The following is a 60,948-nucleotide window of genomic DNA, read 5'->3' on the forward strand; positions in this document are numbered from 1 at the left end:
TATTTTGTTCCTAAAAATATAACATAAAGTATGCATAAAGTTCTGTATGGCAGTATAAAAATCACGAGAAACTGGAAACAACCAATGTCTAAGAATAGCCATGGACAACATTTTTTTTAAAAGGCTTCTCAAAAAGGCTTTCCTCACATGCTGGATTAGTTTTCAACTTTTCAGCGTGGCTATTAAAGTTCATCTCCAGCTTCTGCCTCCTTTTGACTTCATCTGCTGTTGCTAGTCCAAAGTAACCACTATTTTCTGATACCCCAAGCTACCTGTAATTACCCACAGATGCTGAGTTCTGTATTTGGCCCTTTACCCTGCTGTCCCAATTGCCTGGAATACCATCTCCCGCTTGTCAGCAGGGTCACTCTGTGCTTGATCCTCAAGACTTCAAGCACTATTTCAATAACTTTTTTTTAACTTCCGCAAGCCGGGAGAGAGACGTTGATTTCCATGTTCCCACCGAACCCAGGGTGTCAATTCAGGTCTAAGACCCAGTGGAAGTGGAAGAGATTTACTGGGACAAAAGTCTCTGGAAGATAAGAGCAGGAAGTGCTGGGGGAGACAGGGAGGGGCTTTAGCCTGTGAAGCAAGTCTAAAACTGATATGGGAGAGGGAGAAGGAAGGTAAACTGATCAGGGAGGGTCTCAAATGCCAGTGGAAAATCTAAATGGGCCCAACAGATAATTCCATTGCAGATGGCCATAGAAGAGCCTAGCACTGGGCAGCAACCAGGCCCTATTCACCCCGCTATGTTCAGTCATTGGTGGTGCGCCCAAGACAACTTACCATTGGCTGAAACACTACAACAGACCTTGCAGTTGCTACAATTCCCTCCTTATTACAGGTTTTCTCTCCAAGAGAAATCTGAGTAACACAAAAGTATGGCTGCAAACCCTGCAGTATCACAGATGTCACTTGCTGTTTTCTTTCCTACAATAAGTGCCTTAAAATAAATATAATTTTTAAATAAAAAAATAAATTTTTAAATATTTGTTCATTTTGACAACGGAATATTATTCAACTATAAAAATGATGAAATTCTACCACTTGCAGCAAAATGGATACAACTAGAGGGCATCATGTTGAGTGAAATAAGCTGGAACCAGAAAGACAAATACATCATGTTCTCCCTTGTATGTGTAAGCTAAAATGAAAAAATAAACAAAAAAGAAATAAAAAAATTTGTTCATTTTGGACATGAAAAAACATTATTGTGTTTTATCTTCAAATTCTCAGAGAGATGCTCAGTGCTTACAAAATACATGAGTGAATAAAAAATACAATGAAAAACAGTATAGTTAAGTGCAGGTGTTTGGCTCAGCAGTAAAGCCACTGGTTAGGATGCTCACACTCCCATATAGGACCGGCTCTGCCCAGGTTGCAGACTCCAGCTAATGTACACCCTGCATGACTCAAATAAATCGGTCCCTGCCACAGATGTGGGCTCTCTACATTGAGTCCCTGGTTCCCTGCAGTCCTGGTTGTTCAAGCATTTGAGGAGTAAACCAGAAGAGAAAAATCTCTCTCTCTCTCCCACTCTTTCTCCCCCTATTTATCTCTATCTCTATCTCTCCCTCTCAAATAAATAAATAAAAATTTAAAAAGAAAGCAGTATAATAAAATATTAAGTATTACTCCTACAAGTATTTTTTTAGACAATGTTTTTTAATAAATTTTTTTATTTATCTTTATTGAGAGAGAGAGAGAGAGAGAGAGGGATAGAAAGAGAGAGAGAGGTCTTCCAACCACTGGTTCACTCCCCAAATGGCTACAATGGCTGGAGCTGGGCAGACCGAAGCCAGGAGCTTCTGCCAGATTTCCGGCATGGGTGCAGGGGCCCAAGAACTTCCGTCATCTGTCATCCTCCTCTGCCTTCCCAACGACATTAGCAGGGAACTGAATTGGAAGTGGGGCAGTGGAGACTTTAACCTACGTCCATATGGATGCCGGCACTGCAGTGGGAGGACTTTACCCACTAGGCCACATGCCAGCCTCCCTACGAGTATTTTCTTTAACTTTGTAAAAACATAAACTACAAAGAAAGCATATTTCCTACTCTTGTATTCATTTAATCTCACCAACTATTCGTGGCCTTTTTTTAGCAATAAAAAGTAGAGATATGATTGCTGTAATCATGAGTTTGAAAAAGGAAACCAGAATATCAATATTCTTATAATAAAGATGTGAAGTGCATATAGACAAGGACACAACATATATTCTAAACCTTTCTCTCTTTCAACGTATACAAGCATTTCGGTAAGTTTCAATTTCATTGGAAAAGTAGAAGCCACTTCAAGTGGACTCCTTCACATCCCCTATTTGTCTGTCACCCATTTGAAAAGTCCCTTAAAAATCATATGTGAAGGCATGGAGAGCTTCAGAAGTAGCAGATATTGGGCTCTTACCATATGCCAGGCACCACACTGTGCAGTTCCTACCAAGCTCAGATAAGGCATGGACCTCAGGGAGGTTATGTGGGTGTCCAAATCCTTGTCCCAATTTTAACACAAAGAACTGAAGACAACTTTGTTTTACTCCCTAACACAAGCATATTATCCCTACAACACCACTGTCTCTAGCTTTAGAAAGCTTATTTGAACCTAAAAAAATTATAAGTCAATCAAAAATCAATCACTTCCACCATTCTAGAAGATTTTTGTCTAGAAAATCAGGCTTTTGGAAGAATTGGACCAGTTGACCCTTGAAGGTAATGCTGGTTGAATACGATTCTAAAGATAGCTTTATGTAGTCTAGTTAAGGATTAGGCAGCTAGGTAATTTTTTTTTTCACAATCTGTACCACTCCTTTATAATTTCTATTAAGAAAGTTAGAATTTCACTAGATACATTTGACTGTCATATTTAAAAAATTTCTATAATGGAGGAGCTGGTGCTGTGGTGCAGCGGGTTAAAGCCCTGGCCTGAAGTGCCAGCATCCCATATGGACACCGGTTCTAGTCCCAGCTGCTCCTCTTCTGATCGAGCTCTCTGCTAAGGCCTGGGAAAGCAGTAGAGGATGGCCCAAGTCCTTGGGCCCCTATACCCACATGGGAGACCCGGAGGAAGTTCCTGGCTCCTGGCTTCCGATCACCACAGCTCCGGCTGTTGTGGATCAGCAGATGGAAAACCTCTCTCTGTGACTCTACCTCTCTCTGTAACTCTGTCTTTCAAATAAATAAATCTTTAAAAAATAATTTTTAAAGGAAAAAAATGAGTTAAATTTACCTTTAGAAACTTGAAGTGATCATCCTGTGGGAAATCCAAAAAAACAAGCTTTCAGTTTTACAAGAATATAAAACAGTATGAAATCCCTGCAGTGATCACCAACGTTAGTTACTACGTGGTTGTCAGAACTAAGAGCTCAGTTTGAATGCACTGTTACGCCAGGAGTTGTGAGCACCATTAACCTCAATACAATGTCAATCTTTTTATTTAGAAAAGTCTGCTTAATTGTGGGAAGGGTTCTTAAGAACAAATTTAAACCACATCCTTCATCCTCTGTCCCCACAGGACTTGTTTGACATCTCTCTCAAGCATGTGCTTGCTTTAAAGAACCATTTCTCACCCTTGAAAGTGTGGAAATAAGTTATTTGTATAAACTTGAAACCGCCTAGTGTGATTTTTATGGAAATAACAATGGCAGGTCAACAATGGAAGCGAGGGCGGGAGTACCAACTGTTATAAATACATCACTAATAACGTCAGCGTATTTCCCGTGTCTTCCACAGGACTATCTCTTGGGAAATAAAAACTCTGTTACATGCTCACTTGAATTCCTGCCATTGTGCTCTGTACATCAGTTCTGTAATCTCACACTTAGGGGCTATGGCCGAGGTTATCATCTAGTGTGTCACACTCGGCTACTGAAATAGGGTTGAAATAAATGGAAAGGGGATTTTTTTTTCCTTAGAACAGGAGCGGCAAATGATTCATGAGCTCAGCAATAAATCAGAGTGAACCACAAACAACTGAGCAATAGGACAAATCTTAGCTGGAAAACTGGAGATTTCCAAAGGAAACAATATTAAATATAAACTCTTTCCTATGTGTTGATAACCGTTTTTGTTTCAAGTTTTTAAACCACTGAAAGTGATGACATATCTAGCTGCACAACATGCCAAATGCATCATTTCCTTCCCTTTCTCCCCTCCATCCTCACCTCCCCCTATACCAGCATTTGAGGAAAACGCTGAAGACAGCAAACTGCAAGATTAGGCACTACAACTGGCTTATCTTGGGACACTTCTGGCTTTCCCCTTAATTAACTATTCTATAGGGAAGCAGGTGTGCAATTTCTCTGCAGTATTCCTGATTTGGGTTTCTGTGATGTTTCTACATGTACTCAATCATTCATATACTTGTGGCTTGTCTGGGGTCTCATTTTGCAGTTATCAATGCTTCAAATATGAGCAGGATTTGTGGCATAGCAAATCTCTCACGGGACCACTAATAGTCTCAAAGCATGGTTGTCTAGTCTGATAACTGCAACATGTGTGTCACATGCAAGTCTGATTCCCATGTCTGCCTTGTCTCTTCAGATTGTATCCTGGCTTCGTTCCTAGCCAAATGTCTTGCAGCATTTTGTTGAAAAATGTATATAACATGTAAGATAATAGGAAGCAAGGAAAAGAGGTCTTTTGTGTGAGATTTTATATGTTTAATATTTGCTGTGGCAATGGTTTACAGAAGCTATTAATTCTTATAGTATTCTTGGTTTTCTCAAAGATATGGGTTTTCCTTGAGTATAATCCCTAAATGAAAGATTGAATCTTGCAGCTTTCCCAACTATAATCCTGTTTATGTGGCTTCTGTGCCAGATAAATTGATAACAGCTATGACTCTCTGGATTTGCCTTTATGTGTAAATTCTGTTGTGACAGTTTGCCTTGTGATATCAGCTCTCTAATAGATAAAAAAAAAAAAAAAGTTTTAAGGGCAGGCATAATGCCATATTACAGTGCCAATTCAAGACCTGGTTACTCTGCTCCCAATCCAGTTCCCTGCTAATATACTTGGGGAGCAGTGGATAATGGCTCAAATATCTGAGTTCCTGCCACCTACGTGGGAGACCTGGATGAACGTTCTGGCTTCTGGCTTAAGCCTGGACTAGCCTTGGCTCTTGTGGGCATTTGAGGGGTGAACTAACATATAGAAGACTCTCTCTCTCTCTCTCTCTGTCACTCTCCCTCAAATAAATCTTTTTAAAAAAGCTGCTGATTTTCAGTTTGTAAGGATTGGGGTTGATGACTTCCAAGCTCTCTACAAAATACTGGAGTTGAAACAGGATGTCTACACTATTGACTTGGCAAGTAACAAACAGGTTTGTTTGTTTATTCATTTAATTAAAAAAAAAAAAAAGGTGATTGCCCCAAGATCTTCCTAAAGTTTCAGTTTAAATTTTGCTTTTTGCTGGCGCCGCGGCTCACTAGGCTAATCCTCCGCCTTGCGGCGCCGCCACACTGGGTTCTAGTCCCAGTCGGGGCTCCGGATTCTGTCCCAGTTGCCCCTCTTCCAGGCCAGCTCTCTGCTGTGGCCAGGGAGTGCAGTGGAGGATGGCCCAAGTACTTGGGCCCTGCACCCGCATGGGAGACCAGGATAAGTACCTGGCTCCTGCCATCGGATCAGCGCGGTGCATGGGGCACAGCACGCCGGCCGCGGCGGCCATTGGAGGGTGAACCAAGGGAAAAGGAAGACCTTTCTCTCTCTCTCTCTCTCACTGTCTACTCTGCCTGTCCAAAAAAAAAAAAAAAAAAAAATTGCTTTTTGTTTCTTGGAGGTTTTTTAAAGCAATTATAAGAAGTTTTTATATAATTTCAAAGCTGAAAATAAAAATCAGAGAGCAAGGGTTTACCCTAGTGGTTAAGGCCTCTGTGTACCATATGGATGTACCTGAGTTTAATTCTTGGCTTTGGCTCCAGACTCCAGATTCCGGCCAATGCAGATCCTGGAAGACAACAACAATGGCATAAGGGATTGGGTTTCTGCCACTGGTATAGGAGAAATGGATTGTGTTCTTGGTTCTTGGCTTCTTGTTCAGACCTGGTCATTTTAGGCACCGGGGAGTACACCAACAGATGGGTTTTCACTCTAGCTTGTTCATTTACTCTCCCTCTCTCTCCTCCCCTTCCCAAGTAAGTAAATTATAAAAATAAAAATTACCTATACAAATGCAAATCAAAACCACAATGAGGTTCCACCTCACCCCGGTTAGAATGGCTCACATTCAGAAATCTACCAACAACAGATGCTGGCGAGGATGTGGGGAAAAAGGGACACTAACCCACTGTTGGTGGGAATGCAAACTGGTCAAGCCACTATGGAAGTCAGTCTGGAGATTCCTCAGAAACCTGAAGATAACCCTACCGTTCGACCCAGCCATCCCACTCCTTGGAATTTACCCAAAGGAATTTAAATTGGCAAACAAAAAAGCGGTCTGCAGCCTAATGTTTATTGCAGCACAATTCACAATAGCTAAGACCTGGAACCAACCTAAATGCCCATCAACGGTAGACTGGATAAAGAAATTATGGGATATGTACTCTTTAGAATACTATACTGCAGTAAGAAACAACGAAATCCAGTCATTTGCAACAAAATGGAGGAATCTGGAACACATCATGCTGAGTGAAATAAGCCAGTCCCAAAGGGACAAATACCATATGTTCTCCCTGATCGGTGACAACTGACTGAACACCAAAAAGGAAACTTGTTGAAGTGAAAGGGACACTATGGGAAACGGTGCCTTGATCAGCATAGCCCTGACTGTTAATGAACAACTTAATACATTATCCCTCTTAGTAGTTTTTTTGTCTGTTCTACTTAATATGACTGATTTAATTCTGTAATGAATACACAGTTATTCTTAAGTGTTGAAATTTACCTGAAATGTGATCCCTGTTAAACATAAGAGTAGGAATAAGAGAGGGAAGAGATATATAATTTGGGACATGCTCAAGCTGACTTGCCCCAAATGGTAGAGTTAGAAACATACCAGGGGACTCCAATTTAATCCCATCAAGGTGGCATGTACCAATGCCATCTCACTAGTCCAAGTGATCAATTTCAGTTCGCAATTGATCATAATGAAAGGACTAAGAGTCAAAGGGAGCACATAAGCAAGTCTAGTACCTGCTAACACTAACCGATAGAATAAATAAAGGGGAGAGTGATCCAACATGGGAAGTGAGATACTCAGCAGACTCATAGAATGGCAGATGCCCTAAATAGCACTCTGGCCTCAGAATCAGCCCTAAAGGCATTCAGATCTGGCTGAAAAGCCCATGAGAGTATTTCAGGCATGGAAAGCCAAGACACTCTGGCAAAAGATCTCTGTGAGTGAGATCTCAGTGGAAAGAACAGGTCTTCAAAGAAGGAGGTACCTTTCTCTGAAGGGAGGAGAGAACTTCCACTTTGACTATGACCTTGTCTAAACAAGATAAGAGTCAGAGAACTCAAGGGGCTTCCATAGCCTTGGAAACTCATGACTGGAGCATAGGGAGATTACTGATGCCATAGACCGGAGTGTCAATTGGTAAAGTCAACAACAGGAGTCACTGTGCACTTACTCCTCATGTAGGATCTCTGTCCTTAATGTGCTGTGCATTGAGATTTAATGCTATAACGAGTACTCAAATAATATATTTCACTTTGTGTTTCTATGGGGGTGCAAACTGTTGAAATCTTTACTTAATGCATACTAAACTGATCCTCTGTAAAAAAAAAAAAAAAAGAAAAAGAAAAGAAAAGAAACTATCAACTCCCAACTTGACTCTCACTGGGATTAAACATGACAATAGGTCTGATCTGATTTCATCATCATTAAAAAAAATCATCTATTATTTTTCACTTTATGTTTCTGTGTGGGAGCAAACTGTTGAAATCCTTACTTAATGTATACTAAGCTGATCTTCTGTATATTAAGATAATCGAAAATGAATCTTGATGTGACTGGAAGGGGAGAGGGAGTGGGAAAGGGGAGGGTTGTGGGTGGGAGGGACGGTATGGGGGGGAAGCCATAGTAATCCATTATTCGTACTTTGGAAACGTATATTCATTAAATAAAAGTTAAAAAATAAATAAATAAATAAAAATTACCTATACAAAACATAAAATGCACATACATGTCAATAAAGCCATATGTTCCTGAGACACAAGGTCTCAACTCAGGAAGGTCATACCTTTTACAATTGGTGTGACAATTGATCACACCAATTGTAAATCCAACACCTTTCTAAAACAAAAGGCATTGAGTTGGCTAGCACCACAGCTCAATAGGCTAATCCTTTGCCTGTGGCGCCGGCACACCGGATTCTAGTCCCAGTCGGGGCGCTGGATTCTGTCCTGGTTGCTCCTCTTTCAGTCCAGCTCTCTGCTGTGGCCCAGGAAGGCAGTGGAGGATGGCCCAAGTACTTAGGCCCTGCACCCGCATGGGAGACCAGGAGGAAGCTTCTGGCTCCTGGCTTCGGATCGGCGCAGTGCGCTGGCCGTGGCAGCTACTTGGGGGGGGGTGAACCAACGAAAAAAGGAAGACCTTTCTGTCTCTCTCTCTATCTCACTGTCTAACTCTGTCAAAAAAAAAAAAAAGGCATTGAATTCACAATAATTGCAAGATATTCACTCAATAATTCCATAGCTATGCCCTCTCCATAATTTCACACTTGGATTTGATTTTAAATCATTTAATTTTGATAAATTTGTCTATATGCCAGGAAATTAAGAAACATGCATCATATTATTTTTATGAAATTTGGATTGGAATATTTGAATAAAATATTCCCCACATACTGGAAAAAAATTTGCCTACTACCTACCTACGAACTCTTTTTTTCAGCACAGGCAACCATAGCAAAACAGTTTATTGTCAGCTTTTAAAATATAGTCCACTGACCTAGAAGTTAGATGAGATTCATCTTGGCCTCTGGCATTGGCGTCCATCTAACTAGTAATAGTTCTCTATAAGCCAGGTAAAATAGATGACATATTGTTCCTGAAATACACCTTGGCACCTTTATTCATGCTATTTATGCTGCCTGAAAATACAATTGCCTTCACTCTGCCTTTTGATAGCCTGTTCATCTTTTAATTAATGATAACAATTCATGAATCTATTCAACTGTATGTAAAATTTCTTTCTTTGAACTACACAGACCTTTATTTATGCCTCTGTTATACACTTATGATTGTCTAACTTTTGTTTAAATTTCGGTCTACCTACTTTATCTCCTCTAGTTAGTGACATCAGAATTATTTTAAGATATAGCTTATCTAGGATGCTTTACATATGTGAAGTTTTCCATCTAATAAACTGAGGGAGATTAAATTTGTGCTGGAAATAGTGAGTTTATAAAGTTCATGGAATTACACAGTTAATGTCTCAGAGCTGACAGCAATGACAGATTCACAGCAGTACATTAGATTTACATATCCAGGGAGTAAGTTCTACAGCTGGCTAGACCCTAGGTTAGAGGCTGAAACTCTGAGCAGTATTTCACTTAGAATCATTGCTCACTCTGAGACTCATTGGCCATCTTTCTGTACAATCATACAACTTTGTAAATCTTCTACAAGATTGGCATCAGAGAGCCCAAAAGATCATGGACTTTTAAGTTCTAAAAATTCATTTTGTAGTCTCTCCTTCATACAGTTGAGCTCAGTATGAAATAAGACAGATCATTCTGGCCGGCGCCGCAGCTCAACAGGCTAATCCCCTGCCTAGCGGCGCCGGCACACCAGGTTCTAGTCCCGGTCAGGGCGCCAGATTCTGTCCCGGTTGCCCCTCTTACAGGCCAGCTCTCTGCTGTGGCCAGGGAGTGCAGTGGAGGATGGCCCAAGTGCTTGGGCCCTGCACCCCATGGGAGACCAGGATAAGTACCTGGCTCCTGCCATCAGATCAGCGCTGTGCGCCAGCCGCAGCGTGCCAGCCGCGGCGGCCATTGGAGGGTGAACCAACGGCAAAGGAAGACCTTTCTCTTTCTGTCTCTCTCTCTCTCACTGTCCACTCTGCCTGTCAAAAAAAAAAAAAAAAAATCATTCTACGAACATTGCTGACTTGATTCTGTAAATGATCATTTAGCCTGAATTGGACCACTCTAGTGCTGGGGTTTCACTTTCATGGGCATTTTAGAAACCTATTTTCCTTCACCAAATTTGTTTCAATAGTAAAGAAAGGGACTATATTATTGATGTTTTGTAAAATAGTACTAGCTGTCTTTGTAGACTTGGACTTGCTATCATTAAGGAGCAAAAAAAAAAAAAAAAAAAAAAAAACATAGAGCCAGTGAACTAAGAATTGTGGTTATATTTCTCATTGCTAATGTCAGGGAAACAAATAATGTTGTTGATGGAAGAGAAACTAAGATAACAAAATCGGAAGTTAAGGTCTCTAAGAAAGTCCAAAGCAGCCCTCCTGTCAGAAACAGTAAGGTAGAAAGGCGGATAAGGTAAAAAACAAAAAAAATGGTATAAAACCATTAAGTTATGTAGTCCACTAAACATGTGTGAGTAACTGGATTTTAAAATATGAAACTAGGGAATATCCTTTGAAATGTGATTGAAATCGGGGCCAGTGCTGTGGTGCAGTAGATTAATCCTCCGCCTGCTGCACCAACATCCCATAAGGGCGCCCGTTTAGTCCTGGCTGTTTCTCTTCAAATCCAGTTCTCTGCTGTGGCCTGGGAAACCAGTGGAAGATGGCCCAAGTGCTTCGGCCCCTGTACCCGCATGGGAGATCAGGAAGAAGCACCTGGCTCTTGGCTTTGAATCGGCACAGCTCCAGCCATTGCGCCACCTGGGGAGTGAACCAATGGATTCTGTCTCTTCCTCTCTCCCTCTCACTGTCTGTAACTCTGTCTCTCAAATAAATAAATAAATAAAATCTTTAAAAAAAAACAAATGAGATTGAAATCAAAAGTGTACTACTTATGAATTGTTTAAACTTACAAAATGGTGGCCCTAATAGGTTAGGCCACAAGAAAGGTTAAATAGGCTGACGCAGAGTTTCAGTAAAGCATAGATGAGCTCTGTGGATTCTAAAGTGAGAGATGAACATCATCAGTATGCAAGCAGCTTCTCTTGTTGTGGAGATTCCACCTGACCTTTAGACTTCTTTAATACCATGCGTTTCACAAGTATTGAGATCCATAGAATCTAATCAAGTCTATCTATGTACCAGAGATAATTAGGTATGGCAATGTTCCCAATTATGATATCCACACAATGAAATATTGCTCTCCAGGATAGGGTTTTATACATTTTCAGGTTGATTGAAGAATAGTCGTTGTAGAAAACAAAGATGATAAGATGATAAGACTATTTGACTAGAATATAATAATTACAACTACAGACCAATTGCATAAGTCAATAATTGATTTCCATTTTAGACTGATGTCACTTAAATGCAGGCTAACCATTTCTATTAAAGAAAGAATTTTTATTCTTTTTTTTTTTTTTTTTTTTTTTTTTTTTGACAGGCAGAGTGGACAGTGAGAGAGAGAGACAGAGAGAGAAAGGTCTTCCTTTGCCGCTGGTTCACCCTCCAATGGCCGCCGCTGCAGCCGGCGCACCGCGCTGATCCTGGCAGGAGCCAGGAGCCAGGTGCTTTTCCTGGTCTCCCATGGGGTGCAGGGCCCAAGCACCTGGGCCATCCTCCACTGCACTCCCTGGCCACAGCAGAGAGCTGGCCTGGAAGAGGGGCAACCGGGACAGAATCCGGCGCCCCAACCGGGACTAGAACCCGGTGTGCCGGCGCCGCAAGGTGGAGGATTAGCCTATTGAGCCACGGCGCCGGCCAGAATTTTTATTCTTGCAATACTAATTTGTTATATGTTAGGCAAATCGTTGCAAAGATATAATGTTCACTGAACCAACATTAATGCATTACTCTAAGTAATATGTAAAGTAACTTAAGCATAACTGAATCTATTGAGAAAAAGCTTATATAATTTGTAAACCAAATAATGATTAATCAAAAACAATGTTTTTGAAAATGCTTTTAATTTCCTTTTTCCATTGACTTGACTCAGCATTTTGCTTATCATACAGATTTTTTGCAATTCGTAGATAAAAACTCACTGATATTTTAGTTTTTATGATGACATAAGATATGGGTAACTCTAGTCACTTCTAAGGTCAGATCTGCTATTAATTCTTTGTATGAATACATGAATTGGCTTTGATTTGCTATAAATATTTTTGAAAATTATTCACAACATTCCCTTTGTTTATATGTGCAATGTGATCTAATCAAAGAAAAAGAGAAATACTATGAAAAGTCTGTTGACATGTTTAAACAGTATTAGCCATCTCTTAGAGCTATTCTTAAGATAAAATGAAGTAATACAAAGCAACAGAAACAAGGTTTTGTTAAATATAACGCTTAACAAATATATGTTATGCAATACAATGATCTTAAAATTGTATCAGTTTGCATCATTTTATTGGCAAAGCCTTCTATACTTCTCTCTATCTCTTTATTGCTATTTTTAAAATTACAGCATAATATTAAACTTGCTCTACAATCCTTTATTACAAATAGTATTATATTTAACAATCTTGATATTTTCAGCAAGGATTTTGCATTATTTGAGCATTAGTTCAAGAAACAATGATTGAGCATTTATTATGTGCCATACGGACTCTGGGGTATAAAACAATTGTCCCAGTTCCTCCATCCATATTAAAAGATTCCAATCACCAATGTCTCTTGTGTGTTTTACTTTTTAATTCAAACCATACTTCTGTCTCTGTTTTCCTACCTCAATATGGTGATTTGTAGCATTTCATTTAACCTATTTAAGAGAAACTTCCTCATTTATAAAACAGATATGAGGTTGTTGTAAGACAAATAGGCTAGCAAATGGGAAAGATCTTGTCATATTATACAAGTGCTCGCTCTTTGATGCAACACTAGAGTAATGTTGGCATTATATATACAAAAGGGCAACCAGTTATGATATAGTGTAATTCAAACAACTGGTTCCTCATGAAACAAATAGATGTATTAGTTTTACTCAAAACAGGGAATATACAAACTGTACCACCTCTTTCTTTCTAAGAAGACTTCTAGAATAAATATGAATATCTATTGGGAATTAAAGATTCTTTCAATGGGCTTAGTTCACATTATGTTAAGCCTCTGCAATGCTTCCCAAGTCTATTCCTCCCTTGGCTTCTCTGATTCTCCTCCCCCCTCTTTGATTGTTCTTTTTCAGCCTTTTTGTGGGGTTAATTCTACACTCACTCCACATACCTAATCTGGTCATAACATCCAACTTAATCGATTAACACCCTAAAATGTATTTGTGGCTAAAAACTTCATCCTCAGTTTAGAACTCATACCTCTAGTTTTCAACCAGACATCATTCCTGGATATCTCCAATGCATCATAAACTGTTCCAAATATGAAATTGCCATGTTCAGCCCAGAATTTTTGGGCTTCTTCTCTTAATAAATAATATCGATTACACACCCATGTCAAAACAGCATCACAACCACTCTTTCATTTTCCTCAACTCACACAGGAACCATGTCTTATTGAATCTTATTGTGAATTGTCATAAATAATATTCTCAACCTTCATTCAGCCATTCCTACAAATACCCTAAATCAAAATATCTTCATCTTCTTGTAGGTCTATGACAACTTTACCCAACTGCTTTCTCTGCATCACAATTTACCCCATCTCTGACACACACACACCAAATTCATAGCTAACTTGGCTTTGAATGAAATATCTCTGATAAACTAACCTGCTCACCATGTCCACCATGAGTTCAAATGCCTTTCACGCCTGAGATAAGCCACAATTATCTTGGATTAGTGTATCAGAACCTCTATGATCTGCCTTCCAAGATCATCCACGTCTACCTTCCCAGACCTATTACCCAGAAAGTCCCTCTTCTACCCTCTATTGCAGCTAAGCTGAGATCAAAGCTCCCTGCAAATGTTGGGGGAATTTCTATCTCTGAGAACTTCAGTAAGCTGCTTCATTTTTCTGAGGTTCCTAGCCTTTTTTTTTCCCTAGAGAGCATCTATACAACTTTACAGTTCAGATCCAGTATGATCAACTCCATAAAAATTGCTGAACACCTAAGGTTGTATTTAATGATTTCCTCATTTGTGACTTATCTTTGTCCTTTCCATAAATACCGTTATTATATGCTTTCAATGAATCTTTTCTGTGGTGATGATTATATCTGATTTTCCTCCATATAGTCAATGTTCCATGCCCAGTATATTTTTTGGAATCCAGCGGTTAATTAACAAGTACTTGTATGTATATGTATGTAAACATGAATGAATGAATAGCTGTAGACATGGTGATTATCAATATGACATGAATTCAATAAGATCATGTGTCTGTACATAAAAATCTTAAGTCCAAAGTCCTGTCATAATATGAAAGAACGTAGGGAAGATAGTTGCACACATTTCTTGAGTGTTCATAATGTTCAAATCCTATCACATCATTATCTTATTTAATTTGCATGGCCATTTTTATTGCTTTTATTTTTTTTAATTATAAAGAGAGAGAAAGAGTACTCCCATCTACTGGTTTATGTCCCAAATGCCTGCAAAAGCTGGGATTGGGTTGAATTGAACCCAGGAGCCCAGAGCCCCTTCAAGGTCTCCCACACGAGTGGCAGGAATGCAACTATATTAGCTATCCCTGCTGTCCTCCAAGGTGTGCATTAGGAGGAGGAAGCTGGATGGCAAGCAGAGTGTGGACTCAAATCCAGGTACTCCAATAGGGATAGAGCCATTTGAAGCAATGTCTTAACTGCTACATGACATGCTTGCCAGTGCACGGCAATCTTTTAATGCAAGTATCATGGAATGCTTACATTGTACAAAGAAATTCTCATTTGTGACTTCATTCTCAATTTTTGTATACAAAAGAAAATAATAAATTTTACTTTCTATTACAATACAACTCCTTGTGTTGTAGGTCACAGAACCTATGGAGTATATGTTGAGAATACAAAATCAACTTGTAAGATGATAAAGAAAATTTCTATATGAAAATTACTTCCTACAAGCATTTCTAGGAATTATTATAAGAGTTCCCTAACAATGAAATTCTCAGTATCACTCTTGCAGGCTAGAACTCTCTTTATATCATTCATACCATACATCACAGCAAATCAGAACTCTGTCTCCTCAGGACATCATAAACATAACCACCTACTGCACTAGACAGACTGATAAAAGACACCAAATGAGGCTGGCACTGTGGCATAGCAGGTAAAGCTGCCAGCTGCAGTGCAGACAACCTATATGGGCACCAGTTGGAGTCCCAGCTGCTCCACTTCCAATTCAGCTCTCTGCTGTGGCCTGTGAAGGCAGTGGAAGATGTCCCAAATCCTTGGGCCCCTGCACCCACATGGGAGACCCAGAAGAAGCTCCTGGCTCCTGGCTTCCAATCAGCACAGCTCCAGCAGTTGAGGCCATTTGGGGAGTGAACTATAGGATGGAAGACTTCTCTCTGTCTACCTCTGCCTCTGCCTCTCTGGAACACTGCCTTTAAATAACTTTTTTAAAAAGACACGAAATTGTGATTTGACATGATTTTCCATCACAAGAAAAGAAAGAGGAAAATATAGATAAAACTTTCAAAATTTAAGCAAGGAAAAATTCTAACCATCACAAATATGTTCCCAGATACAAGGATAATTGGTTTTCTTCAAATAAATTCACTCAAAATTGGATTGATTTTTTTCAACAGCGCATACACACACACATGGTGGGAGAGAGAGAGAGAAAGAGAGAGAGAAAGAATTCATGTCTGGAAGAAAAATCACCTAACCCAACAATGTACTAAAATCTTGCAGCAAGTAGTAGGAGACAGCAAAATCTTTTGTGAAATCTAGGAAATGAAAAAAGTGCTAGGTGCTGGAAGTCTCCAAATCCCTAACCAAGAATGAAGCAACACAAAATGTCAACATTATTATGAGGAAGCAACCTAGGACACATGAACAGAGCTGTATCATACACTCTTCCAGACATGATGCCTGGGATAGTGTTTATTTCTCCTGTGCTTGTGGATGGTTAATATGTTTACAGAACACATAAATAAAACAAGGACATAGGGAGAAAGGGTCTGAGAGAAGTGCATCCAGCTGCTGACTAGTGAAATATTGCCAAAGTCCAGAGAATAGAGTGATTTTTAAAATCTTTTATTTGTGAATGTTTATTAGTACCTGTTTAAGAGCTTTGTAATGAGTTTTGTGTTTGCTTAACCCTTTTTTAGTTGCCTAATCCAAAACATAGAATTCTGGCATTTACTTTTATTTTAAGTTTTGCTTTAGGATGTGATTGTAAAAAGTACTTAGATGCCCTTGAAAACTGATTTTTCCTGGGGTGAGGAAAGGATTACTTCTTTTTTTTTTTTTAAACTTTTATTTAATGTATATAATTTTCCAAAGTACGACTTATGGATTACAATGGCTTCCCCCCCATACCGTCCCTCCCACCCACAACCCTCCCCTTTCCCACTCCCTCTCCCCTTCCATTCACATCAAGATTCATTTTCGATTATCTTAATATACAGAAGATCAGCTTAGTATACATTAAGTATGGATTTCAACAGTTTGCTCCCACACAGAAACATAAAGTGAAAAATAATAGATGATTTTTTTAAAATGATGATGAAATCAGATCAGACCTATTGTCATGTTTAATCCCAGTGAGAGTCAAGTTGGGAATTGATAATTTCTTTCTTTTTTTTTTTTTTTTTTTTTTACAGAAGATCAGTTTAGTATGCATTAAGTAAAGATTTCAACAGTTTGCACCCCCATAGAAACACAAAGTGAAATATATTGTTTGAGTACTCGTTATAGCATTAAATCTCAATGCACAGCACATTAAGGATAGAGATCCTACATGAGGAGTAAGTGCACAGTGACTCCTGTTGTTGACTTTACCAATTGACACTCCTGTGTATGGCATCAGTAATCTCCCTATGCTAATGTTGCTCCATATCCTCCAACCTCGAATAGATTGAAGGATGTGAAAGGAAACAGGAAAAGAAGTACCATCTAGGAACAGCTACAAAAATACTTGCAGGCTTGATGAATGAATGAGTAAAATGAATGCATAAATTGTATGTGACCCAACAAAAATTTTTATTTGGAATCTAAGCCCCCAAAGAATTATTTTATGGAGTGAAGGAAAAATTACAAATAAAAGGTATAGCAAAGCATTCTTGTGTATTATTTCCTAATGAGAAAGCAAACATTAATATGTAATACTTCTTGTTGTTTATGTAATTCAGACTTTAGCTTACATTTAGTTTTAAACATTATAATTTTAATAGCCTGTCAAATATGTGTACCTCTATGTGTGTATACATACATGTGAGTATATACTTGTATATAGATATGGCTATGTGAAAAATAAACCACTTTACAAAAAAGAAAGGATTTTCTTTGAATTTAGCTCAGATCATGTCAACTTTATAAACAAGAGTCTAACAGCACCACTAACCCTTTCAAGCCTGGTATCAAAACTTGCGATGTTAATATACTTCTTGAACACTCTGGGAGATTTGTTTCTCATAGCCACAGCTGAGACCACACATATTGACATAAAGCTGCAATAAGATAAATAATTTTAAGTGTATTTTTTCTTTGTAAACATTTAGATATACTATGGAATCAAATGTAATTTAGGTATTCCTTCAATGTTTACTAAGCAATTGTATTTGTAATCTATTCCTGCAAACAGATTCATCTAAATTCATCTAAATGCAGCAGTGTAAAACATCAAACATCTTTTATATCATACAATCTTTGAGGTAAATAGCAGGAACAGTGTAACTGGCTCAGGGTCTAATCAGGATATAGTCAGCCAGTGACTGGGTATTTTGTTACCGGAAGATCCACTGAGTCTGAAGGATCCAGTTTCAAGTTCATGCTCATGGCTGTCATTAGGCCTTGTTTCCTATTGGCTGTTGGCCAGAGACCCCAGTTCCTTCCCAGAGATGGCATCTTTACTGGGACATTCATGACCCAGCACCTGGCTTTCCTCAGATCACGTGATGAGAGAGAAAAAAGAGAAGATACTTTCTATCTAATCTCACAAGGCAAATACTGGGTCTTATAGGTTTATATTTTAATGGGGTGAACTAGACAAATCATAGAAAAGTGTATACTTTGTTGTAGTAATAGGGAGAGTGATGGAGTAGTATTTCTTTTAGATAGATAGCCAATCAGCATGGTTCTTATCTTCCATTACTATTTAGATTGCTATACCCACTGAAAGATGCCTTACTGAAAATCATTTGGCAAGAGGTGCATTTTTTTACGCTACCTATTTATTTTTTAAGATTTATTTATTTAAAGGCAGAGATACAGAGAGAGAAGAAAAGCGGGAGTGAGGGAGGCAGGGACCGAGATAGGTGGAGAGAGAGAGAGAGATCTTCCACCTGCTATTTCACTCCCCAGATGGCTGCAATGGCTATGGCTGGGTCAGGCCGAAGCCAGGGGCTAGGAGCTTCTTCTGGGTTCCCATATGGGTAAGGGATCCACGCACTTGGGCCATCTTCTGCTGCTTTCCTAGGCATGTTAGCAGAGAGCTAACATGTCAGTGTCAGCATCCCAAGACGCTAACCTCTGCTTTATTGGAATGCTGACACTGCAGGCCACAGCACCAGGCCCCTACTCCACCATCCCAAGCCTAAGGAAAAGTGGGGTTTGAGTTGGTCCTCAAAAAGGCTAGGGGAATGAGTTCAAAGTCTTAGGAGTTTTTCCCCATTCTCTAAGTGAGTTGCCTACTCACTTAGTAGTTGTACACTTGCCCCTGACATTTGATGGAGAACACCAACGTCTTTGATGAAAAATTGCTGATCTATTTTAAATCCCTAGTCTATTTTAAAACAAACACCACACCAACCACACCAACAAGAGATTCAAAGAAGGGTTTTGATAAGGCAGCTTAAGTTGGGTATCCATGCTCCCAATTAGTTAACGTTAGTAAAGGCTGAGCCTCATGGCATAAAAATAGTCATTCAGGGTGGATGGAGGATCCAATCCTTTGGCCAGGATGGTTCCCAGAAAACAAGAAAAATCAAAATGTGAAGAATCTTTTCCAAGAGTGTCAGCTATAAGCAGATTAATTACAATTTTGTTTTTTCCAATGTGGCTTTTTATATAGAAGTTGAGAAATTCCTCAACAATGTGAAGAGAGGCAGATTTGGATGCATGACTTTAAATATAAACTCTAATAAAACTTGCCACTTCATCAATGTCCTTATAGTACTTGAAGTTTCATTTTATTTTAGTCTCAACTATGCATGTATGTACTTTAGATGTCATATTAAAAATCGAACTCTGGCTTTACATGATGGTTTTAGGGAAATGGGCAGAAACTATCTTAGTCAACAACATTATCATGACACTGGGCAAAAACTATTTAGATGCTCCTTTTTCAAAAACAGCATCTGGATTCCTGTTTCTCTTTGGCTTGCAAAAATCATGATTTTTGCTGCTAAAAATAAGCATATGTATAATACACATTAAGCTTTGGTGTCTTTACCTTATAAGGTAAAAGTAGGTGTGGAACTGTCATAAAATAGATAGTGCTACAAATTCCACTGGCACCAATAATAAGATCCAGCTGTGCATCTTAAACTTTTCAAAAACCAAACTTAAGGCACTGCGTGCATTTAGCCAAGTGTCACTACTTGTGAGAGGATCCTTGAGTTGCTAAAAGTTCTATTTTGGCATGTAACAGATGTATCAATAAGAGCTCAATTTTAAAAAAGCTTTTTGTATGTACCTTTGAAAAGTGAATAAGTTACAATCAAAAAAAAAAAAAAACCCTCTGATATAATGGAGGTCTGAGATCCACACTGATGCGATTGGTTTGTGTCCACCATTGTAGATGTTTCCAGTCCAACAGCTTTCTGCATCTTAACAGTATTGTCTTCTTGAGAATATGCATCCAAAAATGAAAAAAATCAGTCATGCTAATTTGAAATACCAAGTTACAGATGTTTAACAGTATTAAATACAAAATAAAAAAGAGATGTTCCTGTCGCTCCCCCTCTTCGTGGAGGAACGACACAGGACCCTGCGCTATTCTTTTGTCTGCTCGGCCCTTCCTGGGTTTGCTGCTGGTTCTTCCCGGGTTGGCTACCGACCCTTCCACCTCCGTGGAAGGGCGGTTCCCCCTGCCACTTTCCCCACTTCCGCGGGGGAGCGGCACACCGCCGGCCGGCTCTCTCGGGGGCTGCTCAGGTGTTCCTTCAGATAGATGTTCCTGGTGCATGTTGTCTCTCTCCTCCTTTATAGTCCTCTTCCACCAATCCCAACTCTGCTACCCACACGCCGAGCACGCTGCTCTCCTCCAATCAGGAGCGGGATCAGCTCCTGCAGGTTACTGGTTGAACTGGAGGCAGCTGTGTAAAAGTTGTTTTTACTCCTCTCCCAGTGCCATATTGTGGGAGAGCAGATGCATAGAATAAGTCTTAATTCCAGTAACTTAGTGTAGTCTGAGTTGCTCCCCACAGTTCCAAAGTAAGAATTGAAACAGATACCATTGCAGGCCAGTTCTTTATTACCCCTCTCAGAAGGCAGCTTGTTGAGAGCACAATTCATGCATGTAAACACATTTCAAGAGCTCAATGAAGTGAACAAGCCATCTAAATCTACAGCTCTGTAGCTCATGCTTATTGAACTGGTTTCTGTGGCTTTTTTGGCTTATTTTCTTGGCTTACTTCCAAGTGGATATTGTTGAATTGTCATCAAGACCTTGACCATGTCCTTACAGACCAATGAACCCATCACTGAGAATTTCAGTCCCACCCACTTCCTGTTCATTATATAGTTGATCATCAAAACACAGCAATGCAGTACAATCATCAATGCCAGTTACTGCACAGGCTGAGCTATAAATCCAAACTTCAGTATGTCAAGGCTATTAGAAGTACACCCTTTCTAAGGGGACTCCATTATGTAATCTCACAGTGTCCCTATCTCAATATTTACCTTCCAGGAGCAAGAAAATATATTTTAAAAATGACCTATGATATTTCATAGGAAATCATTCTATTCCAAGCACTATACTGAATGTTTTGTAAATATTATAGAATTTAAACCTTACAATGGAAATACTGTTCTTGTCTCCCTTTTTCTCAGGAGATATACTGAGGTAAAATGATTCACATAAGACTTTTCCATTAAATAATAGCTAGGATTCAGAGTCCACTCTGTTCTCTTATTTCCAGACTTTCTTCCTTGCAAAAGGGCATGATTCTCCTGTTTCTAGCCCAGAGGCTTCAATGGATGGCTCTTATTAGGGAAGTGTAGGAATATTTGCCTGTCTCAGCCAACATCCAGCCTTCATAAGAACTAAGAGATAAATATTTCCTTGTTCTAAGGTAGATAGCTCCTAATCCAAAAATTAATAGCAACTGTTAGTCACATAAGGAGAAATCTATTATAATTTATGCATTTTAGTGAAATACAGGCCACCTTAAGAGAACATAAGTTACATTATGAGACCTGCTGAAGTCAGTATGTGAATAGTATCATTAAGTGTCAAAGAATAGTCTCACACATATATGGATAAAAAGGTCCATCTCCTATGACTAGACCTTACCATCTTCCCCCTACATCATATCTGTGACCATACATTCTGGTTCTCTTATTCAGATGCTATGCGGATTTCTCTTCATCATACTTCATGGTTTTTCTCATGCTGCACAAACAAAATCTTTGCACGATTATTCAGTCACTTCCAGAAATCTGTTCTAACAAGCAGCATAGTGACAAATACAGGAAATGAATCACTAACACTTTGACCTTCATCAATGTCTGCACCTAAGATTTAAAGCTGATGTGTGCTTGAATGCAAGCTTTTCAACTGAAAATGCCTACTACCAGATTTGCTTTGGACCTTATTTTGCCTTTTGTTAATGGCCTAGTGCTTAAGTAAATGTGTTAACTACAAAAATTAATTTAAAAATTGAGGGTTGGAAAGTGGTTTTTGTTATTGTTAAATTAAGCATAAGAAATATTTCAGAAATAGGACATTCTTAAATGATTTGGTGAAAGTGTTAGTAAGACAATGATATTTTGCTATTTTCTTACCCCTAAAGCAAATTAAGCTTTTCTCTAGAGTAAAGGTAACAATATCACTGTTCACAGACTTGATCTTCTCTGGACTTCAGTAAAGCTGTGTTATTTCTGGAATTTGAAAAGAAAAGGCCACTTTTGTTTTCCAGACAAATCCATTTGCATTTATATATTTCAGATTTAATAACTTAAATATGTTGGTTTCAGAGTCAATTTTAAGCCAAACACATTGTTAGTGGCCCCAGTGGTAAACATTTGCAGGAAAGACATTCCTCTTGAAAACAAAGCTCCTTAAAATAAAATGTGCTCTAGCTAATTTTACACCAAAAAAAAAAAAAAGGACCACTATCATTAAAAATATATATATGAATTGTTTGGTAACGACACTGAAACTATTTAGTGGTAAACAAAAGGGATAAAATATTTCCTTAGAATATTTTTTGGTGGTATATCAAGGCAACCAAAGATTAGGTTATGTGGTTGACAGTAATTAACATAACAGCTTTGATAATACAGCAATATAATAGTAAAGTATAATATTAAATACACATACAAATAAGGGCACTTCAAACACCTCGTTTCTAGACAAGGACTCCCTCGATCTTTGCACTCCCAGGTTGGTCTGCTGGTGATACTCTTGTGCAGTCCCAGGCCTGACCAGAGTCTCCTTTCATCTACAAAAAGGCAGGATAAAGTTGGAGCCCAGTCCCCAACCTAAGTCAACTTAGGAATTTCTGAACTTAGGAATTTCAGATCTAGGAGTTGAGGGCTCAGTGCTCCCCCAAGGATCCTTCAACCTCAGACTTCTACTACCAGCAGTGGAGAAATAGGTAATGATGCACAATCTTTTCATTGAAGATACATATCTTATATGCATATATACATATGAATGTTCATATTTTAATCTACTTGAAGCCATGTGAGGTAGTGCATATGTTAATCAACTAGATTTAGTCATTCCACAATATTCACACACTTCAAAACACCATGTTATATATGGTAAATATGTATAATTTTTCCTGTCAATTAAAAAAAAAGATTTATTAGGTCAAGTTACCAGAGAAACAGGAAGTCAAAAGAAATGAATCTATCATTGTGAATGCAACTTTTCTGCCCTCGGGAATTTCCCAATCTAGTTCCAGGGAGAAACAGTCATTTTTCTAATCTTGCAGACCTAGGAGGATAAGAACTGCAGACCAGGCCGCACCATAAGTGAGAGCCCTTGTAAATTTCTCCCATTTGGGGTTGAGACTCAGAAGAGTTGCCTCTTAAGACATAACATGAAATTTACCATATTAACCAACAGTAAGTGAGCTCTCATATCTTGGAGAGCTCAACTCCAAGCAGCACATACAGAGGACATCAGTGGCTTCTGCCCTCAAGAAATTGCCGTCAAAATTTAGCAAACATTTCCTGCTTACAAGTTTTGGCCCAAGGTGTCCAGAGCTAGCCTTTGGTTTCCTGTTTGTCAGCCTTAGCCCACCACCTCCCCAGCAGGAGACCTTCTACTAACTGGCCTTGGATGCTAGCTATGGACCAACTTGGGGCCCATGGCCACCCTATAAAATTCACAACTATCCAGTGAGCCACAGCCACTCCCTCAGCCTTGGGGAGAGGGGTACCCTTCTCAGTGTTCACTTTTCTTGCATATATAGCCCCATTTTTTTTTTTTTTTTTTTTTTGGCAATAGTCCTTCTTTAGCTCCTCCTTGTATTTCTAGCAGATAACCTCTAAATGGATTCCTAATCATCCTGACTTCCTGGATTACCTAGTGGAATCTACTACTTTTGCAAGCAGCCCATCTAGCAGCTCACTTTTAAAGAACAAAATATGGAAAATGTGATAGGACATTGCGCTTTCATGTTCTCTTGCTTGCTCTTGAGGAAGCCAGGCGCTGGATTGTGAGCTCTCTTATGGAGACAAGTGGCAAGAGACCGACGTCTGCCCAGCGAGGATCTACCATCTGTCAACTGCCCTGGGAGTGAACTTAGAAGTGCATCCTCTGAAGCCACCTGTGTGAACTAACATAGATTGTCTTCCATTCAAGCATCAAAAGACTGTAGTTACAGGTGACTCCCCAACATAGTCTATGAGATATATAGAGGCAGGGTTCCTGAGCCACAGACACTGTGAGATAACAGATGTTTGTTGTTTGAAGTTGCTAAATGTTATCTGCCCAATATGGACAATCATCAGATTCCCCTCTACTGTCTCCTTCATGCCTGCCTGGAATTTGGTGCCCACCACTTCTGGAAAGCTCTCCAATACACTGGCATCTGAGTGCCCTCTTCAGGACCCTATCTCCTGAGTGGAATCATTTTTTTCTGTACTTTTCCCATCCTGGTGATTTTTTTCACTTTCTCCGTAGGCGAAGCCTGTTCCCAAGAAAGGACCACGAGCTCATTAATTCCCTATTGTGACATTTTGGTCATGAACAAGCCAAAGAGAGGGGTATGTATTTGGGTGGTAATGAGAATGAAAAGTGCTGTGGTCTCTCAGCAGCCCTTTCACTGCACCATCTTACAAAGCCAAGCGCACCCAGGACTTTCTGAGCAGTAATTCTTTCCATTGCAACAGCAAGATTTCCTCTTTTATGTGAGCTCTGGAGGGAAGGATCATCAAGGACTAATAATATTACATTAGAAATAAAAGTGTGTGTGTGTGTGTATGTGAGAGAGAGAGACAGAGAAAGAGAGAGAGATTAGTCTCTCTATTGTATCAGAGTAAGAAACCATAGAGGGAAGAGAAAATAAAACAGATATTTCAGTCTTAGTACCTCTAGAGATAGATATACTATGACATTTTATAATTTAGCTATTAATCTTTTTCTTTATTAATTTTTATTTATTTACTTTCATTTTATTTGAAAGGCATTGAGAGAGAGAGAGAGAGAGAGAGAAATCTTCTATTTGCTGGTTCAGTCACCAAAATGCCTAAAACATCCAGGGCTGGGCCAGGTCAAAGCAAGGAACCTAGAACTTAATCCCATGTCCCATGTGGGTGGCATGGATCCAAGTATTTGATCCATTATCTCCTGCCTCTCAGGATGCACATTAGCAGTAATTTGAATCAAAGGGAGGACTCAAGCCAGGCAGTCATTCCAATATGAGATACCAAAGTACCAAGTAGTGACTTAAACCCTGTACCAAATGTCCATACCTGTTTTTGTTCATTCTTGTTTTTGTTTATTCTTATTCTTTTGTTTATTCTTAAACTGCATAATTTCTTAAATATAGTTTGCTTTGAAATATGAACAGTGTTATGGTAAAATGGTACAAATGCTATCAAAGTTCCTCAAAAAAATTGAAAATAATGACAGTATTGTGGCACAGCTGGTTAAGCTGCCACCTACAATGATGACATCCCAGACAAGTGCCAGTTAAGTCCAGGCTTCTCCACTTCTGATTCAACTGCCTGCTAATGTGCCTTGGAAAGCAGCAGAAGATGGCCTAAGTGCTTGGGCCCCTGCCACCCACGTGAAAAATCTGGATGGAGTTCTAGGCTCCTTGCTTCAGGCTGGTCCAGCCTTGGCTGCCACAGCCATTTGTGGAGTGAACCAGTGGATGGAAGATTGATCTCTCTCTTTCTCTCCCTGTGTATCTCTCTGTTTCTCTCTGTAACTATGTGCTTCAAATAAATAAAATAAATATTTTAAAAAATTGAAAATAAGACTACTGTATGATATAATAATTTCATTTCTAAATATATAGCCAAAAGATTTTCATCTTTGCAATATTCACAATAGTCAAGAGTTGAAAGCAACCCAAACATCCACTGATGACTGGATGGTTAAGCAAAATGTGCTACATACAAACAATGGAATATTATTTGGCCTTTAAAAGGAAAAAAATCCTGCTACATGTTATGTTTTGGATGAATCTTGAGGAAATTATGCTAAGTCAATAAGGCAGTCATGGAAAGATAAATACTGCATGATTTCACTTTTGTAAGTTATCTAACATAGTCAAATTCATAGAAACAAAAAGTAAAATAGTGATTGTCGGGCCTTGCTGATGGGAGAAATGGGAGTCATTCTTTAATGGATAGAGTTTCAGATTTTCAAAAAGAAAAAATACTGCATGGAGATCTTTACAATATGAATACACTTGACACTTTTTGAATGGTGCTCTTAAAATGGTCAATATAGTAAGTTTTATGTGCTTTCTACTACAATAAAAATACATAAGCTGTATATCTGTTCAAATGATTAACCACTCTGCATTCCCTATTGCTGTATGCTGCCTTGGCAGGATCTCCTTCCCTCACTGATGCCAACCTGGAACCACTCAGTACAATTCTGTGTATTTGCTGTGAGATTATGTGAGTAATTTCACATGGATAATCCGTGACTGATAAAGCCATTCCATTCTGCTTTCTCTGCAGGTAGCAATAACTGTTTTGCCCAAAAGAGAAGAGGCAATTTCCTGTACATGCATCACTAAGGAAGATCAAAAAACCAATTTATAAAGTTAGACACAGCTTTGAAGCCACCGCTACCCCAATGATCCTTTACCTTGGCAAAGGTATGACAAAACTCTGAGCCAGTCATTTTAAATTAAACTGGAGATAAAATTCTTTGTAGAATGTACAAGAAATAAACATTCAGGAAACCATTGTTTCCTTTTATATTTTGGTTCAAGAAGTACTATTTTCCTACAACTAAATTCAAAGTATGATTGGATATTTTCTATGAATGTCAGCAGATTTTGATTAGAAACATTTCTATCACCAGAGATTAAGAGTAAGCAGAAATATAAATATCTCATTGATTAAACACAAGTGCTAAAAGACGAAAAAAACCTGCCATGGGAATTTGTTTTGGTATCTCCTAGCATACTCTCTTCTTCTTTTAAAAAAATGATTTATATATTTATTTATTTACTTATTTATTTGAAAGCCAGAATAATATATATGTAACCAATACTTGGACCAGCACCCATATGGGATGTCAGCAGTGCAGACAGTGCCTTAACTCGCTGTGTCATAATGCTGGCCCCAGCATATTCTATTCTGTGCTACAAAGAACTTTTTCTTTAAAAAAAAAAAACTGTATCTTTCTTTTATTCACCAGTGGATAGTTAAAACCCCAAGTTTCCCTTTCCAATCACTTTTGACTTTCACATCATAAAGGATCCTCCATTGGCATATCCAAAAAAAGGGGGAGGGACAAGGTGAAACTTAAACAAAATAATTGGAGTCAGAGAAATGCATAAATTACACCCTATATGAAACATCAGCTCCCTAAAAATGCCTATGATAGTATTGTCTTAAACATAAGAATAGTTTTTTCCTCCACATGCTTTTTTTTTTTTTTTTTGCTGCATCAGCCTCCTGAGATTAAAGGTACATGCTGAATAAACCATCATGAAAATCAACCATGACAGATGGAAAGATTGTATATAGTTTTGACCTTTGCTAGGGTTTGAATGTGTCCCTCAATGTTTATGGACACTTAATTTCCTTACTACTCATGGGTTTAGCTCCTTTAAAATCTATTAAGAAACAATTATAATTAGTTATCTAGTCATCTTTAGGTCTTACTTTTTCAGGATCTATGCTGCATTACCCAAACACCTAGTGAATTTGCTATTTCTTGTCTACAGTGAGTGCTTTGTAAAATCTATGAAACAAAAGTATTCATTTCTTTAGAAAAAAAGATTATTCAAATATGATGTAATAGTGTTTTTTTCCATGACTGAGTGACCTGAGAATAATTTACCTAAGTTTCATGTGCATTAACAATCAAGAAAGCAGTGTTTGACTCCCCGTTTAGATTAGAATTTCTAATATGTTTTTCAAATTGCACCAAAGAGTTTTGTGAACAGTTTCAAGGAGTTTGTAGACCAGGTTGCACTCATTTTAGTTTTCTTTCTCTGAGACTGGTGTAAAAAATACAACAAAGAAATGAATATAAAAATAACGAATTAATAACTACTTAATCCTAAGCAGGAGAACAAATCATTACCTTTAAATTGAAGTAGATCATAGTAACACTGAAAAAGAAAATGTGGCCATCTAGTTATCATGTGTATCACTCATTCACTATTTTAGGGGCATCGGCCATACATTATCAAGCAATCATTAATTAAAATTTCAAATAATAGATTCATTTTTAAGCATACCTCTAATTCATGCATCACTTATAGAAGTTAATAAATGTTTTGAAGGTTGAGAAAATAGAAGTAACATCCTAACAAATAGTGTCCAAATCCAGAATATTCAAATTTTTCTACTTTAGAAGAATAAATGCCTTTCCAAAATGTTCCTTAGGTATGGATCACAGAGGTATTGACATTTGTCTAAACTCTTCAAATTACATGCTTAAGCCCTGTCCATTTAGCTTTATATGCATTATACTTCAATTATAAAAAACTCTTAACCATAAAGACCAAATAACTAAAATCACTTAATACAAGAGAAAAATACAAGAAATAGAAAGGTTCATGCTGAGTGCTATTGATTCATGCAGTCACTTCAAATCTTTTTTATGCTCTTACTTCAACCACTATTTGATCATTGGATCTAGTCCTAAGGGAAAGTGTGGAGAAGCAATTGAACCAACCCTTTCTGCATTTTTCACACACCTTGTCCCTCAGCATTCATGATTTAGAGTTCAAGGTAGGTTTCAAAGGGTGCATTCATATCAAGAGGATTACATGAAAGCATTGGGGGGTTTTGTGGCTAAAAGGGCTTTTCTTTGTTCTCTTACCAGGGGAGAAGGTTTGCTTTGGGCAAGCTCCCTATGGTAAACCTCTTTGAGGAACTCATTCTGAAGTGCATTCAATCCTGTCTTCAGGGCCATCTAGTTGCAGCATTTAAAGGGGATATTGGGACATTGCCTCTCACCACCTTGTAGTCTTTTGAGAGGTGATCTTAGCCAATCTGGAATTTCGGCAGATTTCCTAAAACTTCACTTTGCAAAAGTGTCTACAGAAAAGCAGCTTTTTGAAAGATGGCACATTTACCTAGGGAAAAAAAAAAAACCTTCATAAGCACAAAATTATTTCGAACCTCAAAGTTTTTGGAAAAATATTTTAACATATATGTGGGTACTTCATATATGTGGTACTTAATATATGTGACTACTTTAAAAAGTACATAGAAAACTGGGTATCATGAAAAAACTGTGCAAGGATTATAAAATATTTTGCACCAAAATAAACATCATTTTTAAAAGATTTATTTATTTATTTGAAAGTCAGAGTTACACAGAGAGAAGAGAGGCGGGGGGGGGGGGGTGTCTTCCATTCATTGGTTCACTGCTCAACCTGGCTGCAATGGCCAAAGTTGCGCCAATCCGAAGCCAGGAGCCAGGAGCTTCTTCCTGGTCTCCTACACGGGTTCAGGACTTGGTCCATCTTCTACTGCTTTCCCAGGCCATAGCAGAGAACTGGATTGAAAGTGGAGCAGCCGGGACTCAAACCAGCACCCATATTGGATGTTGGCACAGCAGATGGTGGCTTTACCTGCCACAGCAGAGTGCCAGCCCCTAAACTTATCATTTTTAAGATCTATTTACTTATTTATTCATTTGAAAGGCAGAATTACAGAGATATAGAGAAAATGAGAGATGGAGAGATATTCCATCTGCTGGTTCACTCCCCAGATGGCTGCAACAGCCAGGGCTGTGCCAGGCTGAAGCCAAGAGCCCAGAGCTTCTTCTGGTTCTCCCATGTGGGCAAAGGGGCACAAGCACTTGGGTCATCTGCTGCTGCTTTCCCAGGCACATTAGCAGGGAGCTGATTCAGAAAAGGAGCAGCCAAGACTCCAACTTGCACCCATATGGGATGCCAGCCCTGCATGCTGCAGATTAACCTGCTGTGCCACAGTGCCAGCCCTTAAACTTACCTTTAAATTTCATTTTTCCGTAAGCTTTTTGAAGTATCTTCATATACCAATAAAATTTACAAGGAACCTAACTACTGGCAAGTTTATGTGTAAAGTTTATCATTAAGGCATTTCAAGACACAGAGTAAAAACTTGTATTGGTAGCAGTATTTTTCAAGGCATGAGTTAAAAAAAAAAATAAAAGATCTGTCCAAAGATTTGTTCCCACTTTTCTGCACTTCTGCACCTCAAGCCACTCTAACAGGTCAAGTTTGTGAGACTGATTGATTTATTAGAGCCAACAGGCAACTTTAATTCTAACGATTTCTCTCATTTTCCAAAAGGGGAACCTGAGACGGAGATCAGTTCCTAGACTTGATAATGGCCATCCATGAAGATCAAATTGTAAATCTTTACATGTTACATGATCAGTTTTACATACATTTTGAGGTGAAACATTTAAATGATAAACTGCAATTAAATGCTACTAATGTTTAAAACATTGCTTTCTCAAGGTAAAAAAAAAAATCTATCTAGACTGCATGTGGTTTTGTTAAGTAAAAGTGCAGTCTGTGTAACCAGATAGACACAGATTCAAATCTTAGCTCCAGGGGCCGGGGGCCAGTATTGTGGGGCAGCAGGTTAAGCTGCAACTTGTGATGACGGCATCCTATATCAGAGTGCTGGTTCAGATTCCGGTGCCGATCACCTGATCCAGCTCTCTATTATGGGACTAGGGAGGCAGCAGAAGATGGCCCAAGTGCTTAGGCCCCGTACCTATGTGGGAAACCATGGTGGAGTTCCAGGTTTGGACCTGGCCCAGATCTGGCAATTGTAGCCATTTTGGGAGTCATTCAGCAGATGGAACACTGATCTCTCCCCTCTCCCCTCTCCCCTCTCCCCTCTCCCCTCTCCCCTCTCTCCTCTCCCTCTCTCCTCCCCCTTCCCCACCTTTCAAATTTTGGGAGTCAGTCAGCAGATGGAACACTTAAATAGGTAATAGAACCCTGTAATGGGTAGCCAGTAGCATATTTTTAAATTCTAAATGAAGAATGTTTTACTTAAAAGTATTTGGCTTTGTTGTTGATCCCTAGAATTACCAAAATAGAATTAAATAACTTAAAATATAATTATCAAATTATAATTACAAAAATTACAAATACAAAATTACAAATTACAAAATATTTTTGAGCCCAACTTGTGGAAGGTATTTCAATGGAACAAAAGGAACATATAATTCAGCCCCTATCCTGAAAAAAGAAATTGATTCACATGAAATCAATAGTGACCCATATAAGTCTCTACATGGTCAAGTGCTTACTTGTGGCTGAGAATCAAAAAGTGTTATCAGAAAGGGGAAGAGGGAAGCATCAGTGAAGATTATAACACCCAGAACTCGGGGGAGGGACTATGAATGGAGTTGGGGATGGAGTTGAGAGGGTGCTTGGGGAGAGAGAAAAGCTGCCCCACAGGAGGCATATACTTGAAGGGAAGAGGCTTAGGTTGGAAGGACAGGCTCCAACCTGCCTTTGGAGGAGCCAGCTGAGCAACAGTCATATTCCAAGTGCTCTCTTATCATTTCTCATCCACCCAACCTTTTGTTGCCTGGCTCAGCTTTGAAGCAATGGAATGTTGACAGGGAGAATAAGGGCTGTGATCAACACAGCCAGATTTGGAACTGGGAATCACAACCCTAGGCCTATTTCTAATCTTTTATCCTTACTCCTCCGCCATTTTCTTAATCATATTTCACATTGAAAGTTCATCTATTTAAACACAAAGCAATTGATTTTCTACTTCCATTTTCCCCAGAAAGCACTGTGTACCAGCCAGAACCCCAAGGTCCCACCCATGCCATTAACCAGCCATGAAGGAAAGAGCCAGGCACCTTGTCTCTGGGCAGCAGGTCCTTCTGGGAAGGAAACTGCACTGCTGGACTAGGGATTCACCGGCTGGAAGACAGAAGAGGAATAGCAAGTGCATCTCACAGCCCAAGTTTCTGAATGCTCTTTAACACGCTCTTTAGGCAAAACTGCCAGCCACGAAGAATGCGTTTGATTGTTCTGCCTGATAATATACTGTTCAATTTACAAGGCGGCTTTCTGGTTTTCTTCCTGTCTCCTACAGGTGTCGGGTCCTGATGGGCACTGTATAAAAATCCCAGAGTTGACCTGGCAGTAGCACTCAGGACGCCGCAGGAAGAGAGGACAATAGCTGTGCTACAGTTAATGAAGGAGGACTTCTCAGTCCTTTAGGGGCCAGGGAGATGGCCTGAGAAAAAAGCTCTTCTTTCATGTTGAAACTTAGAGCGCAACAAAAACGGAGCCAAGAGCAGCACCCCCCCCCCCCCCAACCATCCAGTTCCTAAATATCACAGCGGCAGGCACCTTTATCTGCAACAAAAGTCAGAGTAGGCATTGACTGTCCCGATTAATACAAGAGCCCGGTTCTAGTCCAGAGCCTCAGAGTGCCGTGAGGCGCGTGACGACCCATTCTGGATTTGGGCTTCTCTTTGACAAATAAACAGCCTCTGGGGAAGCGCCCCGGCCACAGACGGCCCCTCTGCCGCTGATGCTGTCCAGGCATCGCCCAGGGGAAAGGTTGTGGCGCGATCGGAAGGCGCGGGAGGAGTCAGGCGGTGATTGATGGGGAAGCGACGAATGAATAAAAGTACTTGTCTGGGGACAGCAGAGACCCCGAGCAAGCCCCGGACGTTTCGCTGTCTGGCATTCTCTCCGCCTTCCTTCAGAGCCAGACCCGCCTGCAGCTGGAGGGAGGCGTGCTCTGCTCCCTGCGCATTTAGGCTTGGAACCCAACTGCGAGCCAAGCGTGCCTCCGTTGCAGCTCCGGGAAGGAGGTCCTCTCTTGTCGCTCTGCGCCTGCTGCCTCCGTTCCGCGAGGTAAATATTCTGGCTTGGTGTTGCATTAAAACCAGCGCTCGGATCTTGTCCCGGGGCCTCGACTTGACTTAGTAGTTTGGGATTTTATCGATAGAACAAATTAAAATGAGCGTGCGGGTACAGGATAGCCTGCAGCCCCTAGAAGGGGGACAGAAGTTTTCAATTTAATCCAGTATCCTCCCCCGCCATGGGACCCAGATGACAAGTCTCAGGTTCCCCGATTCCTACCGCGCAGTTCTGGGTGCGCTCGCGGAGCTGGAGCGCAGCCAGCCGGCGAGTAGCGGCTTTCACCCCGGGAGGACCCTAGGAGTTCAGAGCCTGGATACCGGGGTTCCCCTATAGGGCAAATTACAGAGTAGCACACGACCTTGGCCACTAGGTGCTTTGATTCCTCAGCCCTCGTGCGCTCCCTAGCCAGATGCGCCAAACTTCCCCACTGGCGCGCCAACTTGGTTTTTGCTTTTGCGCGCAGACGGTGGCTACGTAGTTGCTTCCTGCGCTCGCGTTTGCAGAGGCGTGGCTGGAGTGGCTGACCCAAGTGTTCTGTCTTGATTCCCCTGCCGGTCTCCAGGCTCTGAAAACTGCCGGGCTGCCACTTGACGCCCCGCTAAAGCAGGCAGCAGCATGCAGCCGCCGCCAAGCCTGTGCGGACTCGCCCTGCTGGCGCTGGTTCTTGCCTGCGGGATGGCCGAGGTCTGGGGAGAGGAGAGAGAAATGCCGTCTGCCCCCGCTACTCCACCGCTTCTGGGAGCCAGCGAGATCCTGACACCTTCCACTAAGACCTCTTGGCCAAGGGATTCCAACGCCAGCCTACCACGGTCGTCTGCACCTGCTGAAATACCCAAAGAAGGGAGGACAGCCGGAGCCCCGCGACGCACCCCTCCTCCGTGTCAGAGACCAACAGAGATTAAGGACACTTTCAAGTACATCAACACTGTGGTATCCTGCCTCGTGTTCGTGCTGGGCATCATCGGAAACTCTACACTGCTGCGAATCATCTACAAGAACAAGTGCATGCGAAATGGCCCCAATATCTTGATCGCCAGCCTGGCTCTAGGAGACCTGCTGCACATCATCATTGACATCCCCATCAATGTATACAAGGTAAAGGGCACCTGCTAGTAACCTTGCAGGCTTATGGGAGGGGGGATAGCACCTTTAGAGGGAGCTAGCAAAAGCCAGAAATCATTGGTGCCAAATTCCCTTCGGAATTTGGTAATCCCAGGACAAGCCTCGTTCCCAGACAAGCAGCCTTAGTATCACTTGAGAAGTTGCTAGAAATGAGAGTTTTTCTGGCTCTACCGCTAGCCTTACGGAGGAGAAAATCTGGCTTAGAGCCCATCGATTTCTTATTGAACAAGCCCTCCAGGTGATTGCAATAAACTGTAAAGTCGGTGAACCACTAGCCCAGAGGATCTAGTGCCCAAGTCCAGCCCACTGGCTGTAGCTTGGCTAGTCAGGTGTGACCTATGGACTGGCAGCCTTGACAGCATTGGAGAGTTTGTTGTGAATGCAAGTCTACCCCAGACTTACTGAATCGGAATCTGCATCTTGTCCAGGTGATTGAAATGCACACCAACTTTGGCAAGTGCAGTCTTGGAGGACCCTTAAGCAGAAGATCTGGAGTGGGTTTTTAGGAATAAATTACCCTGGGGCCCTGGGGAGGCCCCGACTAGTGAGCAGGACAAACACATTTCACCTGCTGTAAATGAGTGTAGCTCTTCTGTACTGAACGACTACCGTGCACCAACCACAGATTAGATGTCGTATTTCTTTTGCTCTTTCCACACACCCATAAGTAGATATTATCCCCATTTAATCGATGACAAACAGGGCACTCAGTGTCTCACAATGAGTAAGAGGGAAAGCTAGGGATCAGGCCCAAATGTACCAGATTCCAAAGTGCAAAGTATGTGACTGCGTCCCGTTGATTATTTAAGGAAGAAATCAAGGAACACTGAAAATCTAATGATTGCAGTAGTTCACAGTATTGTGTGATTATCAGGGACATCCCAGGAAACAGCCACAAAGAGCCAAGCAGGACATAAGTACCCACACTTCTTGACTCCGGATTGCTTTGGAATTCCAAACACCCCCCAGGCCCATCTGGGCCTCAGTTTCCTCAATTCCACAATAAGGCTGTGAGTGCCTACCTACAGGGGTGGGAGGTTCCTGGTGCTTAAGAAAAACAGCTTAAGAGCTATAGACATATTTAAAATTCTGCCCCCTCAGCAGCAGCACTACAGAGTTGCACGTAAAAGCACAACCAAGATGCAAGGTAACGGGATGCACTTTGTGGATTTGCCCTGTCGTGAGTACAAGGTGGAGAACGGGCAGGCAAAGGTTTTAGGGGATGCTTTGATCTTTGTGCCGGGAGCAGTTACCGTGAGTTTACAGTATGCTGTGAGGCATATCTGTAAACTTCCCTTCATGAACCTCTGGAAATCCTAATCCCAATAGCCACATTTTGAGGGAATTCCAGACATTTCTGAGGTTTAGAGAGGAGATTCGGATTAGGATCTAGGCCCTAGAGGGACACACTCCCGGAAAAGGAGGGACACTCTGAAGAAACCCTGCAGTCATGAATGACAGTTGCTTCTGAGGAACTCTGAGGGTTTTCTTGGAGAAATGGGCTGATGCATGTGTCCCTTAAAGGCAGTTCCAACTCCACTGGAGCCAGAAGTGACCCACTTACTTCTTACTGAGTCTCACAGGCCAAGTCCTACCATTCTAATTTGACAGAGGAATTTCAAGGCAATTCATCAAAATGGAATTGAGAAACTATTGAATACAAGGTGGTGTGAAAAATTAAAAATAAGGAAAACAGTATCCCTTGCAAAAGGAAGATTGCAGTCTAGTTTTGCCAGGTTTGAAAATTTTGTGTAAGTCCTAAAGAGTTCCCAGGAAACCCCACTTGAGTATCCTAGTTACAAACCTTCTGAAAGCAGCCAGCAGCTGACAAGCTGTGAGGAAGATGGGGTTGAAGACACCTTCCTGGTGTGTCGCCTCCACATCAAGTGTCAATCAGCAGTTTCAGGACCACTTTGCTTTCTGCCTGGTCACATGAGTATGTTCAGTAAACCAGAAAATATCTGACTCCCAAAAGGGTCACACAGGTTTCCTTTCCTTTCAAATTCTTTTCTTCTTTAAGATGTTACTTCGTTTTCCCTGAAGCCATTCAGTCTATTTAAGCTATATGTTTACTTCTGAAATAAACAGATGAGTCATTACAAATCTAGTGACATAATCATCTGTATTGGCCATAAACAAATTCCATTACATAAAATTAGGACCCAGAGTTAAGTATGCCAATGATGAATCTTATGTTGTGAACTTTGGTTTTAATTGAGGCATAATATGATAATGCTACCTTCTATTATGCTCTAGGGGCTTGGTTTATTTCATTACATCACTGCAACAATCCTATGGAGGTATTGTTAACCCTATTTTACATCTAGTGAAACTATGCATCAGAGATGTAAAGAAACTTGTCCAACATCATACTGCTAGAAATTGATAAAACTTAGGCTTGAACCAAGGTCAACTGGCCCTAGAATCCTTGATGCTCTCAATCCCACTGCATTGAGTGCACTCAGAGACAGCATGGCCCTCCCTAAACTTGAGTGTTACAGGACCACATTTAAGTGCATTGCTGGCATTATGCGACACAGTACCACACAATAGGATGCTGGGTGAATGTTTTTCAGAAATTAATTTGGGTCATTTGAGGATGTCTATCTCTTGAAATCCACTGTAGACAATCTAGCATATAATGATAATAGTGGATGTCATTCTAAAGGCTTTATTTACCAAAATACCTAATACAGGGCTACTAAAAAGATATTTATCCTGCCAAATCACTGCAGCTCCAGAGTAAGTTTTTAAAAATACACTTCAGAGAAGTATTATAGTTCATAACAAGTAATTTTAAGAGAATCATGAATGCCATTTAACTGTATTCTAAAGTGAGAAACTTGAGTCTCTAAACTAATGATTTCTAGTTTTGTGAGCAATAGTCTCTGAGAATATAGTATGTACTATTTGTGAGGGTTCCTGGAGTCCTTCAACCCTTCTGTTGGCACACTACATGCCCAGGGGCACAGAAACAACAATATGAATCTATTACATGAATCTGGAGTTCAAAAGTACAAAGTTCAATAAAATTGACATCCCTCAGAATGCTGGAAGCCACAGTCCTTGATGTGGCTGTGGAATGGGGGGAGGGCACAGAAGTACTGCTGTGAGAAACTAACAAACTTGGGAGCCACGTCTGCCCTGCCTTGCCTCCCTCAAGGGGCTGAGTCCCTGGAAACATTCAGGTAGTCAGTGCACTTTCCAGGTCTCCTGTTGTACAGCCAGGGATTGAAATCCTTTGTCTAAGGCCATAGAGGTATCTATGGAACCTTAGTAAGATAACCTGTTTAATAGTTTCAAATAAACTTTTAACATGTTATAAATAAAAAGCCCCTTTACCCTGCTCATCACATGCTAAAGCTATGCCTATACTACTGGCTACCTCCCTGATGAAAAACAAGAAATTCAATCATCCAAAATGTATATTTAAAAACCTATGTATAGGCCGGTGCCGCAGCTCACTAGGCTAATCCTCCGCCTGCTGCGCAGGCACACCGGGTTCTAGTCCCAGTCGGAGAGCTGATTCTGTCCTGGTTGCTCCTCTTCCAGTCCAGCTCTCTGCTGTGGCCTGGGAAGGCAGTGGAGGATGGCCCAAGTCCTTGGGCCCTGCACCTGTATGGGAGACCAGGAGGAAGCACCTGGCTCCTGGCTTTGGATCAGCACAGCGCGCCAGCCGTAGTGGCCATTTGGGGAGTGAACCAACGGAAGGAAGACCTTTCTCTCTGTCTCTCTCTCTCTCTCTGTCTAACTCTGCCTGTCCAAAAACAAAACAAAACAAAACAAAAACCTATGTATGTGTATATATGTATGTACACACACAATTATTTAATGTTATAAGAATGCATATATATATATATAAGTATGTAGATATTTATCACTTGGGACAGGATCTATCATTAGTAAGCACATAAAAATGCTATTAAAATAAATGTATGTGCATTAAAATGATCATTTAATTTCTGAATGTTATTTTTCAGCTCCTGTCAATATAAACATGGCTACATATAATGTTCTTACATAGGGCTTTGCTCACATGTGTGACTACATCTAAAGGGTAAATTTCTAGAACTGGAATTACTAAATTACAGGATTGTAACTCTGATATATATTGTCATATTATACTCCAAAGTTATTGTCGCATAGTTTTAATCATTATTTTGTATATCTCTCTACATATATATAGAGAGAGAGGAGTACATATCTTAATGTCTATCTCTAATACATATTTGGGTCACCATGGCCAGTATTTACATGTTCTATACATACACACCTGCACCAAAAGCCAGCATTTAAATATCTAATGTTAGGATAAATTGCTCCTTATCTACAAGCTACTTATTATGTCCTCCCTAATGCTAAAATGAATGTGGTAATACAGATGTTTGCTGTATATGAAAGCCTGATCTGACCACTAAGTTATAATAGCACAGATGTGAAACCTGTGTCAGTAGCAAAGGAACTGGGTACAAACATGGATGCTATGAAGGTATTTATGTTGTGATTGGTTGATTGGTTAGTTGATTTGGCTTGGTTTGGTTTGGTGCTTATATTTAACAAGACTTGGTTGCAGGTTGGAGAGAAGTTAAAAAATTCTTGAGCAAAGAATGAACTTTTCTGGATTTCATTTACCAAGTTCACTCTCTTTGTGATACATTTACATGGATGGATAACAGAGTTAATACAGCTAATTCTCAAATATAGCTTCCTTTATGATTTACTCATAAGTAAACAAATTGAAAACACATACATCAATATCCACATTAACTAGTGTGATGAAGATTCAAATGTAATCAGGTGTCCAGTGAAGGTAGAGGGCTAAAAATTAGGCTGGTGCTCCTTTGGAGGACTTTAATAATATTTTGCTGTTAAGACTTTGTAGGCTACTATTAGAGGCAAACAGGCTGCCTTCACAGTTCTGAAAGGCAAAACCGCTAATCTGATCTTTAACATTTAACTAGTTGAGGTAGGGGACATATAACATTAAAACGCTGGAGTGGGGTGGGGTAAAAAAAATGCTGGCATATCAAAATGTGGACTTGCTTCACTGAGACCACAAATGACTTTTGAGTGAAATAACTTGGCAGGTAATTAGACATTTTCTGCCTATGACACAATCAGAACTATCTGAACAAATTCACATTTTCCACTATTTTCTCTTTGTCAATTTCTGATACTTAACATGTTTGTGTACAATTAGTTGTATGGTTCAAAGTGAAATTTGATGTAATGCTATCAAATTTAACTTTTTACACAATTTTCTAATCAGTAAATTGACATACATGCAAGTATAGCAACACAAGAAGTAAAAGTATCACTGGGAGGGGAGTTTAATTTCTCCCAGTTTCTTAGTACAGTTCTCACTGCTGGTCAAGTAGCTGAGATATTTTAGTGATATTTTAGCAATATGTAAAGAAATTTTAGTAGCAGAAGGATTTTGAACTAAAAATGGAAACTAATACCTCTTAGGTTCATTCAGTGCAAAAAAAAAAAAATTAAGAAACACTAACTAAGCAGCATCTTTAAAGTATTAGCTTTTAAAAGGTACTTACAGAATAAGGCTATTAGCCCTGAAAGAACTAAAATCAAAAAATAAAACCAATACCCCAACACCCATCTAGTACAAGTGTCTGCAACAGTCAACACCAGACAAAGACTTGAGGATAAATGATGTTATAAATAAGACTTTAACACAATGAGTTTTTTCTATTCATATTTCTACAAGTGTCCAAGTTAAAAAGAAGGAGTCAAACTTGATCCCTTCTCTAGGGTATTGTTCATACCCAGTTAACAGGTCACGAGCAGAATTCAGAATATCCAGAAACTCAAGACTTTATATTCTCAATTCACCGCTTCACATGTTTATTATAGATTCCTGTGGCAAAATGGTTGGCAAAAGTTTAGAACTTCTTGTGTTTGCCTTCAGTCAGACATTGGGTCACTCCATAAATCCAAGCCTCTGAAAATGGCAAGGTAATATTTTCTTTAATATGGTAAGCCATATCTATCAAAGGCTTTGCATTTTTTTCTTTGATCACTTAAAGTAAGTTGTTCAAGATTGAAGATATTTCCATAGTTGTGCGAGAGGATAACATAGCCAAGACCCTGTTGCCTCAAGGCCAGGGAGCCATGTTCTTCGTTTCACAAAAAAACCATATAAGGTTATCTCTGTGTGGCTAATATGCTATAGTTGATTATTTTTGGAGAAACATGCCAAATACTAATAAATGATTAAATGCTTTAAAGAGTGTTGACATATAAAGCCTGAACTAAGATTCAAAATGTAATTTATGATGTGAAACCTTCTCTTTCTGAACTTTGCAAAGTTGAAAAGAGTTTGGTTATGTTTGGGGCTGAGTGTGGTGTATGGTTGTACCTTAGCCAACAACTTCCTTTCATTTTAGACTTCTTTGATTCTCAGTGCTTTGATTTTAGGGTTATTTCTTTTGCCCTATGGGTTCTTTGGTGTAAACATGAAAAGAGAACTCCCCAAATGTGATCTTAGAAGGCAGAGGTGGGAATGACAAGAGTGAGACATTTTTTAGCAAAATTGACTGAAGCATTTCTCAAGAACTTTTCCTTCCTCTTGGCTCAAACTATGCTCATGACCTGACCTGTGTCCCTTCTCTACTTCTCTCTTCATTTTCATTTTAGTTTCCGGAAAGGGAAAAACTATTCTCTATGCACTCTCTTCTTGATTCTTACTCAATTCTTTCAAACTATTTATCAGGTATCTTCTCATAGTAGCTTATCTTGTCCCTCTTCCTATATTTCATAGACAGGATTAGGTTTAAGTATAGCATACTGAGGGTGTTTTGTTCAAGACATTCATTTTGAGAGACTTGTTCAGAGCTGTGAAGCTATCAAGTTCTCCTTCAATTTGTTTAGGTACCAAATCAGAAGATCCAGCTCAGAGTAGTGAATCTAGCAATAGTCTTCTTTGTAAACGGTGCTTGTTATTTATATTAATTATATATTTTCAAAACATGTAATGAGTCAATGAAAGCTTTTAAGCACAGACTGTGGATATATTTTTAAGTTCAGATGATAGGAGAGCAACAATCCCTTTCTTTATTAGACTATTACAGAGACAGAAATAAATTTCATTGTAACACTCATGGGGAAATACACCAATTTGAGGTGAACTCCAGTTTCTGCTATTTCTATTTTAGAAATATTTCTTAGTAGAGACTGAAGATTTTAAGAAATATTTCTAAAATCTTTTTTCTTTCTCTTTGATTCTCATAGAAATTTGGTTTTCGTGGAGCCATTGTTCTATTTCAGTGAGTGAGAGGAATCTTTCCAGAGCAGGGAAACGCTCAGTGTTTTGTGGGTATACATGAAACTATTTCCAGGGACAGTGCCTTTATCTTGTACAACTCCAGGGGATACCACAAACATTATGAAATATTTAAATGGCACCCCAGAAGAGTGAGCTGTCATTATTTCTGACTTGCATATTTCTGATCCACACAGCCTAATCTTTAAGTGATTAAGAGCATTTTGTTGGATTCAAAGTAGAATTTATCATTTCTATTTGTCCCTGAGGGCATGGGTACAATGTATATCAGGAAAGAGTCTATACATGTGTCCAGCAGTTTACATTGAATTCTTTTCCTATGAATGAATTTCAAAAAGAGAATTCTGACATACATTGAAACTCTTGAATGAGGATGTTCTATCAGAAAAAATGCTAGTTGAAACACAGAAAAGCTCTTATCTGCTACAGGAAACAAAGATAAAAACAGAATACACCCTTTCCCAACGTTGTGAAATGCAGCTACTCCATTATTTCCCTCTTTGACTCTTACTGTAAAAACATTTGTATAATGGCAGTCATTTGAAAGCCATGTTCACAATTCACATGAGATTGAACAGACTTGTCTTTTACAAACCTGTTGCTCATCCAATCATGTCTTACAACATCCCTGTTTACTGCATCTACCTCTGCCAAATTCACCATGCTGCCTGCAACTAAAATACTCCATAGAATCTCACTAGATGGTGAGAAACGGTAGGTTCGGCTTTTTATCAGTCATTTCCTTGACAAGTTTGAGTAGGAGAGAGAGGGTGGGAGAGGAATCTCTGTCTTTTGCCACTTCTAGCCTGCTTGGAAGGGCAAAACTCCAATAAGAGTAAAGTTCAATCCAGCATTCCTGGCTCTCGAGTCAACAAGACTTGATCAACTCTACTAGAAAATACAAAATATAAATTCATAGTCATCATGACTCACTGTAAAAATTTTATCATAGCTTTCTGGCTTATAATCATATTAATTTGCTTATTCAGTCATTCATTCATTGTTAATCAACAAGCATTTAAGGATTGACTACTGTGTGCTAGGCTTTGTAGTAGGCATTAGGAATGTTGTAGAATATTCTGAAACAAATAAATAGTTAAGACTTAGTGTATACTGTTTAAAAGAAAAATAAAGTGATATGTATGGTTAATGGGGCGAAAGAATATTTGCTAGTGCAAGAGGATTAACATTGGCATTTCCTGACTTTATGGGGCTTGATTCCTTTTAGCATTAGCAGGGGTGTATATTCACAGGGTCTTTTGTTTCTACTTAATATCTTATGAACATGATTTTTAATTAAAAGGAGAAAGGAAACATGTAATTCCCTCAGTTGGAGAGATTTTGTATTTTCACAATATCCTTAAGGAAAAGATACTTATTGATTTTTCATGTAATTTATGCTTTTATATTTTTAAATTCTACACTATATTCTATAATATAACATGAAAATAATATATTTGGATTTTCTTCATTTTATTCTTTTTCAAACATCTTTGTGGCCATCCTTGAGTATAAATTATATAATTAGTACAGTCACATCTTTTTTTTCTTTTTTTCTTTTTTTAATCTTTATTTTTTATTTAGTAAATATAAATTTTCAAAGTACAGTTAATGGATTACAATGGCTTCCCCCCCCATAATTTCCCTCCCACTCACACCCCTCCCATCTCCCGCTCCCTCTCCCATTCCATTCACATCAAGAGTCATTTTCAATTATCTTCATATACAGAAGATCAATTCAGTATATATTAAGTAAAGATTTCATCAGTTTGCACCCACACAGAAACACAAAGTGTAAAATACTGTTTCAGTACTAGTTATAGCATTACTTCACATTGGACAACACATTAAGGACAGATCCCACATGAGAAGTAAGTACACAGTGACTCCTGTTGTTGACTTAACAATTTGACACTCGTTTATGGCGTCAGTAATCTCCCTAGGCTCTAGTCATGAGTTGCCAAGGCTATGGAAGCCTTTTGAGTTCGCTGACTTCGATCTTATTCAGACAGGGTCATAGTCAAAGTGGAAGTTCCCTCCTCCCTTCAGAGAAAGGTACCTCCTTTTTGATGGCTCCCGTTCTTTCCACTGGGATCTCACTCGCAGAGATCTTCCATTTAGGTCTTCCTTTTTTTTTTTCCCCAGAGTGTCTTGGCTTTCCATGCCTAAAATACTCTCATGGGCTCTTCAGCCATATCTGAATGCCTTAAGGGCTGATTCTGAGGCCAGAGAGTCACATCTTTTTTGAAACTAGTATTTATTTGTTTGTTTGTTTTTATCATCTGAAAAAAATGTGCTAGGGAAGCAGGATACACTTAGGAGAAAAGTGGTGAGCTCAAAGATAGGCTCTCATTGTGTCAAATCAACTTCACTTTGCCAATAGGACCTACCACTAACAAAAGCTATGCTGTTAAATAAGACAGCATGATGTGAAAACCAGTGTGAGCTCTGGAAGTATTTGCCAACTGGCTACTATTTGGTAAATGTTAGGTAATATATAGTCAACCTTAATTTTAAATGGGACCTAAAAAATTTAACTCAGAAGGGACATAGTATCAGTATTGAACCCTAACAACATTTTTGCAATCAGAAACTATTTTAAGATTTATTTACTTTATTTGAAATGCAGAATTACAAAGAGAAAGGGAGAGACAGAGAGAGAGATCTTCCAGCTGCTGGTTCTCTCCTCAAATGGTCTCAACAGCCAAGGTTGTGCCAGGCCAAAGCCAGGAGCCAGGAGCTTCATCCAGATTTCCCATCTGGGGGCCTAGGGCCTAAGGATTTGGGTCATCTTCTGCTGCTTTCCCAACTGCATTAGCAGGGAGCTGGATCAGAAGAGAAGCAGCCAGAACTCCAACCACCACCCATATTGGATGCTGGTAACTCAGGTAGCAATTTAACCTGCTGTTCAACAATGCCAGCCCCAGAAACATTTTTCAATACATGTTTGGTTTGTCATCAGTACCTAGACCTTGCCTTAAGATAGATAATTTAGGCCGGCGCCGCAGCTCACTAGGCTAATCCTCCGCCTTGCAGCGCCAGCACACCGGGTTCTAGTCCCCGTCGGGGCGCCGGATTCTGTCCCGGTTACCCCTCTTCCAGGCCAACTCTCTGCTGTGGCCAGGGAGTGCAGTGGAGGATGGCCCAAGTCCTTGGACCCTGCACCCCATGGGAGACCAGGATAATTACCTGGCTCCTGCCTTCAGATCAGCGCGGTGCGCCGGCCGCAGTGCGCAGGCCGCGGCGGCCATTGGAGGGTGAACCAATGGCAAAGGAAGACCTTTCTCTCTCTGTCTCTCTCTCTCACTGTCCACTCTGCCTGTTCAAAAAAAAAAAAAAAAAGATATATAATTTAATGGGATGAAACCCCAAACAGAAACTAAAAATAGAAAAATAAGAATTATAACAGGGCTTAAACTTGCTTCCTTTTGCAATAAAATGAATCAATTTCCTCACCTGCAAAGAAAGATATATAGTTTGACTTCAAATTACAGATGTTAAATGTTCTTCATGAGAACAGAGGTGAAAAATTAATTTTCAGGGATCATAGAAAACTATGAGAATATTCTGTCACTAATTTTTAATGATAGCATCTTAATTAAGGGTGATTTTTTTTTTATAAAAAGAAAAAAGCCATAGCATTTTCACGCTCCAGATATCTTTCTGCATCAAATGAAAAACTGATGTATTTGCATTTCAGAGAAGCCCCAGGAACTAACTAGCCCAAACACTGTCTTGGTAGAATCTGTTACGATGACAGAGATGGACATCAGTAGAGGCATGGCTTCCATCATGGAGTACAAGGCTTGCTGTGTCTCTACAAAGCCTTCTGATTAGGAAGAGCTGTTATAGAGGAAGAACATTTAGAGGCCTGGCAAAGTCATCTTTCTCATTACCCAATAATGGAAGCCACAGTACATCCTCTTCCCTCATCTTCTGAGGCCTCTCAGAACTAGAGCATCCAGGCACGGATTCCAAATGTGAAATACTGAAAGCTGAGGATGGCTAAGGCTCTCTTTTTTTTTCCCGGCCCCTTTCTCTTTGGAAGGATAGATTAGAAAATTGTAATCTTTCAGTTACGATTAGGTTTCTGACTATCTGTGCTGAACTTGAAGAACGCTGTTACAATTTTCAGTTTGTGTTTCCCTGTGCACTGTGATAGTGAGGGTCAGAGGTTGGGCTGCAGGCCTCCCAGTGGTATGAAGAGCAATAATCCAATTTCCAGGCTGAGCCAAAAACAATAGTAACCATAAAACAGGGCCTGGATTCAGTGCAGACCTCATTTTCATTGGCGAGATTTCTTTCCCCTCAACAGCCCAGACACTCATTCATCTTGATTTTTCTGATGGCAGTACCTACATAATACCAATTTTAATATATTTGGAAGTAATTAGAGGTTGAATAAAATATTTGAAACTATCCAAATATTTGGGCATTATATGAATAAAATGTCTGGGTCTATTAGGGCTCTCTAGAGAAATAGAACCAGTAGAATATAGAAAAATGGAGGGATGGGTGATGGATGGATGGATGGATGGATAGATAAAGAGACAGGTAGCTAATGAAGAATTGGCTCATGATATAATGGAGGTTGAGAAGTCCCACATCCACCTTCTTCAAGCTGGAAACCCAAGAACACTCAGTCCACATTCAAAGACTAAGAATCAAAAGACCCAATCATGAAATTCCCAGTTTAAGGGCCAGAGAAAATGAGGTGAGATATCACAACTAATGCTGGACGGCAGGAAACAAAAGGGGCAAGTTCTTCCTGCCTGCACCTTTTTGTCTTTTCAGACCCTCACAGACTGGATGATACCCCAACATCAGGAAGGGTAATCTACTGAGTCCATAGATTCAAATGCTCAGCCAGTGCTGTGGCTCACTAGGCTAATCCTCCGCCTATGGCACTGGCACCCCAGGTGCTAGTCACGGTTGGGGCGCCAGATTCTGTCCTGGTTGCTCCTCTTCCAGTCCAGCTCTCTGCTGTGGCCTGGGAGTGCAGTGGAGGATGGCCCAAGTGCTTAGGCCCTGCACCAGCATGGGAGACCAGGAGAAGCACCTGGCTCCTGGCTTCGGATCAGTGCAATGCGCCAGTCGTAGTGGCCACTTTGGGGGTGAACCAATGGAAAAAGGAAGACCTTACTCTCTGTCTCTCTCTCTCACTGTATAACTCTGCCTGTCAAAAAAAATATATATTCAAATGCTCATTCATTCAGAAATACCCTCACACACACCTAGAAACAATGTGTAATCTGGACACCCTATAACCAGTCACAATGACACAACATTAACCATCATACTAGGTGATGGGAAAATACTTTTGCTAGGTACCTAGATATTTTACCATTATTTGACACATAGCTATGGGCTCCAAAAGTTAATGTTTTTTAAAGCTTTTATTTAATGAAAACAAATTTCATAGGTACATTTTAGTAATATACTATTTCTTCCCCCATACTTACCCTCCCACCTCCTCTCCCATCACACCTCCTACTCCCTCTCCCATCCCATTCTTCATTAAGATTCATTTTTAATTAACATTATATACAGAAGACCAACTCTATACTAAGTAAAGATTTCAACAATTTGCACCCCCCCCACACACAACATATAAAGTACTGTCTGAGAACAAGTTTTGCAGTTTATTCTCATAAGGAGGTCCTACATGGGGAGTAAGTGCACAGTGACTTCTGTTTTTAATTTAACAATTAACACTGAATTATGATGTCAATGATCACTGAAGGCTTTTACAAGGAGCTGCCAAGGCTATGAAAGCCTTTTATGACCACAAACTCAGTCAGTGTTTAGAGAAGGCCATAAGCAAAGTAAAAGTTCTCTCCTCCCTTCATAGAAAAGCGCAGCCTCCTTTGATGGCCCCTTCTTTCCACTGGGGTCTCACTCACAGAGATCCTTCCTATAGGATTTTTTTTTTTTTTTTTTTTTGCCATGGTGTCTTGGCTTTCCATGCCTGAAATGCTCTCATAGGCTTTCAGCCACATCCAAATACCTTAAGGGCTGATTCTGAGGTCAGAGTGTTACTTAAAGCGATTGTCATTCTATGAATCTGCTGTGTGAACTGCTTCCGATGTTGGACAATTCTTCCTTTTTCATTCTGTCTATTATTATTATTAACAGGCACTGATGCTATTTATAGTATCTCTTTAACACTTAATCCTATCTATATGTTTACTTTAATACTTAATATGATCACTTTAATAATTGAGATGGAATTTTTACTACCAATTTTAATGGGATTTGGGAATCCCATGACAAGGTTTTAAACTCTACCATTAGAACATAGTCCATAGTACTGTATGCAGAGCTGTACAGATTTATAGTTACAAACCTCCTTCTCCCTCTCTCATTCCCCCTCTCATTTTTTTACTGAGATCTATTTTCAGTTGACTTTATATACATGTGATTAACTCTATGTTAAATAAAGAGTTCAACAGATAGTATGAAGAAGAGAAAAACAAATTTAAACAAATTAAAAAAATAAAAACACTGTTCCTCAACAATCAAGATAAGGGCTATTCAAATCATTGCTTCTCAACATGTCAATTTCACCAAAAGTTAATCTTTGATTTACTCCTAGGTATTCTTTTGTGTAAAAGAAGCTTCTTCAAAATTCAGTGGCAGCATGATAATTGTTATAGGCACTGGCTTTGCAGTCAGACCATCTGCATTCAAATGTGAATCTACTATTTAAGAGAGTGACCAAGGACAAGTGGGCTAGTTATCTAATAAAGAGTAACAAATTTACCCTACAATTTAGTAGGACAAAACCATAATCCTTTATTATATCACACTGTGTTTGTGTGTCAGGAATTCAGGGGTGGCTTAGCAAGGTGGTTCTGACTCAGGATGGCTCATGAGGGTATACTCAAGGTATTGCACGAGGCTGTAGTCATCTGAGGGAAGGTTTGATGAGATCCAGAAAAGCCTCTCATTCATGCATGTAACAAATTAGTTCCAGTAGTTTTCATAAGGCCTCAGTTATCTACTATGTGTTGACTTTTCCAAGAGGGCACTGAGTGTCCTCATGACCTGGCAGCTGGCCTCCCTAAGAATGAGGATCCCAGGAAGAACAAGGAGGAAGCCATGACACCGTCTCTGAACTAGTCCCCGACATCACACATTCCTATTGCCAAATGCCTTTTCATTCTTTGGAAGAAAACTCTTTAAGTCCAGGACATATGGAAGGGAAGGGAAATTAGTCTTCTCCTTTTGAAGGGAGTAGTATTAAAAATGTGTAGGCATATTGGAAACTAACATAGCAAGTTAATAAACTTATATGTGTCTCAGCAAGTCCTACTGGATACCCATCATTGTATTCTCAAAATTGTAGCTATGACTTGTGTTGAACCTGTTAAAAATGAAAACTGAACTAAACTAATCTAAACTAAACTAAAATATATATACTCTAACCCATTCATCTAAGTGTGAGGACATCACTAGTTCTCACTAGTGCTTCCTTTTTTGACCCTTACATCCTATTCTACACTAAGCTTCTAGAATGCAGATAATGGGCAGACAGTGTGGCACAGAGGTTAAGTCACTGCCTGCGATACCTGCATTCCATATTGGGGTACCTGGATTCAAGCCCCACTCTTGCTTTCAATCCAGCTTCCTCTAAAGCACACCCTGGGATGCAGCAGGTGATGTCTCAAGTACTTGGTCTGTGCTACCCACATGGGAGGCTCACATTGAGTTCTGGGCTTCTGGTTGTTGTGGGTATCTTGGGGAAAGAACCAGTAGATAGCAGATATCTCTCATCCCCATCCCTCCATTGCTCTGCCTTTCAAAGGCATAAAAAAGTAAACAGATAGGATTGTGCCATTTCTCTGTTCAAAACCTTGTGTTGGATTCTCTCAGAAAGCCATTCAAGCTCCTCTCTCTATAGCTTCATCTCCTTTATATTTGGCCTGGATTACTGTACTCCATCCTTTCATAACTCCATGCTCTTCTTCCAGTTCCCCACCAGCCTTGCTCAGACTTCATGGCCTTTTAACTTGCTCTTTGATCTGCCTAGAAGATTCTTCATGTGACTGACTTTTATCTCAGAAGTCCCTACTCAAATGTCCTTTCCAGGAGAGCTTAGAGACCTGTTAAGAAATGCCTGAAATCTTTCAAATCACTTTCTTATGGAGTCATGAAAAAATTCACAGTAAATGTGTATTATGAAAAAAAAAATGGGCTGGCACCGCGGCTCACTAGGCTAATCCTCCACCTGTGGCGCCGGCACCTGGGGTTCTAGTCCCGGTTGAGGCGCCAGATTCTGTCCTGGTGGCTCCTCTTCCAATTCAGCTCTCTGCTGTGGCCTGGGAGGGCAGTGGAGGATGGCCGAAGTGCTTAGGCCCTGCACCAGCATGGGAGACCAGGAGGAAGCACCTGGCTCCTGGCTTCGGATTGGCGCAGCGCGCCAATTGTAGTGGCCATTGGGAGGTGAACCAACGGAAAAAGGAAGACCTTACTCTCTGTCTCTCTCTCTCACTGTATAACTCTGCCTGTCAAAAAAAAAAAAAAATGGATTTCAAAACTGTTTTGTACCAAAATGAGTTTATCTTTTTGTTCCATTTTTCCACATACTCTTTCAGGTACCCCAGTAGGATGACAGTCTCTGTGTGATACTCTATGAATTATTTGTGTATTTTTTGTCTGCCTCTCTCACTGGACTGTTAGCTTCATGAGAGGAAAAAGTTTGGTTTTTTCACGGACATGTATGTTGTTCTCAGGATGGTGGAGTGAACACTCAAAAACTGTTTGTTAAATGAATGAATAAGCAGGGTTATGAGTCAACTGATTAATCTGGAAATCACAAGATAGAAGCTGTTCTGTCCCACACATATATTTTGCTAATACATTATCTGACAGTCTTCTTTAAAAATAGAAATTCGTTAACATCTTGTATAGATTGTGAGATATTATAGAAAATTCAAATTTTTGTCTTTTGGGGGGAAATCAGAGATTTTTGTACTTGGAATCTGTTAGTAAAAATGTATAACGCTTATTGGCACCTGCTCTTTTCCAAAAGGTTCACCCCAGACCTCACCAACCCCCTTGATATTCCTGACACCAGTGGCTCTCTTGTACCTAGTATCCTCCATTCCTCTGTGACACCTGCTTTAGATAGGCTTTCCGGACCCTACACTCCATGTACATGCAATATAACTGTCAACATTGTCCCATATGCTGTGTAATTTTTTATGTCTAATTTAGAAATGCAATTGGCAAAATGAAATTGGTCCTGTATTGAAGCCATATTCATAATAAGACACACATTTTAGCTTTTGATGCCGTTCTAGTTATAGAACAACCAACCCATCTTGACAAACTCAGTAGACTCTTCATTACTAGTGAAAGGACAGAAAGATTCAATTGGGTTTCAAAATAGTTTTCACTTTTGGAAGGCTATTTTTAAAGCATTTTTTGAAAACATAGATTTCAAATACTTTTCTCTATTTTTGAAGCCTCATGAACATTCAATCCAGATGTTTACCTAAAGTGATTTGTTTACCAGCCTGAGACACGCCCAATTGTCCTAGAAAAGAAAATAGCTGTATTCAATAATAGATGGCTGTGTGTGCTGCCATGAAACAAAGAAAAATACCTAGGTCAGGTGTTTGTCATAGCAGGCAAGAGGCCACTTGGGACTCCACATCCTGTATTGGAGTGCCTGGGTCTGAGTTCCTGCTCCAGTCTAAATTCCAGCTTCCTGTTAATATACACCCTGGGATGCAGGGAGGTGGCTCCAGTATTTGGGTCTCTGCCACCCATGTGGCAACTCCATATTGAGTTGCTGACTCCTGACTTTGGGATGGCACAGTTTCAGCTGTTGCAGGCATTTGGGGAGTGAGGCAGCAGATGAGAGCTCTCTCTCCTTGTGTCTCTCTTTCTCTCTGTTTCCCTGTGCCTTTAAAATAAGTAAAATAAATAAATAATAAAACATGAGCAATTATTTTTAAAATATTAAAGGAGAAATACCTGTATATAATGGCAAGAATTCTGTCATTTTGCTAATTGTATAACAATAGTCATTTATATTTAGTTTTGAGTATTTATTGAGGGTCTACTATGGGTAAGGCAGTGTTCTAGGCAGTTACAGAACTCATTTTCTGTCTTATGCTCTTGGGACCCAGATAGCAAACAATAAACCAATAGACAAGTCCATATTCCAACATGCACATTAGGTGTTTCCTGGGAGGAAAGTGGAGCAGGGTAAGGGTGATGAGGAGCACTGGCTGATTATTGTATTTAATGATGTGATCAGAGTGGGTCATGTGGAAAAGATGGGATTCGAGCAAGATCCAAAGGAGGTAAGGGTGTTAGCCAAGTAGATCTGTGGGGGGAAAAAGGCCTTCCAGGACAAAGAACGACTGAAAGCAAATGCCTTAAAGCAGGAATGTGCCTCAATGTGTTCAAGAAATGGTATGGTTACTCTGAGTTACTGTTCAGTTAAGTAAGCTGACAACCATAAAGAACAAGTACATCATGAATGGAAGGGGAGAGGGAGTGGGAAAGGGGAGGGTTGTTGGTGGGAGGGACGGTATGGGGGGGGAAGCCATTGTAACCCATGAGTCGTACTTTGGAAATTTATATTCATTAAATAAAAGATAAAAAAAAAATAAAATAAAATGAAGATAAACACTAAAAAAAAAAAAAAAAAAAAAAAAAAAAAAAGAACAAGTACATCAATGTACCCACTATTCTCCATTGAGTACTACTCCATAGGGATAGTCCAGTGTCTTCAGCTAAGGAATATGTATCATTTATTTTTAATTAGTCTCTTATGTGACTTGGCCATGACCTGGGCTTTTGAGACCATGAAAATTTGCAGGTTTCATTTTTCTAAAAAGAAGTTAACAGACTGACTTGGGTTGGCTCTTATGAGAAGATCCTGACTCCAAGTTACCCTATATGTACGATAAATTCTCTAAACTACACTTTCATTATTCCCTACGCCCTTTCCTATTTCATAAATTGAATGCTGGTGCTTTTCAAATGTAGCCCATGAGGAAAAGGATAAGAACTTGGATTTGTTCTCTTCCATTGCCTGTTAATTACTCTCCATTAAGTAATGCAGGTCAGAGAGTGTCATATGAAACACTGTGTTAACAGAGCTTCGTGTCTTCTCAATGCAGCTGCTGGCAGAAGACTGGCCATTTGGAGCTGAGATGTGTAAGCTGGTACCTTTCATACAGAAGGCCTCTGTGGGCATCACTGTGCTCAGTCTATGTGCTTTAAGTATTGATAGGTAAGAGTTTATATTTAAGCCAGGTATAACCTGAATATTGTATTACTGATTGCCATGAATTTAGAAAATAAGCTTGGGGCCGGCGCTGTGGCACAGTGGGTTAAAGCCCTAGCCTGAGACGCTGGTATCCCATATGGGTGCCAGTTCGTGTCCTGGCTGCTCCATTTCTGATCTGGCTCTCTGCTATGGCCTGGGAGGGCGGTAGAAGATGGCCCAGGTCCTTGGGCCTCTGCACCCACGTGGGAGACCTGGAGGAAGCTCCTGGCACCTGGTTTAGATCGGTGCAGATCCGGCTGTTGCAGCCATCTGGGAAGTGAACCAGTAAATGAAAGACCTTTCTTTCTGTCTCTCCGCCTCTCTGTAACTCTGTCTTTCAAATAAATAAAAATAAATCTTTAAAAAAAATAAGCTGTGTCATTCTACAAAATTAAGCTCTTCAAGCTTGGAAAAACAATTCTGTTTTCATCTTCAGATATCGAGCTGTTGCTTCCTGGAGTCGAATTAAAGGAATTGGGGTTCCAAAGTGGATGGCAGTGGAAATTGTTTTGATTTGGGTGGTCTCTGTGATTCTGGCTGTCCCTGAAGCTATAGGTTTTAACCTGGTTACAATTGACTACAAAGGAAGTTACCTGCGAATCTGCTTGCTTAATCCCACTCAAAAAACAGCCTTCATGCAGGTAAATTTTACCTGTTTTCCTCTTTCTGCCCTTGTACAAGCTTAGCTATTTCCATCTATTCCTCACTCCTTAAGAAGCAATTGATTTATGACTGTCCAAAGAGTGTAGATCAATCCCAGGACCATCAGGATAAAGGTGTGACTCATCCCCTAAGATACAAGAAGCTAGGTTAGTGCTTCCACAAGAACCCTGTCCCTGGATCTCAGGGACACAAATACACCAAGTTCTCATCAGAGAATTAGTGTGAATGTATAGCTTTTCCACCAAAAGAAGCAAAAGGACTGACTGCTACCACATTTTGCATAAGGCAACACAGCAGTCATCAGGAATAGAGGAGGGGTCAGCACATGTTTGAAATGAAGTCACCCTAATATGGGCGGATTCTGAAAGGCAAGCCTGTCCTCCCTGTCTTTGATGCTAAAGAGAAAGCTGCCATTGCAAAGCTCTTTTCAACCAGGCCATTTATTACAGAATATTTGACCAGGAACCAGGAAAAGAATGGTAATGCTGGTCTCGAGAAGATAGACCCTAAAGTTAAAAGGATCTTTCCAAAAAATATGTCCAGAGAAGTTAGTGCAAAGGGGGCTGGTCTAACTATCACCAAAAATTATTTTCTAATTTATATATAAGAAATCTCTCAAGAAAAGTTCATGAACTCTGTATGTCATCATAAGGAAAAGAGTGAAGAAGGACATTTATGTGAAATTGAGAATGACTCTTGTTCCATTGTTTCCTCTTAGTTAAAGGGGGAGGGTTTATATGTTACATAAATTCTTGTCAACATGGATATATCCACAGCAAGAATTTTAAACATATCAGCAGAAAAATAATAACCAATAAAGCATGTAATAAACAGCCTTGATTTTCCATTAAAATCTTGGATTTGCATATGCTCTATGAGCTAAATGGTTAACCTGGACATTTTCATATCTGTTTTTGCCATCAAACAAATTTGCTAAAAAGTGAACATTTCACTTAAACAGTAAGATATCTATTATATATTCATATTTGGTATTTCACACAAAGGTTACCCAAAGTATAACTTACTTGTATGAAGACAAAATATTGAATTAGTAAATATTTCAAGATTTTACAACTGCTTACATTTTAAAGCATGATTATAGTACACTGCCCTAGAGAACTGAAATACCTTTTAGAAAAAGTTTATTTCATTCAATATAGGTGTTTAGTTATTTGTTTGATAGATGTGACCTGAAAGATTTTACATTGTGCAGTATTTATAAAATGGATTTTCTTTAGAAGAGAGTTGTTCCTTGATTTTTTAAACATTTGGTACATAAGACTTTCTTAAAGAAAAGGCATTAATCATAAACATTTCTCTTCTTCATAGTTTTATAAAACAGCTAAAGATTGGTGGCTATTTAGTTTCTATTTCTGCTTACCATTGGCCATCACTGCCTTTTTTTACACTCTGATGACCTGTGAAATGTTAAGAAAGAAGAGTGGAATGCAAATTGCCTTAAATGATCACTTAAAACAGGTAAGAAAATAAAATTATTTGACTTATGGTTAGAATTATAATGATGAATATGGAAATTATGGTGATGAGAAATTATATACCAGAGCATGTTTCCTTTTTTCTGGCATCACTGAATTTATAAAGAATTGTTTTGCCTGTTTAGATGTATTCTATATTGCTAAAAGGATCCAAAGAGAACCATAACTTCTAAAGATGAACCTCTAGTTATTTTAGTTCTCATTCACATTAACTTTTCAATTTCAAGCTCCATGTCCTGAATTTTACAAATGCCACTGAATTTTTATAAACAATGTGAACTATTCTGCTGGGAATGAGAAAATGCTGTGAACAAATGAGCATCTTTTCAGGGTCTGACTGTGGTTTTCTTTCAGAGACGGGAAGTGGCCAAAACTGTATTTTGTCTGGTGCTTGTTTTTGCCCTCTGTTGGCTGCCCCTTCACCTCAGCAGGATCCTGAAGCTCACACTTTATGATCAGAATGACCCCAATAGATGTGAACTTTTGAGGTAAGAAAGGCACACTAGGCATCATGTGGGAAATAAGCACCACTCAGAACTATTTCCACCCACCCCTTTCATAGGTAGGAAGACAGAAACCATTTTTCTAATCCTTGGAGAGCATTTCAGACTCCCAGTTTTCCCTTCGCTCCTGTTTCAGAGGGAGGAGTAAAGGATACCTAGGAGAGCCCTGGGGACACAGAGGCAGGATTATAAATGATGAGTGAACGGCAAAATAGAAAAGATCAGGTTAGGATCTTCTTGGTGTTGTGAATCTTTTCTTTTCAGCCAGCCTTGGCAATGAGATTTCATTTTAAAAGACAAATCTGGGCATGAGAGGCAGGAGTGAGGGGCCGGGAGGTAGGGAGCTGTTGAGATGACAGTGACAGAAAATGAGACAGAGACTACTGATGGATTCAAACCATTAGGTATGTATAGTCTTTTTATTTGCAAAAACAAAAAAGTCTGTAACAAATACATGCTTGGAGCAACATGTTTTTCACAGACATGTTTTGGTTTATTGTTTTTCAGCTTTTTGTTGGTATTGGACTACATTGGAATCAATATGGCCTCCTTGAATTCCTGCATTAACCCAATTGCTCTCTATTTGGTGAGCAAAAGATTCAAAAACTGCTTTAAGGTAAGAAAGTAATATTCTGCAATAAAAGTCCTTTGTAATATAGTATTAAACACAGCCCTTTCAAACTATAGAAATTTGTAGCCACAGAGATCTACCAAACTGCCTTATAGTTTTCCCTTGCATTACATTAACAGATACTTTTTCAAAATATGGCATTTGCTTATGAACTACTGTAGTCAATTTCTGCCTATGAATCCCAGTCACTCCCCACAGACTCAGCTAATCACATATATTAATGGAATTGCTCAGAATATAAATAAGAATTACATGCATAGTTATATGACAATTGTCACACAATGACATAAGAGCCAAACATAAATTAAAGGCATTATTCCCAATAGCCATTGTAATTAGGTTGGATACTTTTTCACATGAACTTTTGTGAATAGCAAGTTAAACAAATTTGATTTAGATTCTTCTACTTCTTTTTATAACAGAAGCTTGCTGTTCAATATGGATTTATCTAATTATTCCCCATTCAGCTGCTTTTGTATTCTACCACCCCTCCATCTATTCACTTCTTCAGCAATCTAACAGGAAATAAAGTATCCTTTCTTACATGGGAAGGATCCACTTGTCTCTGTTATTTCATTATTAGAGTGCTAAGAACTTAGCTTCCTTATAACCACCAAGGCAGTTTTTGCTATTAAGTAAACTTGTTAAAAAGTGAAAACTTTTCTTAAACATCAGGATATTTGTACATATTCAGATGTGGTATTTCACACACAAAAAAATCCTAAGGATAACTTGCTTGTGTGATGAGAAAACATTGGATTGTGAAATGCTTTGAATAGGAATGTTCTGGTTATAGAGAGTAGGCAAAGAATTACTGAGATTTTAGAGTAAGAAAAGAACGTTTATCAAAATTGACTCTCTCATTGTTTAGAACTAAAAATAGTGGATCTCCCATTTTCTTATATGTACAGTTTCTCAGAAAACAGTAAAATAAATTTCGGATCTTAAAAAATCCAAGAGAAGATCTGGATGGATAAATCTGAGATGCTTGCAGACTTTATATTCTTACTGAGTAACAACATGGAAAAGATTTGTATACTTTTTAACCTTATTATATAACAAGATTAAGAATAGCATCTCCCTGGAAAAAATAGCATAGTACTGTTAAATTCATTGAGACAGAAAGGTGTTTATGAAACTTTCAAGTAAGAAGAAGGTTATGGAATACATGTATAGTATAATCTCATTAAATATGTTATACACACACAAACACATGGATGTGGTGATATTTCTGTTTGTGTAGACAAACATCATGAATTATATATTTTTTAAATATTGAGAATATTTATCGAGTAATCAAGAGTTTCAAGAATTAAGATTAACTTTATCTTGGCAAGAACTTTTATTATTTAGATTCTTTCATTGTATTGTTTTAGTGAAAAAACTATCATCTACTCAAATATAATTCAATTTTTTTCAAGGGAAAAATAAGGGGAAAGAAAGGGCCTGAGAACTCCCAATTATGCAAGGAAAGACAGAACCCCAGAAAGTAAGAAAGTTGTAACAGGGTGACTAATGTTGACATATAATGAGTGACTTTGTTTTGTACAGTCATGCTTATGTTGCTGGTGCCAGTCATTTGAAGAAAAACAATCCTTGGAGGAAAAGCAGTCCTGCTTGAAGTTCAAAGCTAACGATCACGGATATGACAACTTCCGTTCCAGTAATAAATACAGCTCATCTTGAAAGAAGGAAGAGTCATTTAATTTCATTTTATTTTGAACAGAAGTCATTTCAACAAAATGAAACCTTTGCCTGAAAAAAATTGTATATTTGCACAAAACAATGTAAAAATGTAAGAGTGATTATTTTAACACTCAAAGATACACGTGACATTTTATGAGCTGTTTACATCACGAGAAGGAAAGCAGTGAGAATCAAGGAAGCCTCATTGTGAAAGCACTTAATTTCTACAGTTAGCACTTCAGTATAGCTCTTAATTATTTCCAGTATATTCATTTACCACTTATATTTTAAACAGAGCTTACTCAGAGTTCCTATTAAGGAGGTTTATTTTTTAATCTATATGAATCTGATATAATGGAAAAATATGTCACTATAAAACAGAGTTTTGAAGTGACATTTAAATTACTCAATTTATAATTTTAAATAATCCTTTAAAATAACTTTTTATTAATATTGTCAAATCATTGATCAGATTGCAATTGAATGCAAAATATGAAAGCAGTTTAGTTGGTGTATTTTTAGGACATTGGAAGCATTTAAACTTTCCAGATGAAGTATCTGATAGATGAAGGCAAAGTTCTTAAAAATCATTATACTCTACATTCCGAAAAGATAAAATATTTCAAAGGGAGAGGGAGAGGAGGTTTGAAATCCTTTCCCAAAGGACTTCTTTGAAATATTCCATTCACATACTCTGCAAAGAAAGTACTATCTACAGATGTTTTTGAGAATTATTAAAATCCTCTTTCACTACTGTAGTTTAAACTCTGCTTAGTTTCATCATCTGTAAATATTTAGCTATATACACTACATGTAGATGTTTAAATGATGGGCAGGCCCCAGTCAATGCTCTACAATGGAGAGATGCCAGTGACCCCATAACAGACAGAATGTGAATTGCCTGGTGCAGTGTCCACATGGCAAAGGAGTGGGATGCACTCTCTTCTCTCACCTGTGCTGTAGTTAAAATGGTGTCTAGTATAGGTACAACCTAGCTACCATAAGGCTTTTTAAAATCACAGATTAGTCCATGTAACAGCAGCCCATAGGGGTTATTAACCTTTATATTATTTTTGTAAGGAACCGATTGAAAAGCGTTCTTCATATGGTGCTTTTCTATCACACAGAGACAAAACTGCTTTCTGAGTCTGTCAGAATTTTAATGCACTTAGTGCATTCTTGCCTAAGTTTTTAATCTCCTCGGCAAAGTACATTAGATTAACTTGGGATGAAATGTGTGTGAAAGTATGTACAAGAAAAAACGGAAGAGGGAGGGAATGAGGTGGAGTGAAAGGAAACCCATGGGGACTGAATCCCATTCTTAGCCTGATGTTCGTCATTGCCCCGTCACTTCAATTAAAAGGTCCTGATTCCGTTCCAGCAAAACACAGTGCAATGTTCTCAGAGTGACTTCAGGAACAAATGGGGCCCAAGAGCTTTAACTCTGTCTTAAAATACAACAGAATTTCCACTTTTTTTTCTTTTAGTAAGCCAGTCCACATGTTGGAAACAAGCTAGCAACGTTTTTCTTTGCCAGAATCTAATGTGATGATCAAACCCAACTATTTTAGCCCAAAAGAAAGGACAATCATTCATTTACATGCCATGTGGATTCCACTTTAAGATTACCCACAAACTTGGGTCTTAATTTCTTCCCATTTTTTTCAGACGTCTGCGATCAGAAAAGACATTGCAGACTTTCCGTCTTAAATTAACTTTGGGTCACCAATGTTTTCAGTTTAATATATCTTGTTTTAGATCATTTTTGTTACCATGTACTGAGGTTGAACATCCTAACACCCTCCTCATTTGCATCTCAATGTCCTTCCTTCTCCGTGCCAGAATCATGATCTGGCACATACTTCAAGTTTTTAAACTGCACACAGAGTATATAAAATCCACAATTACAATGAAATGGCATCCAATAGCTTTTTTTAAAAAAATGTTTAGTTCAAAATTTTAACATAGTAATAGAGGATGGCAAGAAATAAACATGTTTGCTTTGCATAATTAAAGCCAAGATAGGAAATAGTGCTACCGTTTATCTTTAGAATGTATTTCCTTGTAGTAAGAAGTGTTTAAGGTAGTAACAGACAAAATAATTGTTAACACAAATGTTACAGCACAAAGGATTTATAAATGTTCTGGACTATTTTCTCCTCATCACCCATTATTGATAGAGGTGTATAACCAAACACCTTATATTATTGACAGCTTACCTGTGGCCAAAGGAATACAGTTTATAGCAAAACATGGGTATGCTGTAGTTATCTTTCAAAAATTGTAATATAACCATGTAAAATTATTATATATTTTGTTTGGTCTGTGATCACTTCAAGTGACAACTACTGTGGTTGCTGATTCCTTATTATATAAACAAAACTCAATAAAAATTTGAATTGTTTTTTAAAAAGACCAGTTTGTTTTTCACTGTGCAAACACTGATTAATGATATACTCATGAAGAGTTTAAAGGAAAGATAAATACTAATTAATTGTTTAAAGGAAATACATCATGTTAAAGATATAACTATCTAGGAAATACGAAATTTGTTCAATTAAAATACCAATTTCTGGTATCTGGACTGTGTTGTTGTTATGTTTCATTATTGTAATGAACCAGATATACATACAGAGGTTCAGCTTTCCAAGGCTGATTATCTGGTTGATAAAGTTTCCAGTGGCCTCATATCTTTCGTTCTCTAGTTTCCTGCCTTTAGAACATTTCACTCTGTAATCACTAGTGTAGTATAGTGTAGTACATGATCATATTACAGTGTAGTAAGTGTGAAAGGTTGAAATGAAATTTGGAAATCATTCTTTTCATTTCACAGGCTTCTTTGAGATTTATCATATGCAAGGTGGGATGGAGTTAATGAGGTGCCGCCTTCCTGATAGATAGGAGACAGACCTGAAAAACTTCATGACAAAACAAAATTAGCAGAGCACTAAATAGTTGCACATTGATTGCTGTAGAACTCGCTGGTTTGGCTGTCTCAGCACATAACGCTTCTCTTTACTAGCCCACAATTATCCAGAAGCAGCATGTATTCTTTTCCCAAAAAATTATGTAAAACTCAGCCTAGCATTCCAGAGCTTCCTGTCATTTACCCTTGACTTTTGCTGGATTTCAGCCATGTAATCTCAGCTGGGCACTTCAAGATACAAGTGTCCTGAATCCCAGGGATTATGTGAGAAGTACAGAGAAGGATAGCATAAGAAGTACTCACTTTGCGCAGTCACCAATAAGAGTCTTCTTTCTCTTGAAACAACTGTTAAGTAATAATAATAATACCCACATAATTACTATAATAAATGTAGGAAGAATAGGTATGATAAACAGAAAGCCAAGAGATGTGGCATCCCTAAGAGGTAAAGAGCCAGAAATCCCGAAGTGTAGAGGCCAAGTTTGTAAAGAGCAACTTTTCTGCAGTGACAAATTTTGAGT

The 60,948-nt window shown here is 39.1% G+C and overlaps 1 protein-coding gene across 2 annotated transcripts; it reads left to right on the plus strand.

Moving 5' to 3' along the window:
• The first annotated feature begins 32,420 nt into the window (after positions 1-32,420).
• On the plus strand, positions 32,421-59,914 carry EDNRB (endothelin receptor type B). 2 transcript variants are annotated; one of them, XM_008259981.5, is made up of 8 exons: positions 32,421-32,801; positions 33,373-33,905; positions 52,374-52,486; positions 52,959-53,163; positions 54,515-54,664; positions 55,036-55,169; positions 55,692-55,800; positions 57,367-59,914. In XM_008259981.5, the coding sequence occupies exons 2-8, from the start codon at positions 33,426-33,428 to the stop codon at positions 57,499-57,501; spliced, it is 1,326 nt and encodes a 441-aa protein (XP_008258203.2). In that variant the 5' UTR covers positions 32,421-32,801; positions 33,373-33,425; the 3' UTR covers positions 57,502-59,914.
• The last annotated feature ends 1,034 nt before the right edge of the window (positions 59,915-60,948 follow it).

This window comes from Oryctolagus cuniculus, chromosome 9 (genome assembly GCF_051225735.1).
Source record: "Oryctolagus cuniculus isolate XC-2025 breed Fujian yellow rabbit chromosome 9, ASM5122573v1, whole genome shotgun sequence".
NCBI classification, from domain to species: Eukaryota; Metazoa; Chordata; class Mammalia; order Lagomorpha; family Leporidae; genus Oryctolagus; species Oryctolagus cuniculus.

What these genes read in the sequence shown, in the direction of transcription:
- EDNRB (XM_008259981.5), top strand. Translation starts at nt 33,426, where the DNA reads ATGCAGCCGCCGCCAAGCCTGTGCGGACTCGCCCTGCTGGCGCTGGTT. An exon ending in TGTGCTTTAAGTATTGATAG is followed by an intron (nt 52,487 to 52,958) that starts GTAAGAGTTTAT and finishes TTTCATCTTCAG; the next exon opens with ATATCGAGCTGTTGCTTCCT. An exon ending in AAAAAACAGCCTTCATGCAG is followed by an intron (nt 53,164 to 54,514) that starts GTAAATTTTACC and finishes TCTTCTTCATAG; the next exon opens with TTTTATAAAACAGCTAAAGA.